The 60,948-nt window shown below is 37.8% G+C and overlaps 5 protein-coding genes and 2 long non-coding RNA genes across 7 annotated transcripts in view; 3 read left to right on the top strand and 4 right to left on the bottom strand.

Moving 5' to 3' along the window:
* The window catches only part of LOC18775175 (molybdopterin biosynthesis protein CNX1), an 8,832-nt gene extending 1,159 nt beyond the window's left edge, over positions 1 to 7,673 (bottom strand). The window contains exons 1-11 of the mRNA XM_007204911.2: positions 7,319 to 7,673; positions 6,915 to 7,041; positions 6,104 to 6,234; positions 4,234 to 4,335; positions 4,014 to 4,097; positions 2,713 to 2,940; positions 2,346 to 2,536; positions 2,085 to 2,189; positions 1,623 to 1,931; positions 496 to 653; positions 285 to 391 (exon numbers count right to left, since the gene is read on the bottom strand). Of these exons, the coding sequence (XP_007204973.1) occupies positions 285 to 391; positions 496 to 653; positions 1,623 to 1,931; positions 2,085 to 2,189; positions 2,346 to 2,536; positions 2,713 to 2,940; positions 4,014 to 4,097; positions 4,234 to 4,335; positions 6,104 to 6,234; positions 6,915 to 7,041; positions 7,319 to 7,525 (1,749 nt within the window). The 5' untranslated portion in view covers positions 7,526 to 7,673. The remainder of the gene's footprint in view (positions 1 to 284; positions 392 to 495; positions 654 to 1,622; positions 1,932 to 2,084; positions 2,190 to 2,345; positions 2,537 to 2,712; positions 2,941 to 4,013; positions 4,098 to 4,233; positions 4,336 to 6,103; positions 6,235 to 6,914; positions 7,042 to 7,318) is intronic.
* LOC109949917 lies at positions 8,828 to 9,788 on the top strand. The gene is made up of 3 exons (XR_002272242.1): positions 8,828 to 9,027; positions 9,139 to 9,265; positions 9,341 to 9,788. It is a non-coding gene; the product is annotated as an uncharacterized LOC109949917 (long non-coding RNA).
* On the top strand, positions 17,226 to 22,383 carry LOC18771974. Its single transcript, XM_007205917.2, has 5 exons — positions 17,226 to 17,661; positions 19,590 to 19,654; positions 19,768 to 19,828; positions 20,652 to 20,798; positions 21,928 to 22,383. Exons 1-5 carry the CDS (start codon positions 17,394 to 17,396, stop codon positions 22,050 to 22,052), a joined length of 666 nt encoding a protein of 221 aa, XP_007205979.2. The 5' UTR covers positions 17,226 to 17,393; the 3' UTR covers positions 22,053 to 22,383.
* On the bottom strand, positions 22,703 to 23,692 carry LOC109949957. Its single transcript, XR_002272285.1, has 2 exons — positions 23,225 to 23,692; positions 22,703 to 23,026 (listed from the first exon to the last, which is right to left on the bottom strand). It is a non-coding gene; the product is annotated as an uncharacterized LOC109949957 (long non-coding RNA).
* On the top strand, positions 28,721 to 36,094 carry LOC18774477 (NADH--cytochrome b5 reductase 1). Its single transcript, XM_007207801.2, has 9 exons — positions 28,721 to 29,061; positions 30,447 to 30,588; positions 30,761 to 30,851; positions 31,007 to 31,084; positions 31,748 to 31,828; positions 31,940 to 32,029; positions 33,811 to 33,876; positions 35,459 to 35,545; positions 35,619 to 36,094. The coding sequence occupies exons 1-9, from the start codon at positions 28,953 to 28,955 to the stop codon at positions 35,709 to 35,711; spliced, it is 837 nt and encodes a 278-aa protein (XP_007207863.2). The 5' UTR covers positions 28,721 to 28,952; the 3' UTR covers positions 35,712 to 36,094.
* Positions 36,909 to 44,199, bottom strand: LOC18775633 (T-complex protein 1 subunit eta). Its single transcript, XM_020567091.1, has 14 exons — positions 44,026 to 44,199; positions 43,603 to 43,863; positions 43,272 to 43,397; positions 42,975 to 43,178; positions 41,150 to 41,319; positions 40,929 to 41,064; positions 40,273 to 40,389; positions 40,008 to 40,127; positions 39,784 to 39,882; positions 39,605 to 39,694; positions 38,227 to 38,314; positions 38,060 to 38,148; positions 37,871 to 37,945; positions 36,909 to 37,363 (listed from the first exon to the last, which is right to left on the bottom strand). Exons 1-14 carry the CDS (start codon positions 44,038 to 44,040, stop codon positions 37,265 to 37,267), a joined length of 1,689 nt encoding a protein of 562 aa, XP_020422680.1. The 5' UTR covers positions 44,041 to 44,199; the 3' UTR covers positions 36,909 to 37,264.
* Positions 58,670 to 59,482, bottom strand: LOC109949630. Its single transcript, XM_020565713.1, has one exon. The coding sequence runs from the start codon at positions 59,480 to 59,482 to the stop codon at positions 58,670 to 58,672; it is 813 nt and encodes a 270-aa protein (XP_020421302.1).

Genomic DNA, 60,948 nt, shown 5'->3' on the forward strand with positions numbered 1-60,948 from the left:
AGTGTGCATGGATAAGATATTAGAATAACAGAAACTAAAGATATTAGGCACCAAACTCCCCCTTAAAAGTCTGCACTTACAAACTACACCACAGCACACCCATGCTAAAGAGACGTAATAATTTGACTAACTTTAAATAATATTTTCATTCATTATCTAGTATTTCAGAGCAGATCCACCTCATTAGTTTTTATCCCCAACCAACTAAGATTTTCAACCAGCAATACAGTCAAAAGACATAGAAGTATACATTGCCATACATATACTCTAAGTATGAAGCTTACTTTTAAACTCGCTTGCATCATGACATGAACAAGACCAGGTGTTTCTTTCTCAATCAACTGTTTGGTCGCTTCCGGGGTTACATCTCGTGGGGTGAAGCCAGTGCCACCTAAATTTGAGAAAATATAACTATTTAAAGAATTCAAGAAAACTGTATTAAAGAAGTTCTACTTTACCAAAAGAAAGAGGCCAGCTAAAAAGCAAGAAAATCACCGAGGGTGAGGATGAGATCCATTTTATCAACATCACTCCATCTACTGAGAGCATCCTTGATTTGGCTTACATCATCCGGGACCACAGCTGTGGAAACAACCCTAGCTCCTCCCAACCTTTCTGAACAGGAATTTACAACTGAAACTCCCCTTGGACCGCTGCAAATTCAAGAACATTAAAGAAATAGTGGATGCAGGATGTAAAACAATGAAGAAGAAACATATAATCTGTTCAAATAAATTCTTACATGAAACAAAAATTCACAGAATTCAACCAAACTAAAGGTTTGAAACTTCTTCTCAAACAAAGGATGCATACATATCATTTTTCACATGTCGAAATGCTTGCTGAGAGAGATATAATTCTATGTTATGTGGTGTCGAGCATGAATGTTTCAGATACAAGCCCAAATGCTGGATTGGATTGGTCTGTTCTCTAAAAGTTTTTCCATGTTTTTGGGGTGTTTACTTACTAACCACAGCCGAGTTTTTTATACATAGGAAGAACATGTTAAAGTGAAGGTTCCATTAAATTGTTGCAAAGCATATAGTGCATCACATGTTGTACTTTGACAAGGAGCAACATCAGCTTTGCCTTGTTTCTTTGGCATCTATTAAGTGACCTTCTTGAAACAAACATTCAAAAAGGAGTATCTAGACGCAGTTGAGTTTGATTACTGTCTTCCTAACATGTAGAAAAATGTAACGATACTCTTTTGTACATTGAGCAACCAAAAGAAGACTTATTTCACAACTTATTGGGAAAAGGAGTAACAAAGTAATTTCTTTTAGGATAAAGGATCAATTGTTTAAAATAAAATTTTTTTTAAAAAAAGGTTAATCAAAGACTAAAATATTTCTCACAAGCATTTTACTTCAAAATTTAAAAAGAAAAGAAAACCAGACATTTAGTTAAACATACTATCTTAAACTCAGGTAACCAAACTACTATGAGCAGCACCCTTATCCAATAAGCATTAAGTATGAACACAAAATAAAGAGATGGGGAAACAAAATATTCTGAGGGCTTTGTATGTTTTCACCATGTGTCAAGTATTACAGGCCATTATCAGAAACTGCCGCATCCGTATCTCAACATAAGTAGGTATGTAGATGTAGGTATCATACCTTCTATCAGGCCCAGCCCCTGATGCAACAGTATCACTCACTGTAAGAATAGCTACTCTAAACTCGGCATTCTGCCACTCAGCTACAGTTGTTTCTTGCATTTTAAATCTTTGTAAAGGAGATGCTGAACCTGGTGATGAGGAACTTTCGAAAATAGCAGTACTACTTATATCAGAAATGATGATAGCTGGCACGGAAGTCCCAGCAGCTATTACACTGCCTGTTGCTGGCAGCTCCAACAAAGCATTAGCAGACTTCATACTTAAGATCCGACTGCTTCTCTGGTGGCCAGTACTCTCAGCAACAAAGCTGAAATGACAAGAGATAATTCTTGTTTTTCTAAATGTTCTTAATGCTACTGAGAAGGTTAAAACAGAAGGCACTTCGAGGATCCAATTAAGTCCCAACTCTGAAAGAAACTAAAATGAACAACTAATACAGCAAATTCCTTAAACAACGTACCCAGGATTTCCAAATCCATCATTTAATTCCCATCTAATGATAGCACGATGGAATTCTGGACGAGTGGGATCTGTCTTTATAGGCTGGAGAAGACGAGCGTGTACTCTACATGTAGAAACATAAAAAATATAAGGATGGCTGTTGTATATATGAATAGCTTAACAGAACCACTCCAGTAATAAGGGGGACAATAGAGAGAGATTAAGAAAGAAAGAGAGAGAGATAACAAATAATTAGAAATTCTTCAGAATTTTCAGCAACCTCAAAAGATGAGGATTTGCCCATCCAGCAAGGCGGCGGATGGTGGGTACCACAAACAAATGGAAGCAGACTAGAGAGCTAACTGGATTTCCAGGCAAACCGAATGCAAAAATTTTTTTCATTGTCATACTCTCTGCAGGTTCAGAATTGATCTCCGCAAAATTCAAAGGTTTCCCTGGTTTCATCCAAACCTGAAGAGCCAGTTAAATACCAAACTAACATGATATCATATGATATATAACTATATCGAACCACTTTTCAGTTCAACACAGCATCACAATTGACATTTGGTTCCACCAACCATCCTATGAGGGTATAAAAAGTTTTAAAGGAAAATCTACAAGCAATGACTGCAGAGTCAGTCTACCTTACTGAAATGCACTGTCCCTCTCTTTCGAAATAGTAGTTTGACATAGTCCTTGTCTCCCATGGAAACACCTCCAGATGTAAGAAGAATATCAACTCCAGAGGATATGACAGTATTCATGATATTCTCCAGTACTTCTTCATCATCTCTAGCAATTCCCAAGTCAAGAACTTTGCAATGATGCTGTACTGAAGCTGCCAGTATCATAGCACGGTTGGAGTCCCTAATCTGCACAAGAACTTGATCAGCCTATTTGCTAAAATGTGTAGATACTACATGATGGGTAGCAACATCCTTGATATCAACCCATGATAATACAATCTAATAAATCCTAAATGCAAAATAACTACCCTTGTCTCGTACTGTGATGACCATAGAACAATTTTTTTTCTTTCTTTCTGCCAATATATTCTCTGAACATTAGTAAGTAAGATCTTGATGAAGCAGGACACTCTCTTATTTTTAAAGGCCAACACTTCCTCATTGCGTCCTTAATCATACTGAAGCCTAAAAGAATCAGCCTAACCCCAAACCAAAGAAGGAAATAAGTATGACTTCATCGACCATTAACCTAATAAGAAACCTAACTGATGCAAGACACGTAGGACCTAAATTTATTAGTTTCCTAATATATTTGTTAGTTTCCTAGATTCTCTAGTTTTCCAAATTCTAGTAGGATTTCTACTTTTCCAGATTTCCCGATTTCTAGTTTTAAGTTTCCTATTTTATTTGGGTTAGGATTTCTGTTTAAGCAAGGGATTTTTATCCTATTATGTCTAGGTTTTAGTTTGCTATAAATAACCCCATGTAGTTCTTTAAAATTCAGATTTGAATGTTGAGTAAAGCTTTTCCTAGAACTCTCTGATTTCGTCCCTTCGATCTATATTTTCTTCTCCTCTATCTCCGATATTCTTCTTTGTTCTACTGTTTCTGCCCCTCATCTCGTCTCTTCGATCTATATTTCTTCTCCTCGATCTCTTATATTCTTCTATGTTCGATTGTTTAAGTGCTTAATCTAATACCTACGGGCTGTACTACATCACTAACATTTTGAAGTTTTAAGCTGTGTTTAATGTACAATTTTCCAGCCAATAATGGCTTAAAGCTTACATTTAAAAGCCTTGCCCTGGTACCTAATTGTTATTTGTAGACTTTTTAAAACTAAATTGGTCCCTCACTATTTACTGTGAATTTATTTATTTATTTTTGGTACTACAAAGTGAAAGAAATTAATCATTGAGAGAGAGAGAGAGAGAGAGAGAGAGAGAGAGAGAGAGAGAATTTCCAATAGCTTCCAGTACCTGGCCACGACTTAAACAACCTGTTGTTGGCTCTACAAGTTCATCTCCTGTGGAAAGCACACCAATTGTTGGGGCGGGATAAACCTACATGACATATTAGCTCTCAGCGTCAATCTGTCTTATTTATTGATAGGAAATACAAGTTTCATTAATAAGACAAATACATGACACATTAGCTTTCAATGACAATCCTTAACACAAAAGTAAATATTTTTAATACCTTCACCACTGTCGCTCCCACAGTAGCAAGCAAACCAATTTCTGAAGCACCAATTCTTTGCCCAGATATCAATACTATATCATCTTTCTCAATATCACATCCCTAGAAAACAAATTTTCAAATAGCTTTTAAAATTTCAGTAGATCAAACAAGTATTGCAAGTTTGCAAAATGTATATATTTGTTTCTTATTAGATCATGATAGTGAACCAAAGACGGAAAGACAAATGAATATATTGATCAAGGAGCCATGCTAGAGAGTTCCAAAAAAACTCGAAATACACCAAATCTTTATTTTCCACTTTTAGCCCTCGGTCAAACCCATAACACATTAACTGTCCATCTTTCTTCCATTATTCAATTGGAGCTATACGGTCAGACCAGGTTGTCTTCAATCAAGTTTATCTACTAAAGGAACTAATAACACTAAGCCTCCCATGGCCATTTTATCGACCAGTGTACCATCATCAGGAGGTTGTCCTCAGACAAGTTTGAGGACTGTCTTGATAATTGCTGTATTGCTAATTTGTGGCACCTTTCTGGTTTTGCTCCTTAGAGTAGTGTTTGATTTGCTTTCCTTGGTGGTGGCTTTGGTGCCAGCCTGGAAGATTCTTCAAACATAATAGTATAAGCAGAACAAACAGTCAAATGTAGTGCAGAAACTAAAGAGATTCAAGTTTGAGTGTTTGTGTCCTTATTACTCGGAGCCGCCAGTGGTATTTTCATATTTGGGAATGTTTGGTTGCAGGACTAGTTCTAGTATCTTGGCTTATTCTAATCTTGATTGAGTTTAGTATGGGTATACTCAGTTGTTAGAAGTCCTTGTCTGAATACGATTTCTCTAGTTGCCCTCATTGTACTATGAGTTGCCTCTATATAAGGAATTCTTTGTCTGAGAAACATAGAAAACTTAAATTAATGAAATTTCAGATTTTTGCTTCAGGTTAATGGTGAGATGCCATTTAAGTTCCAGGTGAGACTCCTAGGAGGCCTTAGATAAATTCTAAGGTTTTGTTCTTCTTTCTCTACTTCCTACTTTTACCCGGCAAGTGATCCAACCTATCTCAACCCAATTACCACAAATCAAATAAAGTGTTACCCCTTTGAAATCTTTGGATATGGAAGTCCAAAGAGAAGCTAAAATGGCAATTTTACTTCAGATCCAACCAGCTCTTCACTTCTTCCTACAGAAGTCCTCACATTTCAAGCAATACCTAGACCTGAATACACCCTAAAAATCCTATTCTGCAAACCCCAATACCACCCGAGATGAAAACTAAACGCACCTAAAATAAAAAATAAAGGAATCAAAATACTGTTCAAGGTTGAAAAGACCGGAACAGCAACCATGTGCCTTTCAAGTCTTAAGTCATAAACTATCTAAGAAGCCTCATTTTACCATCAATTCATCCCAAAGCTCAAATATCCTTTAGCATTATATCCTAAAGGTAACCAAATTTATAGTAGGTAAACTAAATACAAGAGTTGTCCCTGCATCACAAAAGCACAGAATTCGGGTCCACGAGTGAAAACATCACAAAGTGCTCGTTCCTTATAAAATTAGAAAAATAAAACCTTAACCAATATGTACCTTTGCAACTTTGTTCACAAAGTAAAAGAAACTAGGTCAGCTAATGTGTCTTAAGAGTGAAAACATCTATCTATGCATTTCACCATGATAATTTGAGAAAAAGAAAGTAACTGGACGAATTACAAATGAGATAAGTAAACGTAAATTATATTAGTGACTCTGGTTTTATATAATAATAATAAATTTGAACAGTGAACATTGTGTATACGCATATCTACTCCACCACACAAAATTTTGACATTTTAACTCTCATAACTTTAAGCAAGGAATGATATCATACCACTGGACGAATATCAACTCCTTTGCTTGTTTGTGCCAATATTCTTACTTTCCTTGATTCAAGTGAAAGCCCTTCAATTTGTTCAGTGTCCTCAACTTGTACAACTGCATCAGCACCATCAGGTATTTGTCCTAAAAGAAAGCACACCAGGAGAACAGGTTAAAAGCAAAAAGACCAATATGTTGGGAGCAAGAACGCCTTCAGAAAGACCAACTAATGATGTCTATGGTAGAAAATTGAGAGTATGACCAAACGTTGAAAAATCACTTTATGATCACAGAAAAACTGAGCAGTCAGTGAATTCATCGATCCAGGTTTTCTAGAAAGATTATTTATACATGTATATATAAGATGTATAATACTTTGAAAACTAGTTTTTAGGAAATGTACAAGTAATATGAATAAACCATGAACCAAACAAAAACATAAATAAATCAACAATAAGGTACAAAATCAAATAATTTATCTAGAATGCACTATTCTCACAGAGTGGCTCATTTGAAATTGTCTAGCGAGCCTGGAGTTGACATACTATTTATTTTCTGTTGGAGTACATTACAACACTATGGTAGCTTTTGTTTGTAATTAATTAAATATCAGCTAGATCATTTGATCAAATAATTCAAGTCATTAACCATAAAATCTTTAATTTTCTTTCCTCAAAATGATATTTGACCTTCCCTAGTATTGCACACTACACAACTAACCACCAAAGAAAAAAGGGTCAGAAATACAAACATTTCCAAGGCATCCATACAACTGACAAATTAAATCTGTATTTTTTTCATATTAAGGGGAAAAAAGGGCAAACCTCCAGTGGAAACATATGCTACAGTTCCAGGAGTGACGGTGATGCCAAGTCCATCGTCCCCAGCTCTTGCTTCAGCAATCACAGGATACTCACCAGGCCCATCTGAAGCTACCACTGCATATCCATCCTGAGCATGTCCGCCAATTCATATACAACCCCAAAAAAAAAAAAAAAAAATGTCAACTCAAGCATTCCAATTCCCAAAAATATTAATTGAATCCATAAAACTATGAAAATCCATGTTAATTGGTTAGTTTAGAGACTCAAACAGAACACTTAATAGTAAATAATAAGATTTTAAACATACATATAAAAAAACACAAATCGTATTTACATATTATTCAATATTATTCAAAGAAGTGAACAATTTCAAATGAAACAGTAATGAGTTTCTTTCTAGTAACCTTGACGGAGGCAGGGTAAGGAGGCAAAGGGTCTCTGGCGCGAATGTCCTCGGCCAGCACCTTCCCAAGCGCATCGTGGAGGGGCACGGTGACAGGTGGCAGCCGCTGGACCACTCTCAGCACAGTTTCTAGAGCTTCTTCTACTGAGACCACTTCGGGTTTGGTGCTACTGTCGGTAAGTCCGGTTTCTCCTCTCGTCTCCTCCATTTGGGACTGTCGAGTAACGCAGGGGTCGCTCGCGTTTTGAATAATAAGGTGTGACTATTGAGCAACGCAAGGGGCGACAACGAAGAGAGGGTTTATTTTTGGGTACGAAGTTTGACTATTTTATCACACACACCCATATCTAAACAAAACATCCCCATCCACTTTGGGAAAATGATCTTTTCTTCTTCATTGTTTTTTATTTTTATTTTTTAATGGTAAATGATTTTTTATCTATATATATAAAGTAAAAGATAGAGAATAGTGAAACATTTAAAATACCAAAAAATGTCATTAGTTAATTCAAACATTAAAAATTAAAATTATTAATAAATGAAGATAATACGGTAAATTCACATTCTTTCATATCAAAAAAATTAAAATTAAAAACAAAATAAGATAATAGGTCATACTTTTCTTAATTCTAAAAATAAAAATAAAAAATCACGCATGTGCCAAGGGGCTAGTAAGGTAATAATATTATATTCTCGTGGTATAAAATAGGACAAGGTATGCATACAATAAAAAAAAAACTAGCCTCTTCGCCTTGCTTCTGCGCGAGAGGTTTTTTTTTTAATTTAAAATTTATTTTAGAATTAAAAAAGATAATGAGTAGTTGTGTTCCATAAAAATAAGATCAATTATCTTAATTTTCTTTTAATTTTAATTTTTTTAATATTAAAAAGTGTGAATTTACCATATTATCTTCATTTAATTAATAATTTCAATTCTTAATGTTTGTATTAACCAAGGACATTTTTTGATATTATGAATGTCTTACCATTCTTTGCATTTTGCTTTATATATATATATATATATATATATATTAAAAGCTAAAATGTAAAAACAAGTTTAAAGAGTTAGTTTTTTTTATTAAAAAAAAATTTATATAAGTAGAATTTGAGCCATCGCGTGTCTACAAACTCGTGAGAGTGAGGTCTACACAAGGGTGCAACTCAAATTCCCAAAACTTGTCCCCAAAGAAAAGTGACCATTATGCCCTTACCTCTAAGGTAAAAAATGTTAATTCATATTTGAATTTCAAAATTTTAAGAAAATTTTGGGACGGGATGTTACAAATTGAACTTAAACCAAAGAAAACACGTTGGAATTGAAACATTTGAAATATGGGTTAATTACAATTTTGGTCATTGGGGTTTGGCCCGATTTTAGTTTCGGGCACCGCACTTTTAATTTTCCGATTTTGGTCATCACATTTTGCATCGTTAACAAATCAAGTCCAATTGGGAATTCCGTAAGTTAAGACACAGGTGATGCGTGTGTGCTGGGGTATTATTACCCTTTCGCCTCAAGCGCTTAATCAAAAAACTACTTTCGAGAGCGACTTTTCCCCAAAAAAGCGTTAGGGTTCTGAAAGTTGGGGAAAAGGCTGGTCGATTTCAAGGTATAGGGTTCGATATCATCAAATCGATGAAGATTTAATAGGCGAAGTCACGATTTGAAAGGGAATCATCAATTCATGTAGGAATTCATCCATTTTAGGGGTAATTTCTTGTCTGATATGGTTATATGTCGATTTCAGTTTCTAAATTTGCTTATTTCTTGTATTTTTTATTTTTTATTTCAATTGTTACAATTAGGTTTCTTTCTTGTAGTTTGCAGATGTCTACTTCATCTTCTCATGGATTGAGATGCCTTTTATGTGGAGCTGAAATGAAATTACTTCTATCAACTACAGAACAACATTACAACAAATATTTCTAGAAGTGTACAAGGAAATATGTAAGGCCTGGTTTTGAATCAATTTTATTTTATTATATGGATGTTGTGGTTATGCAAAGTGGTTGTATGATGTAGGGAGGTGTTGGATGCAAAGGTTTCGTATTGTGTAATGATGTTGACAACACAAAATAGAGGGAAAATATCATCTTTAACGACTCACAATGGATGGAAAACAATGGTAGCAAGGGCGTGGTGTTTCAATCTATGCAGCTACAAGTTGGAGATGTTTTGAATTTGCTGAAAGGAATAAAAGAGATGTTGTTAATCATTTGTATCTTGATTGCTGTCAATGTTGTTTTCAATTTAGTTATAAAAAAAAATGAGGTGCTTAGATGGTGCTTCAATTTGAGTAAAGACATGTTTTGGTTGTAACATTCTACTCAAATGTTTTGGTTGTAACATTGTGATCAAAATTTGGGGAAAGACATGTCTCAGAGGTTATAAATTTCTAGTCATGAAGTGAAAACATTCAGCTCTTGTGTAAAGAAATGGAATGGAAACATACACATGGTGTAGTACACAAACCAACATACGCATGTTGTTGTACACAAACTTGGACATGAGTCACAAAATAAGCCAAAATACAGTGTCTTTATAAGCAACATACATATGCTGCAGTACACAGACTTTGTCATGATTCACAAAACAAGCCAAAATACAATGTCTTTAGAAGCAATATACACATGCTGCAGTACACAGACTTGGCCCTAGTTCCCAAAATAAGGCAAACTACAATATCTGGTTTAGGCAGTACACAAACTTGGACATGGTTCACAAGATAAGGCAAAATACATATCCTGAATTATATCAGTCTACATCAAAAAGTCTCATACCTTTAAAAATTAGGTCTGCTCCTTCTTCGGAATAGGCATGCCTTGCTTTTTAGTAGCTGCCTTTCCTGGTGGTTTCCATAGAGCAAAATTTCCAGTTTGCCTCAGTCCACTAGAAGCATATGCATTCTGACTTTGACTCTGGCAACATTCCATAACAAATCTTTCAAAGTCTTTCCCTTATGCAATGTTTTGAAATTCCCATAAAGATGTCTGACACACCATCTATGTTCTATTTCAGGCACAAATAAATCAAATTCAGTATTTTATCCCTATAATATTTAACTAAGCATATTAAACCCTAAAGATTAAACTAAGAATATAAAAAAACATAGAATATTTTACTACCTTTTGTCGGTCTAAAATGAAAGTCCATCCATGTTTACTAGCATGACCCAAATCCTCAATAAGCAATTGAAGGAACCAACACCATGTTTCTTTGGTCTCCAACTAAGCCACAAAATAAGCAATTGGGTACATATTGTCATTTGCATTAATACCCACTGCCATAAGTAATTGACCTATCATACATTAACATAGTTAGTGCAACATAGATTCACATGTTTTGAATAATAAATTGCCCTATGATAATATAGTTATAATAAGAAAAACAGAAGAAGATTCATACCTTGGAATGTGTTCTTCAAATGACACCCATCAACACCTATGATAGGTCTACATCCAGCTAAAAAGCTTTTTTTGCTGGCATCCAAACACACATAAAGCCATTGGAAATAAGGGGCTTCAATTTTCATCATCATAGCGTTGCCCACATTGGTTTCCCTAACCTCTGCTGTAACACCCCCGACCCAACAAATTGTTTCTATTTAATTATTTAATTGTGTAATTACATTTTTGCCCTTGGGGATAGGGGCACTTTAGTCACTTTTTGTTTGGAAAGGAATTTGGGGAATTGAGTAGTTCCATTGCGTAGAGCTTGTGAATATGAGTTCATAGACATGTGTCAGGTTCAATTCAGAGTTAAAACAAAGAAGTTATGATCTACATAAGTGTAGTGGCATAACCGTAAATATTGCGAAGTCCCAATTTAAGTATAAGACCCGATTCTTTTTTTTTTTTTTTTCTGGTATTCTCTCTCTCTCTCTCTTCACGGTGAATAGTAACGCCGCCGCTTCCCATTCAAATTTCAACGCCGTGTCACCTTAGTTGCAATCGCAACCTAAAAAAGAAAAAAAAGAACATATATATGGAGCTATGTTGACTGGCGTACATCTTGTTGACCAAATGATCAGGTATACCGGGCCACGTATCATCCTCTCTGTCGTAAGTCAGGGCGTCCATAACATAAAGTTATTACTTTCACATCTCTTTCTAGATATCTTTAGATAGAGAGAGAGAGAGAGAGAGAGAGAGAGAGAGAGAGAGAGAGAGAGAGAGAGAGAGCAACTCGACTGTGCGTTACATGTGCTCTAAAGGCCACACTCCACCTTTCTTCCCAACACTTGGTCCATTTGTATTTGTAAATCCCATGAAAGCCCAAATCTCTTGCCCAAATCGGTCATCCAAACAAGCCCTTCATTTTTTAAAAAAAATTTGGAGACAAAAATTTCCACAAAGAAAGAAATTCCACAGAAAAATAAGGCTGTATTCAATTAAGATGCTAGAGCATTTTAAAAGAATTTTTTTAAGTGCCAAATTTCTTGGAACTCTATGGAACTTTTAGATTTCACATAGACTTGAGAAGAGTTCTACATGATTTTATTATAAGATTTGCCTGGTTTTTATTCCAGACTTCTATAATTTCTTTAAAGTGCTGCTAAACGAACCCTAAAATTAACTTAATACACCCTACTACCAAACTATTTATTGAATTACTAATTTACCCTAATATAAAATGACCAAAAATGATATATTTAATTGTAAAACAAATGTAATTATAATAAGTACACCCTACTCACCATCTTCAACCCTAATCAAAAAAAATGTTGTCACTTATTGATTCCAGTATGCAACTAATAAAAGAAAAATAACAACAACAACAACAAAAAGAAACCCCACCACCTTGGCTTCATTTATACATATGGCATGTTTACTAATTCATAATTAGATTAGAATGAATGGAATAGAGGATGAATTGAATTGAGGAGGAGTTGGATTGTGGAGAATTAGATTCCGGATTCCTATTGAAGTTGTTTACTAAATCATATGGAATTGGGGTACGAGTGGTACTAATTACTAAAATATCCTCGATGTTGGGTTAAAGTAGATGTCAAATTTTGAATTTTGAAAATTGTGTGAGGATATAATAGGTAAAAAATATGAATTCCTAATGGGTTAGTTCTCCAGGAATTAGAATACCACCTCTCACCCAAGAATTGAATTCCTCCAAAATCAGGAATTCAATTCCTAATTTTGTATGGGTCCCCCTTACTTTTCAATTCCTTGATGTGAAGTAAACACAGGAATCCTCCGTAGGTGGAATTCAATTCCTGATGAAAATTCCAATTCCTGATTAGTAAACACACCATTAGTTTCAAGAGAGGGCAACATTCATCTTCTTTGGGAACACACCCAGGCAAGTCAAAGAGCACGATGACATGAATTTGGCTCATATAAGTAGGAAAGCTCTTTGAGATTGATCGAGATGGAAATGACATTATCTTGGATTTAGTTGACATGATGAATAAAAGAATATAAGTGCTAGCCCACTTGATGTACGATGGTCAAGATGATAATCTAGGGGTACGACAGGGGGTTGGCTACCTTGATAAATTTTCGGGGTCTTGGGTCTGGGGCTGGGTACGTACAAAGGGATGTGTGGGATGGAGGGTGTAGAACTTGGAGATGGGTGGTGGTGGAGGAAGGAATGGGCAGGCCGTGGGTGGGGTTTGGGTGTGGAGGCGGTTGTGGGAGGAGAGGGAGAGTGGGGGACTGGGTAGGTTTTTTATATATTTTAGTTTTATAAATAAATATTTTCAATTATTTCATTTGTATCCATGGGTATTTTTGGTAGTTAAATAGGGTGTACTTAGTTAATTTTATATTTTAATTTAAATATTATAGTGCACTTAGATCTTATGGTGTACTCAGTTAATTTTAGGGTTTGTTTAGCAACACTCTTTCTTTAACATATTTCTTTAGACGGATGCTAACTTTGGCATCCTTAAGCAGACAATCAAAAAGCCAAGAAGAGATGTTTGCTTTCCGTCGAGTAGTAAGTGGTGCTCTGTTTCTTTAAAACATTTGTTTTTTCATTACTCTCTCATTTGGTGCTATATAAAAAGTGTGGTGCAATAGCTATATGATTTCAGAAGAAACTTCGGATATTCCTTTTTTTTTTTTTTTTTTTTTCTTGTGGTTACTGAAATCTTTCCAAATATATGAATTTTTTAATACACCTAGATTTTATTGAACTTTTTTATAATGCTAATTGAATACACTCATATTTGTATGGACCTTTTGTTCACCCGTTTTATATTTGTTCCTGTGATGGTAGGGTAAAGTTCCCCATTGTCTTGAAAATTATTGACTGGTCAACAAGTCAACTTTCTTTTGTGTGCGAGTGTGCCACTGCTAGCAGTGAAAACCCTAGCAGACTTCTTAAAAATAGATAACTTGCGCCCCAAGTTACTGATTTCTAAACAAGTGATTGTGAATTTGGGGTGAGGAATATCTCCTAAGTAAGTTCTTTTTTTGCCTCAAATTGGTGAGGACTTCACAATTTTTCACAGTACAAAACTGGTGGTTTTGGCCAAAATGAATGATAAGAAAGTGAACTGTTTTAGGCAGAACTGCCTTTTACAAAGCTCAAAAGGGAAGACCGACTCTAAAAAGACAAAAAGAGCGTTGGACTTCAATTTCTACCTGGATAGATGCTTCTGATCCGGGCTGGACTGGGTATGTCTGTGCTGGATTGGACCATCAACACCTTCAACTATCAAGTTTCAGCTGTAAATCGATACCAATGTTTGAGTGTGGCAGAGTTTTAATCTATTTCAAGCCTTGGAAGGCTTTTTGCACGGGCAGAATTGGAACCTCTTCAGTCTAGAAGGGGCAGAAGTGGCTGGATTTGATGATTACTGAGCTGGAACTGCACGATGATACCTATTCTGCTTGATCAAGGCTTTCCATAAATATGTTGAGGTTTTCATATTTGTAAAACCCGAACTCTGCTTGATTTGGCTTATGCTGAACCAAATTTGTAACGAGAGAAATCTCGCTTTGAGTGACTATTTCTCTGAAACTAGACTGAAGTTGGAGATTCTGGATTATAGCTTACTTGTTTCTTGTGGCTCGATGAGCTTTTGGTTGCTTCAGTGTTTTGAAGGCTTTTGAGATCAAGTGATCATTTTGAGTTTTTGTTTTTAATTGATTTTTTGGCTGTCCTTTAATCTGTTCATCTCCTATCATATTTATAGAAAAATGCTGGAGTGGAATTTCTAATTTTTTTAATAATGGGCCACAAATTTTCTAAAAGCAAGATCTTTCATTTTAAATGTCAAAGAAAAAGGGGAATTTTATCAATTCTGGCAGACAAACCATCAATAGTCAGTTCTTTATGGTGATCACTTCTCTGCTTTTTTGAAAGAAAACCTAATCCCTTTTTGATCTTTAACTCCTCTTTGTAAGAGTTCAATATGCCATGATGGTTAGTTTGATTTTCTAGATGAACAACTCCCTGCACCCTACTTATCTCTTTAGAAAATATAGTCTGCTTATCTCTTAAAAATTATGCCTATCCTGATGCAGAATTTATATAGAAAGGGACTCTGATATTCTTTTGACTTAAAAGGCTGGAGACATTTGCCTGTTTAAGACCTGCCTTCATTAATTCCCTATCAATCTAGTTGAAATTGCTGACTTTTCAAAGTCAGGTAGTCACATGGGTTTGCTTCCATTTTGGGCTTTTCTCTTCTCATTTGATCATGCCAAGCCCAGGTTGAGTTTTGGGCCTGTGGGCTGATTTCTCTTCTCTGTTTTCCAAAGCCCAAGTTTATTCTCGTGGGTTGACAGGTCCTGGGCTGGGTTTTCTCGATTTTGGGCTCTTGATTCCAATTTAAACGAAAAAAGTCCAAACTACTTGGATTCTGATATTGCTTCGTCTTTCTGGGCCTCCAGCGTTGGGTTGGGTGTGCAGAATTTTGGCCCAAACACCTTTTAAAGTTAATACAAGTCTGAATTGAATACACCTAGACTTGTAGAAACTCTTTTAAAGTTCGTATAAATCCAAATTGAATACAACCGAATTTTTAAAATCTTTTTAAACTCTCTAGAATCCTAATTGAATCCCCTAAAGCAACGGAGCATTATCGAAGGTCAAGCAATGCTGTTACATATTCGAAATACAAAAATCTATACAATAATCCCTTGAGTGAAAAATTGATTAGATGGAGAAAAAAAATCACCGAAAATTTCCGATTGATGATGTAGAGTTGGTTGAGAGAAGAGATGGAGTGGGAGGATGGAAGACTGGAATGGAGCTTGTTGCTAAAAGAGAAATTGGGAAGAAGCACTTTGAGAAGCAAAAACTGTGGTGAGGCTTAAAATTTCTAAATGCAATCTCAAACGCACCACTCTCCAACTTAACCTCTATCGTTGTCCACCATCTCAACCTTTCTCTTCCTCGATTTCAAGCTTCTCTGTCTCTCTTTGCTCTCTCTAGCTCTCGTTTTGAATTGTTGAATTGTTACCTTGACTATCTAAAACCCTAGCTAGCTTTTCTCATAGTTGTGATCTTCTCTGAATTTCTTTGGTAACTTTTGTGGTTTCGAAGGAGGGAAAAATGTCAACCGAATTGTCCCTGAAATCGTCGTGCAGCGGATGTCGACGTTAGAATTATACAGAAGCAATTGCAAGCACATGACTCTATGCCTGTCCCTGTGGCAAAACCATGGCTCAAAACCGCGCCAAATGCTTTGAATGTGGCGCCATTGTCACTCGCTTAATTCGAGTTCTCTCTCTCTCTCTCTCTCTCTCTCTCTATACATATATATATGTATATACATATAATATATCTATACTAGCCTCTCCGCACGCGCTTCCACGCCTACGAGAGGATTTTTTTTTTAATTTTTTTAAATTTATTTTAGAATTAAAAAAAATAATGGGTAGATGTGTTCCATAAAAATATGATCCATTATCTAATTTTTCTTTAATTTTTAATTATTTTTAATATGAAAAAGTGTGAATTTACCATATTATCCTAATTTAATTAATAATTTCAATTCTTAATGTTTGTATAACCAAGGGCATTTTCTGGTATTTTGAATGTTTTACCATTTTTTGCATTTTGCTATATATACAGATTAGGGGTGGGCATCAAAACTGAAATACCAAAACCATCCCGGAACCGTGCCAATCTAGTGTCGTCCCGTTTGGTGTTGGCGTGTAAACGGGATGATACCGTGTCATCTCATTACTGTTTGGAATGACATCGGTTCCACATTTGTGATCCCAGTTGGTGTCATACCGTACCGAACAGTAAATTAGTTTTATTAATCCTGATTTAATTTTAGTTCCACCCCTAATTTTATTTTATTTTATTAATCATCACGAAAAGATGAACCTTAAATGGATCCAAAATACAATTCACAATCTGTCCAGCTTTAGTTTTAATATTTGCATTAGAGTTTTCTTTTTATTTTCAAAGATATTGGAAATCATATGTGATAAGCAAAGCCTTGAATTATGACTTATTTTTTAACTCTTGAATATGATGAATCTCTTTCACCTATGTACATTCACTGTCGGTCTTCACTTGATACATCATCTGTTGCAGATTTTTTATGGTATCAACATTGATATCGAATCATACCGATCTCGTTTGAGTCCAGTATTGTTTGAACGTGTTTTTAAAAACTCACATCCCGTGTCATCCCATTATAATTCCCCTATTCGGAATTGACACCGAGATGACCCTTATTCCATGTCATCTCATACCGTGCCCAACCCTAATACAGATAGATTCTGGAGATAAATAGGGTACAAATTTATAGTTGGAGATGGTCTTTTAGCTGGTGTTTTTTTAATATTTTTTTTACAACTCAAATAGCACGTGCACATGCTTCATAAAAAAAACAAATAGCCAAAGTGTGCACTGAAACTGATTCACCGGGTGGACTGTAGACATTGCCGGTTCAAGATATTGTTATCCAAATCCCTGTCAAAGCATTAAATGGTCGCCACATATTCTAATGCATGTGAACTCCGAACTGAACACAACAGACAGATATCCAATATCGTGCGAATCCAAACCATGTGTGTAAAATAAAACAAAACTTGTTCATTGCAGCAGATCTGCCACACAAAGCGAAGTGGGTTTTTTGTTGTTGCACAGAATGGAAATAACTGCTCAGCATCACTTGTCTATTTCCCATACAAAGCTTCCAAGGCCTTTTTCTTCTTCAAGTTTCAGAGCTTCTGCTGCTTCTCTTCTTGCTTCTACTACTTCACTACCTTTTCAGTGCTCCAACAACATTCTCCAAGGCCAAGGTGTACTTAGGATCAAAGGGAAGCAGCTAAGAAGTACATTCGGCCCCATCTATGCCTCCTCCTCTAAGGCTCAAAGTCCTCCTCCACCTCAAAAATGGCTTCTGGAACCTGTTGGTATGCCCAATTCTATCTCATTCATTCTTTATTTCCCATCATGTTACATGCTATGTGAATATTTTTTTGGAATTTAGGCTATACGATCATCAGGGTATTCTTTTTTCATAATAATCTAACTGTAGCTAGTGAGTTGTGAGTTTTCCAGAAATCTCTGGTTCAGGAATGAAGAAATCTTTCTTCTCATCTTTAACTTCGCGGACCTTTGCTTGCAATTCATAATAAACTAGAGGTTGCTTCAGCAATTTAAGTAAACCACCGAAATGAATTATAGAAGTAGTGAATTACTTCTGATGACATGCTTGAAGATTTAAATTTTCCCAGTCAGAAACTACTTGGTTTACTGTTCGTTTTCTTCTCTCGAGAGAGAAAAAGTAGTTGGCTTACTCAAAATTTCATGGTTTTAGCAGCACAATTTCCTGGATAGAATACAGTATCTTTAATGACAAGATCATGTCACTTAGTACTTAATATCTGTTCTTTCCTTTGTCATTGAAAATGGAAATTTTTTTTTTCCTTTTTACTCCATAAATTTGAATCTAAGACCTACTCCCACCCCAACCCCTCACACAAGGATTAGTCCAAGAGCATTTTTATATATGGTTGACTTTTGGAGTGTGTACTTGAAAATCTGGGGAGCAATTATTTCTAACGTATGATATAACGAACTATTTTGCCTTTCTTTTTTCCATTGTTAATTGAAATTGCTTCAATGTTTGAAGTTGAACCTAATACTTCTTTTTCTGAAGGAAGGAATTAGCTTACTGTTGGGTTTCATATGCATCATTGGTAATGGCTTTACTGCATTAATTTGTAAGACCAAAAAATAAAACCCATTGGGAGATATGGGGACATCAGTGTGGCATGTATGAAGGAGCTTTTGATGATGAAGTCAGTAGCTGAAAGAGTGTAAGACTTGAGAGAACTAAGGGAACTAAGTTTGAGTTAAGAATGGTTTTCTAACCCTTGTAGAAAGGTGACACCAAGTTTTTCTATATACGCAGTGGAAGCACCTAGAGGAGAATTTGGGGTCTTTCTGGTCACTAGTCAGTAATGGAAGCCTACCGTCATAAAATAAGAGCACGTGACTAGTACGTGCCAAGAGCCCTAGTTAGGGAAGAGTTCAGGTGTAAGTTTCACTGATCTGGAAGATGATTCTTAGCCTGATAAAGTTTTATAATCCTTGATATGAAGGGAGGTTTGGAAGGTGATTTGAATTCAAACCTTCTTCGAGGGAGGTTTGGCACTGATCGTGTGCTCTCAATGTTCAATACTATAGAAGGGCTAGACTGCTCTGAGTGACATAGATTTGCTAGACTTGGAGAGAATTTCGACACTCATCATGCATGCTAGATGTTTTACGCTCTGGGCCTTATTAGTATTAGTCCGCTTTGAGTGACTTATATGCGCTGCAACACATTCTGTTCTGCAAAGCTCGCCTTCCTAAGCCATGATAGCATGCCGTGGTAACCTGAATACTGTTGGCCTTAACTCAGCTTTACTGAGTGCCCTAGGTTCCTATCCGTGTATTAGCCTATTATAGAGTGAGAGTGTGACTGAAATATTGTCCAGTGGCATGCTCTGTGCTTAGAGCAGAAAAGACACCACTGCATAATAAACCCCTAATTCTCTATATCATTCATTAACTGCATGTCAGGTATGTCCTACACGGTTTATTTCTTAGGTAAGAGTGGTAAGAGCTTTTTTCACCTTACAGGTTGCATGTAGCAATAGCACACAAAAGGAGGCTCCTTTTAGCCAACATTAGAATTTTTCAGTCTTCTTAGTTTCAAGGGTACAGGTCTCAATTTGGTTATAATTCATTTTATCTTTATCCCACTTCATCTGGCATGTGCATTCTTTCTTCTTAGTTTTTCGTTTTTGGTTAAGGAGTGACTCATTTTACATATATAATTTCTACCTAACAGGTGATGGAGATACAAGGCATATAGGTTTCAAGGTTCCAATGCCAAGTGCGTTTGAAATTTCTGCTGTAAGTTTTTTTTTTTCCTTTCCTTTTTTTATTTTTTGGTTTAGCATCAGAGGTCTGTTTATAATGATTGCAAAAAAGTACTCAAAAAGTTGACTGACTTTTTTTTAATCTAGGATGAGGTGACTGTTGGCCGTCTTCCAGAGGAAGCTGATATGGTCATTCCAGTTGCAACAGGTATTAGAGAATCATATTCCTATTTTCCTATCCAGAAACATACTCTGAAAGGTTGAATATCACATGCAAAAAGATGATTACCTTGTCAGAGGGTATAAAATTAGTTTTGATTTCTCATCTCTGTTAGATCCAAGACGTATTGGCACTTTGTATCAATGTGGAAACGTCCCTGCCATGCACTGCAAAATAGTAGATCAAGCGTGTACATTATGTTCTTTCCATTTCTCATTGTCAATCAGTCTAATTCTGGCTCTGTCATTTTGTTGTCATGTGTTCAACATAGGGAATGTGTAGCTTACATGAACCATACGCTATTTCTCTATTCTGGAAACATCAATTGTACTTTTAACAACTAACGTACAATACATGAGTAATTAAATTGTCACTTATTTACCGAAAACATTGCGGTAACAAGGATTAGGAAAATATATGAATTTAAATTGCGGATACAATACTTTGGTTACAAATAAATTAACTTACATACTCTTAGCAAAAAAATTGTTAACAAAAGCATGGCGGTAGGCCTGTCGGGTCTCTTCTGCCAACAACTTACACTTTTGGGAGAGATACTTTAATTTGATATTAGAGGCAGCAAGTTTAGGCCATCTTAACAGGAATCCTGGTCATCCTCAAGCCAAATTGCAGCTTTTGTGCTAACTCATATTACTGCATATTATACATGTAATTTTATTCATGCAGATAATAAGTTATCATCAGGAAATCATACAGATCTTCAATATCATGGAGTAAAGAATCAATTCTTTTGGAGTTTAAGATAAAGTAATTTCTTAGTTCATGTTTGCGTTTGTCTCTGAATTTATAGTATCTGGTGTTCATGCTCGCATTCAAAAGAAAGAAGGGAAGCTCTTGGTAACAGATTTGGACAGCACAAATGGGACCTTCATTGATGACAAACGGTTGAGTGCAGGAGTTGTTGCCACCGTGCCACCCGGATCTTGTCTTACATTCGGTACGTTTTAGCCTTTTTGTTTTGTTATTTTTTATTTATGTTTTCTCCTTTTATTTTTGGTAACCTTTCACATATACACACTATCTTTTCTACTTTCATAAGCTCCAAGTTTGCTTTCTATGACTAAATATTCTCAATTGAGGCTCAGAGAAGATTTCTGGGTACATCTCTTCTAAGTGTACGTAGAAATCAGTAGGGTCAAGGGACTATAGTGTTCTTTTGAAGTTCAATAAATTCTTTAGCTTGAGCCTGACGAGATTTCCGCACAAGTCATGGAACAATGGGTTTGGCTTTTTCTGTCAATGACAGAAGTTATCAACAAACCTTAAAACTCTCATATGATCACAGAGTAACAGATTATACTTGGAAGTACTTATTTTCCCTTTTTTCTGATGTTCATGGTTTGATATAAATTTGAGAAAATAAGGAACGTAGTAATTGGGTGAAGTATAAAGAGCGGTTGGGATCAATGAAGAGACGTAATGTTTGATGTTTTTGTTGGGAGTGTCTGTCTCACATTCAAAAGTTAAGGGACCTAGCCTGGATTTATAAGAAGTTGGGCTACTCCCCCCATTGCCAATTGGTTTTGCGGTGGAGCCTCAACTTCCTTCAGTTTTTCCTTTCGTTTTGGGACTGTGGGATGTTCTTTTGTAGATCTCCACCCTATCCCGCTCCTTCAAACTTTTCTTGAAGCAAATTGAAAACCAAAAGGGAGTTTTTTATTAATTCTGTTCTTGTATCTAGCTATAAACATAGATAAAGTGACATGAAATCAAGAGAAGTTATAGTTTCTGTGATCCAACTTTCTTTCGAAACCTCATTATGTTGTAGAGAAATTTCAGAAGAAATCTAGAGTAATTTTCTCTCGTTTTCTTTTCTTTTCCATTTAGATTAAGTACTGAACAATGGAACACTAAAAGAATTGTATTAGTGTTCTTTAACCAAAATCAAGACGATACCATAACAAACTAAAAAAAATGGTGTTATTTAAATGGTAGCCACCTAATTCTCTATGGATTTTATAATGAATGTCTTGAATGGAGTGTTTTGGCAAACTACGCTCTTCAGGATTTGGGAGTTGGGAAGTCCATCTTGAACTGCCTAATTGAAATCACATAATTTGTTGCAGGTGATGAACACTTAGCTGTGTTTCGTGTCTCAAAATTGGAGAATGTGGAAGCTGCAAGCAACCCAGATCCTTCTGAAGATAAAGTAGAGGCTGATATCCCAAATGAAAATGTGAAGACAAGTTGAAATACAGGATATCTTTGTAACTTGTAAGTGAACAAATTAATGCAAATTTCTGAATGGGAAATTAAGATAGCTCCACACCTTGGTTTGAAAATAGATCTCCAAATAATCTTAAGAAAGGCTTGCTACATTTTGATCCACAATGTAGAGTTATATATTTTCTTTCCTTTCTTTTGAATTTGATTCTCTTTTGTAAGCAGTTTAAGCTTCGAGAGTAGCCTACGTTACAGATGATGCATCGCGACGAGTATGCATATCAAACGAGATTTAATTATGTGTATCTTGTTGGGGTTGAAAGGTTTTAAAACCTTGCAAAACAGTCATTGTTGCTCTCCCTCAGTTCTACTATGAATTATCTTCTGTTATCCTGATCAAATTATGGATGATGAAATCGATCTTGCTATCAAGGAAGCATGTCAAAATAGAAACCAAAACAGACTAGGCTGCAGAATGTTCTGTTTTTCAGGTTTGTACACTTTACTTTGAAAAATCACCAAAATTTCAATTTACAACCAAACTGGATAAAACTTTCTATATTTGAAGAAGATGCGCGAAATAAACCATAGTAAAATTTCATAAAACTCCAAGCCCATAAAGTTTTTCAAACACGTATTCAAACCGGGGCATGCAGAAGAATCATAACAATTCTAGCATACTTTGAAATTCCACCAAAAATTCAATTTAAATCTAAATGGCACAAAACAAACTTTGAAATAACCCTTGAGATGTCCATTTTGATCAATCATAATCCCAAACTGAGATTGAAACTAAATTACATTGAAATAACATAGAATATCACAATAACATACTTTACAAAAGAGATATGTGTCTTTGAGACATTACCATACACTTGGTCTACAACTAATAGAGCGCAATGAGACAATATGAAGATTGTAGGAAATGAGCTCCATACCTTCAACATTACATTGAGATGATATTGGCTAGTTTGAACAAGCAATTGGAGCCAAAGTACACATCTATAACCAGAAATTCAATATAATTAATGAACATGTTTCAGTAAAATCAAGGCCGAGAAGGCTACAGTGATTGGATGATTATGGATTTTGAATATGTTATTGACAACACAATTTGGAACAACTTTCATGAATAAATCATAATCAAATGACACTCGAAATTAAAGAAAAGTGTAAAAAACCGAGCCTACATAAACTCACCAGCCATGGATGAACATGGAAATATCGTAGCTGGTTTGAGGTAGCTAAAGTGATCAGATGATGCTAATTATTTTATATGTTATAGTACTCCAGCAAATGAACAACTTTGATGCGCGAAGTTTTCTCATTTGAGCTTTCGACATTTGAGTTCTCAGCTGCTCCAAGGAAGTGATGAATTTTGGATTTTGAAGAGGAACAAAAGAAGAATGAGGATGATCATAAGGTGAATGAGGAAGAGAATGATGATACAATGAATGAGAAGGAAGAGAATAAATTCATGATTGAAGTATCTTAGGCTAGGTGAGTCATCAATTTAGAATAGGTCACTCATCCTTTGTGAATTGAAGAATTGAGGAGAATGGGGGAAATGGGATAGGGAGGTGAAGTTGCCTTCCTCCACATTGGAACAAAAGTTTTTTTTTTTTTTTTTTTTTTAATAAAAATATCTACAAGGGTATTTGGGTACTTTTAAAATTATATATATAACTTTCCAAATTCAACAAAATAAAAAAATAAAACAACAAGTTATATCTTACTAATATTTTTTAAACAAAATAAGAATAAATCCTAAATTTTTTGGGATGTTTTAAAACATCAATCACTTGGCCTTCAAAGATCCTCTTAAAGGTTTTGATTTAAGCCTTAAATTCACTTTAAAAGGCTTTTTTTGTTGCATAGATGCTTAAATGGACCAATTTTTATTTTATTTTATGAGAAACTCTATCTTTTCTTTGAAAAGGTGCTGTGATTTAAATTAGGGCGGAGCCACACTGGGACTAGTGTGGTCTCAGGTCCCCACTCAGATTTTTATTTATTTTAAAAGTAATATATTGTTATGTATTTCTATATGTATATTATTTCAAATACTTTACATTTTGATATGTACCCTTGTGGCAGACCTATTAAGGCATAAAGAGGTGCTTCAAATTGCCCATTTGCTTAGCTAGTGGTGGTGCACTGTCTTTGTCCTTTTACTTTCATTTATTTTTATATTACTCCATTTACTTAAGTTTACAATGTAAATAAGGAAGTACCCCCTATTTGGATTCAAATAAAAATACTAGAAAATCAAATTCCCACCAAATCAAAATATGAAAAATTGGTTTTAGTGCAAAATACGATTTAGGCTAAAAATGATGGCTCATTTAGTCAATATATAATTCATACTAAAATCCCCTAAAATCAAGTTTTCTTATTTGATGTGTAACGAATAAAAGCTGCCAAAAATTATCTTGAGAAAATGATTATTTTGAAAAACTATTTTTCATACTTAGCCAATATTTTTACATAAAACATTTCTTCATGTATGATATGAATGCATGAAGAGGCCTAAGGTTTTTTTTTAGTTTGTAAAATTTCAATTTTCTTTCTATTGGGTTTAATGGGGGAAAAAGCTTTAAAGATATTTGCTAAATTGCTACTCTTTGTCTATCTCTTGTAATTTTTCTTGCTTAGAATGTATTTAACTATCCCTTTGTCGAGGACAATTATGATTGCAACCAATAAGCAATATAATTCTTGACATATGTGATATATATATACTATTTTTCGTATGTATTGTGAGTTCAAATTTTTTATTCTTTATAATTTGTAAGAGGCCCCCACACAAATGAAATCCTGGCTTCGCCACTGATTTAAATGAAATTGAAAAGACTAAGTGGGGTTCGAAACCTGTTGGAAGCACTTTGTGGTCAGGGGCAAGTCGAACCCTGAGCGGGGATTAATCCCACCCTTCGGGCACCTCGTGGTATTTACCGAAAAGACTAAGTGCATAAAGTAAATAATTTAAATATGAGTGTGTAATTTAAAGTGCATAAAATAAATAATTGAAAGACGAGTATGTAAAGTAAAGTGCGCAAAGTAAACTAGATTAACAAAAACTATAAAGATTAAGCTAAGACTTGAATTGAACGAGAAAGTAAACTAGACTAGTGTGTTGAAATGTAAAGACATAATTGAAATCTATGAAAACTAGACTATGGACTACATTACGCTACTCCTAGGATAGGAATTGAACATACTATAAAATGATAAGTTGTCCATTTCACTATTCTACATGTTGGTAATTATAAAGGCTTTGATGCGTCCTAATTTGACTGGTCATCAATTGGTCTTCAAATCAATCATAATTTCATCCTTGATAAATAACATTAACTATGATGATTGCATCAATTGCCTTGATTGACTCAAAATGCATTCAATCCCTTATTCATGCTTGTGATTTGATGTGACTAATAATGTTTGATTGATTTTCATTCCATCTCGATCACATTTATGTGTTCTCGAGGCTCTTATCCACTTTTACATGCTCAGCTATATTAATGATTTTTGGGCATCTAGCCATCTTTATTGATTAGGGCCACTCGAACGTAGTTTGAGCCCAAATTGGGATCTACTTTGTCGGATTTTGGGTTGACCCAACCAGATTTCAACCATTCTCAAACACTATCGAAAGTCAACAATAGGTCTAACTTTTCATACAAAATACCTCTCCATGTGAGTAACACGTGCTTATTCTATCACGAATTCTTGCAAAAATTTGAAAATGTACCTGACATCAAGGGCAGACCTAAGCCTAGGTTGGAGTGGGCTCCAGCCTAGGGGAAGATTTCTAAAGTATTGAACATGGTTTAGATTTTATAAGCTTTATTCCTACTCCAATAAATATTAGTCCACTCCTAAAGCATATAGGAAATAATAAATATCAATCCAAACCTATATAATTTTGATTAGAAGTAGAACCCACGCTAAGGCTCTACCAACTTGAGCTATTCTAATCGTACTGATATTGGGCTACACCCACAAAGAGCAAACATCAAAAAATTTCTTCTAGCCACCCAAAACGCCATATTTGAACCTTGAGAGCCTAGAGGAAGTAGCTCTCCTCCTCTAAAAAATTGTACCAACCTATCTTCGGGTTCTTCAATCTTGGTAAGTTTTTCTCTCTTTTTTATATATTCAATTTCCAATTTTAATTGTTGTTAAATTTTTATGATTTAGGGTTTGGGTGAAAACTTTTAGAGATTGTTGATATATGTTTTATTTTTGCAACTTGAATTATTAATTAGCATATATGATTTTTGGTGTCTAGTATTTCTTGTTAGGATATCATGTCACATGATGATAATAGACCGGCAAAGAGATAAGTCATATTGTTTACCATGCTTTGCCAGATATGAATGCTCCTTATAAAGTTGGTACACGTTGTTCTTGTCAGCAACATGATGATATTACAATTGAACATCATTATCGGGTTGATTTATTCAATGATACAATAGATTATCAATGGGAAGAGTTAAACAGTAGATTTAGCGAAATAACAATGGAACTTCTTATTCTCAGCTCTGCTTTGGACCCTAGCAATGGTTTTAAATTAGTTAAGATTGATGACATTTGCAAGCTTGTAGAGAAATTTTATCCTCAAGATTTCACTGTTAAAGAAACTTTTTGAGTTTGAAGTTCACCAACATGATCTTGATATCTTTCAAACTATGTCTACTCTTTCATAACTATGTCAAGTATTAATTAAAATAAACAGAGCAAAGGCATATTATTTGATTGATAGGTTGATTTGTTTAGTGTTAACTCTTCCGGTCTCTACGGCGACTATAAAAAAAGCTTTTTCAGCTATGAAACATGTTAAGACTGTACTTCGCAACAAAATGGAGGATGAGTATCTTGCAGATTCCCTCATTATGTACATTGAGAAAGAGATTTCTGTGGATATTGATTCAGATTCAATAATCAAAGATTTTGATACACTCAAAGAGAGAAGGGTTCCACTTCACTAGGTAAGCTCTTTAAATCTTTTTGCAATCGAACATATTTTTTTTGAAGTTTGACAATGTGTTTGATTTGATGTTTATTTATATTTTATACTTCTTTATATTATATTTGCTCATAATGTGGCCTTATTTGATTTATAAAATTTTCTTTACATTTTTGTTTCAAGAGAAAAAAAAGCTTATAATATATCTCATCTATAAAAATTAAAGGCTTTTTATCACAAATGGTCCTTAACGTTTACAAAATTATCACGCATAGTCCTTGAGGTTTTTTTGTGACATTAATAGTCCTTAACGTTATAACTTTTTTTCACAAATGGTCCCTGCCGTTAGAAATTCTGTTAAATGTATGATGTGGAAGATAAGTGGAGTCCACATATCCAATCACATTGTGACATGTGAATGAAAAATAAATAAATAAATGATTTTTTTAAAATAAAAATTCTATTTTGTTTCCGCCTAGCACTTCCAATGTCAAACTATACAGAAATTCATTCTTTGCTAGCAAACTAGGTAGTGATAATGGCCGAAATTGTTCTCTTTCAAAGTCGAAAGATTGTATAACCTGGGAACTTGTACTTCTACCACCATAGGGAATCCAATGAACAGCTCCATGAAGAAAATTATTGAACAATAAGTTATTAAAATCCCCAGGAGGAGGGGGTCCAATGCTTCTCCATGCTCCTCCTGCGCCAATGGTGTAAATCTCAGCCTCAGTGTCCGGGTTGTTCAACTGAAACACCTTGTACACATTGGTCCCAATGCAAAAACCAAGTCCAACAATAAGCCACTTGTCGTTTCTATTAGCAGGTGGAATGGTGATGTACTCCCCCAAAACAGGGTTGCACACAAACAGGGGAAAGCCTTCATTAGCTCCAAAACAAAGCAGACCATTACATGAGTTTATCAAGCAAAATTCTGGCATGGCAGCGTCAACTGGCGGTAGAATATTTCCGGGAGAAAACGTTATTTCCTCGAGCTGCAATCTGAACCAGGAGCAGCACATGCTTCTACTTCCAGATGGGTAAAATAAAGTTCCATTGGTTTTGTTAGAGGGGGAGGGAGGAAGGTCTCGATCAAGATGCCAAAGGGTGATCTTGAAGCATGGGGATGAGTAAACTGAGGGTAAGAGATTATAAAAAGCCACGCCTTGCACACGCACCTGCAGTTGAAGAGGGTCTTGACAGAGAGCCTTAAGAGGATGTCCATGACTATACCCTGCCTGTGGAAGTTGCAGGTATCTTTGGGGCGGAGAGAGAGAGAGGGCAGAGGGAAAGAGAGAGAGAGAGAGAGAGAGAGAGAGAGAGAGAGAGAGGCTAAATGGATTTTCATTAAAAAAATATTTATTTATTTATTTGATCCACATGTCACTATGTGATTGGACATATGGGCTCCACTTATCTTCCACATCATACAATTAACAGAATTTCTAACGGTAGGGACCATTTGTGATAAAAATCCCTAACGTTAAGGACTATTAATGTCACAAAAAAACCTTAAGGACCATTTGTGATAATTTTGTAAACGTTAAGGACCATTTGTGATAAAAAGCCAAAATTAAAAACACATTTAGCCTACCCCTATAAAAATTCCTGAATCAAACTACAAGGTCAAATCCGCCATTGCTTGAAATGCAATGAACATCAAACTACAAGGTCAAATCCCACAAATTTGGCGAAGTTCATGTAACAAAATTAACATTTTGCCAAAAAGAAACAAAAAGCCACACACGTGCCTGCGAAACGAATCCGTCTTTCTCAATAGGCAAATTTCAACGCGTGAGCTATTATCATCTACAAAACGAGGACTTTCTGTTGCATATACATAGCACAGAAATTGCAACCAACTTCTTCCGTACGGAAAAGAGAGGGAGTGGGAGTGCAAACCACTCGTTCTGAATCCTCTCTGTCTCTGTTTCTGGCTCTGAGCTTTGCTTTCGAAGAATGGATGTGTTACAGAGCCACCGAGCAGAAATGCTAACCATAGCAATGGCTGTGGTGGCTATTGGTGTTGGTACGGCCTACTACTTCTACGTCACCAAGAAACCAAAAGGTCTTTCAATCATCTTCCTTTTTTTTCTTTTCTTTTTGTCAACATTCTTCATTATCTTCATATTCATAGCACATGGATTTCTTTTTCAGCGATTTAAATGTAATTTTTTTTTTCTTTTTCCATTTTTTAGTTTCCCTGATAGAATCTTAGAAGCTGATGCATTTTGTGGTACATTAAAAGAATGAACTTGAAATCTAGTTGTTGATTGATGGGTTCAAGCAGATTGTCACTTTGTATGTGCTCCAAGGGATAATGACATGGTTGAAATATCTTGTTTATTGCCATGATTAAATTTGATTTGTCATGGGTTTCTTATTTGCTCTACAAACCACTAATTCCTACTAGGTGTGTGAACCTTTTTTTTCCTTTCAAAATTCAGCCCTATAACATCAAAACATGAGGCTAAGTTTAATTAAGAATAAGCTTATTCTTAAATATAGTCCTTTTACTTAGGTTGGTAGGGGGCCTATGCTTTGACAATTTATTGGAGTGCCACTAGGTTTATTATTTAAGCGACTTAGACATAGGTTCTAGATTGTAATTTTGGTTCAGAGGAGTGTGCTTTTATGTTGTTATGGTGTTAGGAACAGGATAAATAGAAGTATTAGATTAGAAACTAGAAGGGGGGAGTGGCAGTTGATAAAAGTATGATTAGGTTGATTATTTACTAACGAAATATACTTTTCTCATATCGAGCAGGGTGCCTTTACTAAAGCTATTTGATTACATTCATCATATTGGTCAGACTATGTCTGTCTGCACAGTTTAGATTATCAAATGGTTTCCGATTTTACTGATGTTTTGAAGGTTGATCCTTGATGAACCTCAATGATAGTCGTTTACGATTGTTGAACTCCCAGATATATGTATATATACAACTATATCTGTGTGTGCACTACATGCAACCAGTACCTGTTGCATCCATATTGAAAAGCCACATAGGGCAAGTGTGGAGCTTCAAACGTACAGGGGCCGAAGGATTACATGAAAAATTTAACTAAAACCGAATGGAAGGAAATACATTTGATATCGTAAAGACATTTAACAGAACAATTTGCAGACAACTGATATTTATATCATAATTTTTTTTAACAGGAATAACCTGCACTTTACCAAAACAGTGTTGTTTGAAGCATATGAGCCATGATTTGTATTTTATATAAGATTACAGATGATTTCCATCATGCGTGGCATTTTACTATTTTTACCATCTGTGGCATTCACCATTCTGTACTTTAACTGTCATATCTCCAAGACAACATGAAGTCCAACTTTCAAGCAATTTATCTAGTTGATTAACATTTGTTTTCTCTATATGCTCCATATTAGAGTTTCTGTTGATATGTGTTTGCAGAATGTGCCTAACACACCATGTGTCTTCTTAGGTTGCTTGGATCCTGAGAAATTCAAGGAATTTAAACTTGTTAAACGCATTCAGCTCAGCCACAATGTGGCTAAATTTAAATTTGCTCTTCCAACACCAACATCAGTGTTGGGACTTCCTATTGGACAGCATATTAGTTGCAGGTTTGATTGGTTTGATTGGTTGGTTTTCTGTAGTATAATCCAGTTCCATGCTTTTCGTTTTCTTTTAACTGGTCATGCTTAGTTTCAACATGTTTGATACTTCTATGATCTTGTATGCTTGACTTACAATCTATCACGGTAGTTTCTCTTGACTCATTGTTTTTTCATGCAGAGGAAAAGATAGCCTTAATGAAGACGTTGTCAAACCATATACCCCAACAACTTTGGATTCAGATGTTGGATACTTTGAATTAGTCATAAAGGTATTTATTTTTCTCATTGTTGTTTCGTAAACAGTTAATGTTTGTATGCCATTGGACATATAACTGATGGTACATTTTCTCACAAATCACTTATCCTTCTTGGCCTATTTTACATTGATTTGATAATTTTTAAACTTTTTTTATCTTGTGCGTAGATGTATCCACAAGGAAGGATGTCTCACCATTTTCAAGTGATGCGTGAAGGTGACTATCTGGCGGTAAAAGGACCTAAGGTAAATTTTTGCCTCTTTATCAAGTCTACATATCAACTAAAAGAACCAAGAAGTACAAAGTTAAAGTACAAAAAGAGATCGATTCCATTTAGCATTAAAACCCATTGGTCAAACAGATTTTCCAGTCCTCCATATCATCCGGGATAATCTGGATGCAGTTTTAGGTCCAAGCTTTAAGGATGTAGAACTTGGACCAATCAGCTATCTTCTACAGAATTTTGAATCATTCACCACCTTAACTAGCACCTCCCTACAGGCTACATGTGAGTCCCAACACTTAAGCTAGGAACTTCAAATCCCTTCAAATAAACTAACAGGTCTATGAAAACTAACATTTGGAAGTTTCCGCTTTCTTAGGAATTACTGCAGTTATTGAACCATTCAAAGTCAATATGCTTTTAAAATCTCTAGGATGCAGAGAAAGCAGGAAATGTGTTTATAATTTTATTCCTGATGAGTTTGCAATACACCATATTAATCTTTTAGTCCGGGTGGAACACCTTCATTCAGTCCCCTCAGGGACTACTTCCTTTTCAGAAGATCTCTGAGATGATGATCTATCCACTTAATCTAAGAAACTTGAATCCTTGAAGTCTGATTTACCAACATTAAAAATTACACTCTATTCCTTAGTAGCTAATTTAGTTAAAATTATGCCTCCAGGGACGATTCAAGTATCAGCCTAACCAAGTTAGAGCTTTTGGGATGCTAGCTGGAGGCACTGGCATCACTCCGATGTTCCAGGTATGTAATTTAGTGGAGCTTTAACTTTACACAAGGCCCTTTTCTTCTTTCTGCTCCACATGTATCATTTGAGTGGTATAACTTCTCTTCTTTGTCTTTCTGGTTTGACAGGTTGCTAGAGCCATATTGGAAAATCCCAGTGACAGAACAAATGTACATCTTATATATGCCAATGTCACATATGAGGACATTCTATTGAAAGTAAAACTCTCTCTCTCAATACATATGCATATTGAAAGTATATATCATTTAGTATGTCTCTTTATCTATTTGTCCAATTAATATATTCTGAAAAATTCAAAATAATATGACTAGAGAGGCCTAATAAAAAAAATATGTTCAGGCCTGTTCGGTAGTTCTACCACTCGGGAATGAGTGTGATTTGAAGTTAGTTTAACTTTAGAATGTTTTGCAGAATCCTCTATGCATCTCTAAGTATTCATATCATTAAAATATATATATATATATATATTATCATACACATTGAAACGTCAATGAGTCTGATAAGACCTTTTCAGACACTTACTGAGCAAAAAAAAGAAAAAAGAAAAAAAAAAGACTAATAGGAAAAAAAAAACCTCTATTGGGACAACATTCCAGACACAAGATATAGTATTTGTTACTTTTCTAACTGTCCAGTATGGCATTGAAAAAAAAAAAAATTGCACCTAAGCTTACCTCTTATTTTCATCCATGAAAATTTGGGCTTAGGGGAGGATGAGGGGAGTGCAGAACTTATAATAACAGTGTAATACCAAGCCAAAGTAGTTATTAACTAATAAAATGCTTAAAAAGTTACACTGTTATTCTGGTATGAGGCTGATGTAGGATATAGGGGAATTGAGTATTTGGGTAATTTAGTGGAAGCGAAAACAATGGAAAAACAGAAAATAGGTGGTAAAAGACGCCTTGGCATCACACCAAGGAGTCTCCAATCTCTGGAAAGTAAACTTTTCTTAATATCTCAAATCTCAACTCCATAATGAATTACATAGATGGGGTATTTATAATAATCTAACCCTAGAGTGAAAAGGAAAATTAAACTTAATTCTAGGAAAGAAATCCTAATCCAAATAAAATAGGAAACTTAGAAATCCTACTGAAATCTGGAAAAACTAAAAATCCTAATGAAATCTGGAAAACTTAGAGAACCTAGGAACTAACAAAGGAAACTAATTAATAATTCCCCCTTCCATCTCTTTCTTTTGTAAACCCTAATGGGTTTGACAAAGATGTCCTCATCAGAGGCTGTAGGTGCTCATCATTGACACATATATTGTAAGGTGTCTTTTTACCAATGCTTTCAAGAGATGGAATCATTTCTTGTTAGCACATGTAGAAATAATATCTTTCAAAAAGAAAAAATGGAAAATGTGAAGAAACCATAGGAAATGATATTTTAGGAGATCTTGATTTAATCAATTATCTTTTGTACTTTACCACAAAAGAAAAAAAAAAAAATTGAATAAACTTAAGTATGTAGTAGCTTTATGTGATTTAGCCAGTGGTCACTGGCAAGCACTGTTATTCAGTTAATGTTTACTTGTTACTGACATCAGACTGGATATAGCTAGTTTTTATTTATTTACAAAGATGTAATGTATTTTTGTACATTTACACTTTGCTTAGTTTTCATGAGAAACATTGTATCGTTCTTATGTAAATAATGAGGATGTGTATTACGAGACTTTATTACCCAATTAAAAAAATCACAATAATTTTGAGGGAGGTTCTTCTATTATGGATAAATTGTTAGGGAAAAATCGAAGAATGAGGTCTATAAAAAAATGTAAATGGAAGTAGATGAAAGAAAAAGAAAATTATATGGGGTTAGATGATGACGATATTTTTCTTCTGCACAACATTTATTATTTAATTTAGTTTGTGTCATGCACGTAGTATGGTAATTGCCTGTCCTAGAATTTATAAAATTGGGGGATTTTGACTCTTGTATTAAATTTGTATAAACTGTGTCTTTGCAGGAAGAGTTGGATAATCTTTCCAGTAACTTTCCCAATCGTTTCAAAATTTATTATGTTTTGAATCAGGTATCTATAATTTCTTTTGAAGCCACTCTTATATCTGTAACGTTCCAAGTTGATAAGTTGCATTTCCTCTCTGTTCACAGCATTACTCTTTCAGTTTTTTTTTCTGTTTTTTTCCAATTACCTAGAGAACTAGGTTTAACATAACCCGTCTAACATCAGTTCAATTTTCTTGGATTATGAACTCTGTTTGGGCGTTATAAAATGGACATAGATGCTGTTTGAGTAGAGCAAAAGGGAAGTAGTTTGTGTTGCGGTCAATTCATACCAGTATCTTACATCTGTGGATAAAAAAATATGTTTTCAATGTTAATCTGAATTTTAAGTACTGTACCCTTTTGTGATGGAAAGCTGCAAAGCACACTGTACCCTAGTGTGGTACACATAATACGATGGGAGCTAAATATTGTCAAACTAGCATCAAGGCTCATGGTAATTCAGCAAAGTCATTTTTCCAAAGGCTTTTGGTATACCGAAAAGTTTGTTAGCATGCAAAATGTGATAGACCACCTCATATGGTTTTACAGTTGGTGTCAATTAACATTAACCCAATTATCATTCCGCCGTAGTTTGACATTGTGGGACTTTTCTACAACTTTCTATGTTGTCATTATATGTGGATCATCCTGAAATAGTATAGAGATCATGGTTCATGGGGGCTCATAGTAGTCTCATACTTTGAAGATGATGAAAACCACAACAGTTCTGAATAAAATTCTTTCATGAAATGGCTTTCTTCTTTTCAGATTTATATTGTAGAAGTTGAAAAAAAGTTCTTTTCCTTTCAGAATTTATTGTGAAAGTTGAATAAGTTACAACTCTTTGTTTTGAGCTACTAGCCTTGCTATTGTCTACAAGTACCTGATTAGTGTTTATTGAATTCATTTGATTGTACTTGAGTTTGATCTAGGGATAAAGATCAAACCTGCTCAAAAATAGGTAGTCTAGAGTTGGATCCCTCACATCAGTCCGACAGTTTGAAAGACAGCTCAGAAATTTTAGTCTGTATAAGTGTCATTTTAGATTCTGTTGAACATGATATACGCCATTTAAAACTCAATGTCTTAAGGGTTACTACATCTATATATATGGAAAGCACTATTGAGGCATACAATCAACCGCTCAAAACTGGGGCTACAGATGTTTTGCAGCTTAGGGCAAGGTTCAGCTAGGCCAATCCTAACGAGAAATTTGATCCCAACAAATTTTAAATGAAATCATTCTCATTCATTTTGTGGCAATGGATTTGACAATTTCAACTTCTGGAGTGTAACCCTCATTATATCTTATGCATCATGTTTTCTTGAAGTCCTATGGTTGACTGGGTACATGTAATTGATATTTAAAGTGCAAGAAGAAACATTGTTATATTGAAATGGATTTCTATCGTTTATGGCCGAATGTTTCCAGTTGCTCCATGATAGTAAAACACTAAAACGTTCTGGTTTGGTTCTATATGCACCAACCTTCAATTTTTTTAACATGTCTTCTGTCCTTGAAAAATTGACTTGCATAATTCCATGAAACATGTTTTGCTTCTATTTTTTGTTCATTTCTAATAATTAATCTTAAATACCATCGTCAGCCTCCTGAAATTTGGGAAGGTGGTGTCGGGTTCATATCAAAGGAAATTATTCAAACTTACTGCCCTGCACCAGCACCTGATATTAAGGTAACTACTTCTATTTGGTAACCTCTCTCTGTCTCTCTGTCTCTCACATAATTCCAAACCTTGATGTTTCCAGATTTTAAGATGTGGGCCACCACCCATGAACAAAGCTATGGCTGCTAACCTCGAGAGTCTGGGATACAGTCCGGAAATGCAGTTCCAGTTTTAGGTCTTTGCTGGAGCTCTCCAATGGGGTTTCCTATCCCTAGCATAAATAAAGGATTTTTATTTAGGATTACATGACATTTGAAAATGAGAGTGCAGTGCAGAACAAGCTTCTGACTTCTCTGCTATAAGCTCTCTAGTTTTTAAGGTAAAGAATATTTTAGTAGACTTATTGCAGTGCGTGGGCAACATGATGCATTGAGTTTTTGGCAGTGCCCGGAGTTCCCTTATTTCTTTTCGACCATATCAAGAAGGTAGTTGAGAGTTTTTTCTTCAATTGAATTTTTATTATTTTAAAATCTGGAACTGAAGTGTTGTATGTTTACTTGAGTAAAAATAATGCTAGCAGCCTTTATAGCATATAAATTGTTCTACCATTTATGTCGATACAAGGTATTAATATCATGTAGCAATCCAATCCAGCTTATGGAGCAGTCCCAACTCTCTGTTCACAACAGAATCAAAATGTTAATGTTGGAGGATGAGCTTGATTTGGGGGCCTGGCCTCTCTATGTAGGCATGATATTTTTTTATTAGAATCTGATGCTCTTGCGAATGTATGTCGATGAAATAAGGCTGCTTCTCAACAAACCCTATTCAATCATTGGTGATTCAATATAGGGCAGGACTCGCTTGGCTCACCTCTACAAAATTCTTCGAGCTTAACTTGAAACTCCAGTCACAAGCTTTGAAAAATGGAGAAAACTCACTCCCACCTTATGCAATACAAATTTTGAATCGTTTGAGTGGGATGAGACCATTACAGACATTTTGAATCTTTCAGAAACTCTAGCAGACTAACTTCAAAGAATCCTAACAAGCGTTCAATCAGACATTTTCATTTCCACAAATTTGTCCTTCCAGAAAGTGAAATTTGATGCGGAAGAAGATATCAATCTATAAATTGTAGATGTATGATTATTCTCGAAGTGCTCGCCTAAGTCCAAATTTGTGGACTCTTCGAGAGATGGAGTGGGGTCAACAGGGGCGATTTGGGAGGGTTTTAAGGTGCGAAAAGAGCTTTTATTTAAAAGCGTTGAGCACATTTTAGTCCATTGCAGAACGCACTTCAACTGAACTTGTAATAAATGATTCAACATGCTTCTAACAAAAGCACTTCCAGAACGGCTACCAAGCAGAAGCACTTCCTACAGAAGCACGTCCAGACAGGCTATGCTACTGCATATCCCAAAGAAGCCACGAATACAAATTTCATCGTGTATTAAGAGAACACAGGGTAGAGGGAAAATGGACCTAGAGGTCCCAAAATTTGTCTTAGTTCAATGCCAGAACAAAAACACTAGCCAAATATATCACAACTCTTGGTACGTTGCAGCTACCCACAAGTTACTAATTTGCACATCCAACTAACATAAGACTATCATTCTCAGAATCCACAAACAGTTCTCAGCCATTTGAGAAGCGAATCATTCAGGTATGCAAGTTGATACAGCCACGTTCATCAGTCCATTCAAATGGAAGTACAATGTGTAAGCACACCATAAACCAGAATGACAAAACTGTATGCTTTAACCACCTTTGAGAAAACTCTCACAACTATCGCCTTCGCATCCCTCGCCCACGACCACGAAGACCACCTCCACGCCCTCTACCTCCCATGGCACTCGCAGCAGCTTCTCCCTGCGCACTCTCGGACTGCATTATCAACATCAATAGTTAGAGCATTAAACAGGTGAAATAGAAGATAATTATAAAACTTAAAACATGTAGTCAAATACAAATTTATTTTATTTTATTTTGTTTGATTTTGTTTTGTTTATTTATACATATGAAACATCTGACAACCCAAGGAGGACCATACGCAGAATTGTTTTCAGGTATCACATCAAAACAGACAATCTCTGAAGGACTACGATATTACAGAAATGCAAGACCATACTGAGTCCACCAGTTTGGTCTTTCTCCTAAGAAATAAATAGTCCAATAAATGAGATTTTGCTCCTCGATTGACAAAATTTGTTGGACAAACAATCAACTCTATTTCTAGAAAAGGAAAACTGTTCACTCCTTTGAAACCCAATGCAGATGACATAGAGGGAAAGATGATGATTAGTAACGGACAAACAAACTACTTAAAGGAAATTTGAAGGTGAGCTAAGGCATATTTAATCACCTAGAAACAGAAAACAGATTTCACATTACCTTAGGGTTTTTAACTGTCTCATCAACACTTAAAACAAGGCAAGCAGCCTCTGTAGCAGCATTTATAGCATTGATCTACAGGGAAAAAAAACAACGTTATATCAATTGCCACATGATGTTAAAAAACTAAAAAAATTACCAAGTCACGTGTGTGACACATCTATGCTGTTAAAAAGATGACAGGAATACCTTCACAACAGCTGGCTCCCAGACAAAGTTAGCAAATGAATCAGCAATTCCACCTGTGTTGATGTCCACTCCATAAAGTGCACCCTCACCTGTTAAAAACTGACTATTTTAGCAAACAAATAATAAAATAAATAGATAAACAAGGTCAAATAAAATGAGAGCTCAACCAGATGGAAGCGCATGTTTCTGTCTAAGTTTGTTTAACACATCAGTCGCATCAAATCCCGCATTGTCGCAGAGTTGTCGTGGGATAACCTGCAACATAAGCAGAACTCTGCTAATTAAAACACGGCATGCTCTTCATTCAAAGTATAAGTATCACACTCCCATTCGTAGTAGAAAGGAAGTGTGTATTCATTACATTCTAAAGTAAAGCCTCAGGACTTTATAGTTCCAGTATACAAATATTAATGTATCATGCTCACGGTCCAACACTATTAACAGTGGTTATCTCTCACAGAAAGACACTCCATAACAAATGAAATTAGAATCTAGAGTTCCATGAGAACTCAATTGACACATTCCCCATCCTATAATGTCAAAACCAGATAATTTGCACATCAATTATATCCCAAACAACCAGCGTGTGTATCTTTCTTTAATAAGAAACACAATATTTATTCAGAGATTCAGAGAAAACAACAGAAGAAACACAAAAACCTAAGAGAAAACCTAAACCAACAGACAGAATCATTAACAATGCCACTAATCCAGTCTGCTGCCCCTCTCAAATAAATCCCTATAACCCCATCACTGAAAATAAAAATAAAAACCTTCATAACATAAACAGAAAAGGCTAAATCATATCTTACTAACTACATGACAATAGCAGTACCAACATATGGTGCTTGAGGGAATAGTTACCCCAGCTACTTTGAAGTACTTAAAACTGTTCAACTCCTTGCAAAGCCCAACCAAATGAAATATTAAAAACCCAGAGCTCTATTGCTTATGAACAGCTCATTAACATTGTGTCTGAGTTGAAATCCGGGCCAGCAGCCTAAAAAAAAGTGACTAAACCTAAAAAATGCTAAACTAAAAAGTCTAAACATAAATTTTTAAAACAACTAATATCTAGCTGCATAATCCTGCAAAGCCCAAAACAACCTCGTTGCTCATGTGAAACTTTCATTGAAGTTCCGACCACCACCATTGAGAATTGACTGAAATACTTGGATCAAGGCAACTGCTACATTATTCCACATATAGAAACCAACTTTCTCCAAAGATATTTACGATATCACTTGAACAAATTTGCCTCATGATACTGCATTACTGCAGATATACAACCGACGATGATTCCCGATAAAAGATATATCAACTAGATTATATGTTAAATTTTAAATTTTCAAACTAAATATTGATTTGGAAATTGTGTATGCACGAGTCCATCTCCAATTTCCATTTCAATGTGTTTAGGAAACAGAAGCGGATATCATGCATATTAGACAAATTTGTTTGGGGTCCCTTAAATTCTACATCAACTGCAGTTTTGGCACTGGTTTCAACCACCATCGTATAACAGGAAAGCCCAACAAAGCATACCTCAAGAGCTTTTGCATACGAGTTAATGAAAAGCTGAGACTTTCCCGTAATTTTGCGTGCTTTCTGCCACAAGTACCGGCTGATCTCCATCTGCCACCATAAACAACAAAACAATCACCAACACATAAAATATTTCTCAGATATACTTTGAGATCTCACTATTGCTAAGAAACACATACATCTATAGCACCACCACCAGCAACTACAGTCGAATTTTTTAGCGCTCTTCTAACAATCATGATAGCGTCATGTAAACTCCGCTCAGCTTCCTCAATGAACTAAGTACGAATCCAAGAGAATATCCAAGGTCAGCATCGACAAAACAAAACTTCAAAAAAGATGAAAGAAACAAAGAGATCTAACGAACACATGCCAAAATGAGTAACCTCAACAAATGCAATACCTGATCAGCTCCACCACGAAGAACAATTGTAGCTGTCCTACCCGACGGACATCCACTAAATATATTAAACCTCTCATTTCCAACTTGCTTTTCCTCAAAACACTCGCATGTTCCAAGGACCTAGAAATACACAAAACTAAACAGTTTCAGTTGACAAAGAGCAAAAGAAATGCTTCCCAACTATAGAAGGGCTATAAGAACTCTAGGACAAAAATGCCCACAATTCTACTCTAAAATATGGTCTGACAGAGCATGAGGTATGAACCTCATCAATAACATTGTTGATGGATGTCTGCACAGTGCCACCAGTGGCAGCAGCTACCCGTTGGAGATCTTCTTCAGTTACACGCCCAGCACAGAATATATCTCTATCTGCAAAATACTGTTCACCCAAAAAAGGAGTGTAAATTAAACTCCACATCTTTAACACGGTCATAGAGACACTCTTCACTTGAAATCACAAAAGAATTAAACATATTTTCAACTGAATTACCACAATGATATAAATTTATTCACATGCATAACTTCATAACGCCATGCAATTTCACTGTTGTCAAAACCAAACCACCAAATTTCATGCATACTAAAACAACTCATAGAGCTAAATATGGATTAAAAATTTCCAGCAGTTACATGAAGATTGTGTTCTTGTGAAATGGTGAAATTGCATAATCGGGGATAAAACATACTACCACCCTAAATTGAGGGGAAGTTTGTGTTTTTGACTGATCAAACAAAACTCTGAATTCTATATGCACTTTGTGAGATATGGTCTTTGCATTATTGAAATCATGTATACAGGCTTTGTGTACTAGGGTAATGTCTCCTTGGTACTCTAGAATAAAATTTTACCTAACACAGACGAAAACAATCAAGGGGATAACAAGTTTTGAGCTCATTTAGAAAGGGGAAAATGCCCACCTGTGTTGCTAGATCACCTATAGCCAGCCGTGAAAGAACTACCTTGGCCCCACTCTGCACACACTTATCCAACTTGTCATAAATAATATTCCATTCTGCATCAACAATGGACTGATACTGGGATGGATCTGACAATCTGCAGTGGAAAGAGCGTCAAGTTGCACAAACCAAGTGTAAAAGGATCAAAGTATTATATATCATAGGGAACAACAGAATCCTACCTTATCTCAGCATTTTCTTTCTCAGATTTCAGTTCCAATTCAATGTTTAGTAGAAGTATTTTGGGATTAAGAAACTTCTTTGGTTGCTGTTCAAAACCAGCATATGAAAATGTCTTCTTGAAGGCAACACCACTTACTAAAAAGGAGTCACGCATGTTGCCACCAGAAACCTGTAGAATCATACCAATTTTCTTATTATACATCATTCAATCCAAGCTATCATTTCCTGCCAAAACCAGTCGTTCACTCAAAAGAAAATAAACATAATAATAAAGAGCCAAACATAAAACTTCAAAATGTCGCCACGAGAAGGTGGTGTATCACTAATAAGCTTCCTAATAATCAAGCCATATCAATACCGACAACCATTCTTATTCCAACAAAAGCAAGAATATAGTCCCAGAGTCTGAAGCAGAAAGGAGAAGAACAAAGAAAACAAAAGAGAGACAAGAGAGAGAGAGAGAGTCTTAAGCAAGAAAAGATAATGTAGATTTTGTTGAGATAGGAAAGGTGATGTAATGAATGTAAAACAAGCACAACATACTGATATGTTTACATGTCTCAAAATTTTACTTAAAACATAAAAGTTCTGATTTTTGGAGAGGGGAAAAATTTAATACAGGTGATAGATGTTTGGAGTTCTTTTATTGAACTTAATGCTTATTTCTAGAAGTTTATATATGAATCGAACAAGTCAAATCTTTGAGCTGTCTTACTGATTTTTGTGATATCCTGGTATAATTCTTCATTTTCCACAAATATCCTATCACCTCTTCATCCAATCTCTACCCAACGCTCTCATCTCTCTCTTCCTTATGTCGCCAGCTCGAACCCCCCCTCCTTCCCTCTCTCTCCCTTAACTCTATCTCGTCCTCTCATTGCCAACCCTTTCTCTCCCTTCCTCTCATGCTATACCTCACCAATAGCCCTCGCTCACAACACCAGCCCTTACCTCACCGTTCTCCTTTGCCATTATTTCCATTATTGTCTCCTTCAAAGTTAGCTTCCTAGTTAACAGCTAACAGCTCTTCCCCGTCACCAGAAACCATTAGCCAAACCACCAAAAAACCAAACCTGCACAAGATTGCTAACAGAAGCCTAAAAAACCCAATCAAATCTAAAAGACCCATCAGCTGGAACACCCCCAAGAGCCAAAATTGGTCGAATTCTCAAACACCTCGTAGCCAATTGGTTTTGGGTTGAATACTCCAACTTTAGCATGATATTATCAGCATGTCTGGCCTAGTCATGTCACCTGATATAACTAACCCACATTTTTCTCTCAATCCAGCCACATGTAAAGGGACATCTTAAGAACATAAAACATCATAAAGAACAATTTAAGAAGCAAACGGGATACCAAAAGAAGCCATATTATTCTTTATGAACTTCACTAAAGCAGTCCGTTAGCACAGAAGTCAATTGACTAGGCTCAAAGCAGTTTTTTTTTTTATTTTTTTTTTTTACTCCTACCATGAATCAAAAGAACTGCATAAGCTGCACTGTGGCTAACAAAAAAAGAGGCCAATTTTTAAGTTTCGGGTTGAAAGAGCCCTCAAAGCACATGTACTGAAGGGCAGGGGAACAAATATAACAGCTTATCCTAGTAGCTCATAAAATATATCTTAAACTGATCATATCAATGAAAGCAGTCTATTGAAATGTAGTAAGAAGTCTAAGAGCCACCAGAACACTCTTATTAACATAATTGACAGATTACATAGAGATCTTCATATAGGCAAAGAACTCCAGTCAAACTGAAGTCTTCATATGTGAAAGAACTCCATTCAAATTGAGGTCTTCATATAATTTATCAGGAACTTACCTTCTTTATTCCAATCATGTTGAGACGATCTTCATCACCAATTGCGATGACAGCATCCACGACAATGGATGCAAAAAAATCCTTTTCTCCACCAATAAGTTTTGAAGAAAGTGTAGTAGCGGCACATTTAGCTAGCAGTGTTTTCTTCTCTTCAAGGCTTTTCCCCTCTATGCTTACAGCAAGTTCTTTGATTTTCTCAATTGCCTATACTCAGTTTATAATATTCAAGATGCATAAAGATCAGAACAAGAATCTGAATCATACTTAGAAATTGAAAACTTAATTCAGATCATGTACCAAATAGCTAGCGGTTCGATAACTTCTTATCAAATTTTGTGGGTGCACCCCATCCTCTATGAAAGGCTTGGCCTCCTTCAAAAACTCCCCTGCAAGCAGAACAACTGTTGTTGTTCCATCACCAACCTGCTCCACAAGCAACAATGGTTAAAAACCTTCTAAAGCATCCCACTTTTAAACACTAAATATGCCCAAAACAAATTGTTCAAGTGGGATTTCATCTGCATTACTACCAAATCTCCATTTCAACTGATTTCATAAAAGAATCTTATCTTTACGTGAAATAGAAACCTTCTAACATTCAAAACCCTGAAACGACCAAAACCCATACCTCAGAGTCCTGCGACTTGGCGATGTCGACAAGGATCTTGGCGGCGGGGTGAACTATATCAAGCAACTTCATGATGGTGGCGCCATCGTTGGAAATAGTAACGCTGCCCTTGTCGTCGTGGATGAGCTTGTCCATGCCCCTAGGCCCCAGCGTGGTCCTCACCACATCGGCCACCGCTGTGCAAGCGTTTATATTGCTCACCAGCTGCGCCTTCCCTTGCGACGTGTCCGTTCCCTCCTTCAACAGTATGATCTGGGGTTGCTGTTTTCGTTTTCAATTTTTTCGGTTCAGGCATTTTCACAAACAGTTAGCAAACCCAACACAGAAAAAGAGGAAGAGTCACAGATAGTGGCTCATACGCCCAGAAAATGAACAGACAAACTACAAATGAGAGAGAGAGAGAGAGAAAGAGAGAGAGAGTACCAGCATGGATGACATTGTTGCCGATGTAGATGTTCACGCGGACAAGAGGGGAAGAGAGAGACAGAAACAGAGACAGAGAGAGGGAGTGAGAGTAAAGGTAGTGTTCAAATCAGAGAGAGAGAGAGAGAGAGAGAGAGCTAGGGTTTTATGTTCAAAGTGACTTCTGGCTCTTTCTAGTTTTTGCTATTCAGAAATTACCTGGATCCTCTCCTAGTTCCTAATTGTCTTTTAATTCTGACCCTCGATTAAGATCTACCGGTTGAAAATATCCCACATCAGCATAACAGTGCTGAAGTATGTATGGGTGCGCATATTATACCACACGGCCATTTTCCAATGTGACACAATAATTTAGAGATGTGGATTCCACTCCCCCTTTTCTCTACTTATATTCTCTGTTACTTTTTAATATTTTTTTAATCAATTTTGTTTATTCTCTTTCTTATTCTATATTTATCCTACATTAATTTCTTTTTACTTTACTTTTATATTATTTTTTTTATACTTAATTTTCCAATTTGCGCTCCATTTTCAGTATTCTTTTTTCCTTTAATCGAGTAAGAAATTAAGTTTTTGTTTTCCCTTTAATACTGAAAATGGAGTGTAAGTTAGAAAATTAAGTTAAAGAAAAATAAATAATATAAAAGTGAAGTAAAAAAGAAATTAATATAGGATAAGGATAAAATAAGAAAGAGAAAGAACAAAATTGTTAAAAAGTATTAAAAAGCAAAAGGGAGTGTAAGTAGAGAAAATGGGAGTGGGGAAATCAACTCCCATAATTTATTCTAAATATGGTTGAGCACACTAAAACAATCAAATTTTTAATGGCTTGTTTGAGAGTGATTTTGGATAGGCCGATAATCACTTCTCTATATAATCACTTGGGTTTTCGACTGAAATGGTCCCCCAACTATTGCTCCAGTATCACTTTGGTCAATCAACTAAAATTTTCATTTCAATAGTCCTCAAACTTTTCATTTGGTATCAAAACGGTCTTACCATCAAAGTCTATCAATCATTCCGTTAACTTGAGGGGCAAAACTATCTTTTTTGGGTAGTACCCTCTAAATTCACAGATCTTACAAAGGAGGGACTGTGTGAAGTGGGTTCTGGGAAATACTTGAGCTTTTCGACATTGCCGAAATCTTCAATGATGGCGTCAGTGAAGTTGTTGCTGCTGAGGTCAACATAAGTCAAATTGGGCAAGAACGCAAAACCCATTAGAATCGACCCATTAATTTGGGAGTGTTGGATTCAAAAGTGCAAGAAGGACGAGCAATTGGCTAAGGTGCTTGGGAGGGGTTTGTGAACCTGTTTGAGAAGAGTAGGAGCTTGACCAATTTGACTTATGTGATGGTGCCAGTGAAGTTGTTGCTGCTGATGTCAACGAACTTGTAGTATTTGCAGAGGTTTGGAGGGATTGGACTGTCAAGAAGATTGGAGTAGACATCAACCCTCACAAGCTTCTCACTGAAGCCTAAGCTTTGGGGAAGGATGTTTGTTGATGAATTATTCCAAAGAAGCAAGTTTTCCAAGTTGGGTAGCCCTCTGATTTGGTATGGGATTTGACCAACCAGAAAGTTGTTCATTAACATAGAAATTACTGGTGGGATTGAACATGTGAGATGATCATCTGACAAATCTAGCGATTTGAGACCCTATGAAAGCCAAAGACTTTGTAGGATTGTGCCCGAAAATCAATTCTTGAAGAACAACAATGTGTCTAGCATGGTTAAGTTGACGAAAAACAAACAAACCCATATTACCCAAACCCCGAAATTCCACAATCACCACCAAACTTCCTACCCTCTATATAGTCCAAATCCAATGCAACCACCACCCAAAAGCTACAAAAATGAAAACCTGTGAATGGGGGTGTTTTTCTCCCTATCCCTGTCTTTTTATCTCCCTCCGTCTTTTCCTCTCTCTCTTCCCCCGTCACTGTACACCAACCCATATCTAAATTTAGGGTTGTTTTTGTTGGGTATGGCTTATATTTGAATCAGATTGGCTTGATTTTCTAGGCTCCTATGGGCTTGAAGTTGTTCCTTTGTGCAAGAGATCGAGGGGGTTGGGAAATGTGGGGCTTAGTTGAGATGGGGTCGTGATGAGATGAAGGGTGAGGGGCTGTGATACTACTTTTAAAATTTCTATTTTTTTTTTTTTAAACTTTTGTTTTAAGTTTATAATATTTTTAAATTGTACTTTTATATTTTTTTTTTTAAGGCAAAAGGTCCAATTTATCCTTAAAATTTGAGCATGTGTCATCCACGTGATTCAATTTAACGTCAAATTGGATGGGAGGACCATTTTGATACCAAGTGAAGAGTTGGAAGATGATTGAAATGATAAATTTAGTTAGTGGACCAAAATGATACTGGAGCAATAGTTGGAGGACCATTTCAGTCGAAAACCGTAATCACTTTGGGCTCATTTTCGTGATTTTAGCATAATCACTTTATGTTAGTTAGTAGTGCTTTTACACAAGATTAGTTTATTGTTTGGCTACCAACATAGAAGTGCTTTTATACTATGAAAAAATGATTTTGATATTATTCGTAGCACTTGGCTTCCTAAAGAAAAAAGTGGTATTTATTTTGCTGTATTTTTTTTTTCCAGTTTTTCATAATCAAACATTTTAAAATTGATAACCAATCACATAATATTAAATCTTGGGCATTCTTAACCGAAAATTGAAAATATATAGCTTCAAATAATACCAAATGTTTCTTTAAAAAAATAAATATCAAGTAGACATAAGAAGATTTACAATTTTCTCACATTTGTCATCCATTTCTCGTGCACGAGTTACATTTTCTTCTACAATAGTCTCTTCCGTACTAGTCCCTCCCTTATCTGTTGGGGGAAGTAGCTCTTAATCATCATCATATGGTTGGAACTCTACATCCGTCATTGCATGTGATCCAAATTGACATTTGAGCACACCTATGGGCTCGTGAGGACCAGGAGATCACCTCGAGACACAATGCCCCTTTTCTACAGTGCCCACACACCGCCATAAGGGCCGGCAGCGCGTGGGTGTCCAAAGCAATAACCTTTCGCCGGAAAAACTCAAAATCATGACTCAAGGCTCCTATCCTAGGTAAAACACCCTAATTGGAACACTTTTATTCTTGGACCGACCCCAAATAGTGACTGGAAGTGGCCGGAATCGCTATCCCAAAACTGGCCAAAATCCAATTCGAAAATCAAGCTACCAACACTCAATATCAATGAAATCCTACCCAACAATCAGCTAAAGCATGAAAAATAGGTGGAAATCCACACCTTAATCGCCAAAAATGGCGGCCGGAGGAGAGAGATTGACGTCGTGAAGTTTCTGTCAAAATCGGCACGATTCTGAGCTCTTTCCGACTGAATCCAGCAGTTCCAGAGGCGGGGCTGGTCGGGAAAGAAAGGGGGATAAGTGGCGGAGCGATTCGGTCTAGTCCCGTGGCCAGCCGTGAGCTGTGGCGGTGGCGGCTGTGCGCAATGAAGGGGGAGGGGCGCGATTGGGAGAGAGAGAGAGAGAGAGAGAGAGAGAGACCAGATTTTATCAAACCCTTTTCGTAATATTTACGATTGTGCCACTGAGGGTATTTTGATCATATCTTTTTCGTTACAACTCCGATTTGGCCCCACTTTGTGTCTACGGACTCATCTCGCCGTACTCTACGCAATGGTACAGTCGAAATTCCCAAATTCCTTCCTAACATTAAATCTAATAAAATATTTTAGGAGCAAAAATGGTCTTTTCTCTGAATAAATTAATATTTACTAATTTATTTAGGACTGAGTCGTTACAATTGAAGCGACAACAACTTGTACTTTTTTTTCTGAAGGAAAATTGTGAATTTGACGTACCATTCTCCATCAATTTTTCCAATCAACAAATGTTCTTTCAATTGTGCATCTTAGAGATCAATGTCTATGATTGAAGATTTCTTTCTTCCTTCTTGGTTGGTTTCCGTGGGAGCGATTTCTTCCCACGAGAATATTCAATTGAACGATTCCCCTTTATTCTTCACCGCCTCTTTCTCCCTACAAAATATATCCAAATAAGAGGACCACACCTAGGGGGTGTTGGTCAAAGGCCCTCCAATGCCTAAGTTAGTTCAATTGATTCGTAGAGAAAACAATAGCTAAATTGGGTACGAAGATGTATATGTAAGGTGTAAACCGGGTGGCTGGAGCCGTGAGGGGTGGCCGGAGCCTTGTGTAAGAGGGAGAGAGTGTGTGGGCACTAGGGTTTGTGAGGGGGAAATTATGCAGAGTTTCAGTAGGAATTTAGACGTACCTGAACCCTTGTGTGCAGCCATCTATTTATAGGGGCCTCGGAGGCTAAGGTTTCAGATGAATAATTTCACAGATGGAAATGAATTATTCCTCCCTGATTTGGCGAGATTGGCTTAATTAGGGATTTGATTTATTTGATTTAAATCAGATCCCTAATTAAGGTATGAATCAAATCAATCTCAATTAAATTAGGTAACTCCCAATTAAATTGGGTAACTCTAAATTAGGTCAAATAATCCCCAAACAGAAGGAAATATTTGACATAGGGTTTTGATTTAATTTGGTTACCACAAATGTCCCCCAGCTTCTGCTTGGCGCGTGGTGGCATGGAGAAGGTGTAAATTAACTATTGGGCTGTCCAGCTAGAACTGGGCTTCCTTCTTGGTTTTGGGCTCCTGCTTGAATGAGGTTTCTGACTTGCTAATTTTCTGAACAGCCAGTTGGAATGGGCTTGAGACTTTTCTTGGAGTTGGGTTCCTAGTAGAAATGGGCTTACGATTCCTTCTTGACCTAAGATGCCTAACCTGTGTAAATGCAAGGCTTCTCTTCACTCTTCTTCATATCGCAAACTTAACTTCTCTACTTTCTAGCTTGAGAGAGATCTTGGAGAATTTGTACTACCTGTCGAAGAGAGGAGTCGCCGTGCATCCCAAGGTAAGTCGAGCACGTATATTTCTTTTTCTTCGTATTTTCTTCTTTTTTGCAGCAATGGCTAATTGGGGGAAGCCCGTCTAGTTGTGGTGGAGCAGGTGCGCGCAGGTGGACCAACTGTTGCCTATAGTCGCAGGTCTAGGCTGGAGCATGCTGGGCCTCATGCGTTGCGAGCCACGTCAATTGAGCGAGTATCGGGAGGAGGTTGATGGTCTGCCCCTACCCAGGATGTTGAGAGATGGAAGCAGAACGTTCTAGACATTGATGATCTGCCTGCAGAGGAAGGTTGATGTCCAATCTTCAAGAAATTGTGTTACGGCTTTGCGGGCGAATGATGTATCTCTGTTGAGGAAGAAACCAAGGCTCCATTTTGCTGAGAAGACATAAGTAGGAGCTGCTCCCCCTTCATCTGCTAAGGTTCAGCACCTTTGTTGGGGCAAACAACAAGAAGGTTGGTGGTATGCGAAACACTCAGAACATCCCACTCAAGCCTCATGTTGACAAGCTTGGAAGCCGTGATCTGATCCAGGAAGTGGTCCACTCGTGACTAGTTCACCTGTTGAGAGGCAAAAAGATGCTAGTACTCCTCTCCAAAGTAAAGAGTCTTTTGGACCAGTTAAGGGATGAAGATCGAACTGGGAGGTGTGCTCATTCGCCCAACTATCGCAATCTAGTTGTTGGGTCACGAGCAGTCAAGCGTGGAGTATGTGTCTGGCCTACTAAAGATGAATCTCCTATTAAGCCTGTCTGCTTGCTTCAAGCTGGTTGATCATATTCATCAGGCTGGTGATTTTGGGATAGTCTCAAGTCTTTCCTTGGAAAAACAAAGAGAAGAAACATTTCATCTGCTTCAAAAAGGGAGTAGTTCTTGATTCTAAAAATATCCGAAACTCGTCTATTGTTGCCCTCTCTTCTGCTACTAACGACTTGGTTCATCGAAAAGATGCCTACTTCCATCTTAAGTGCAAGAATGCTAACGTCTTCTTTAGTTATGACAAGCTTCTGGCTAAATTTGGCACCTACAACAAGTTTGCTAAAAAGTCTAAGTTCGAAGCTACCATGAATGCGTACAAGCTGAGTTACTTGGACTGCTCAAATGGAAATGATCCCTTCTATGCCATTGGAGATGGAGACATCGAGATGCTCTGTTCTGACTTGCTCCCTATGCAAAGTGAGCAGGTTAATACTGTGAACATTGAAGGAGCTGAAGAGCAGGCGGTCGAAGAGAGTAGCTGAAGAGCATGAAGCAGAGGAGGATGCAGCAGATGAGGTAGTGGCAGACATTGCAGATCAGCAGGTGGAGTTGTTGAGAACGTGGCTGATCAGGTAAACGCCGAAGAGGCTGTAGATCAGGGATCTCCTGTTGGCGTCTCGGAGTAGATGAAGACTCATTTATATTTTTTTTCAGATTTTGTAGTCTGCTTTCTTAAGTAGAATAATTGGTCTTATCTTACCATATTCTATTTGTTGAACTTGGCCGGTTGGTCAGCTTACTACGAAAATTTCAATCATTTTTTCAACTTCAATTTGCGTATTGACTTGTGAACTGCTTGAGTAGCCAGTATCTTGATTGTGTGTCTTCCTTAGGAAATTTTTAAGTGTCAAATTCCCCTTTGAGGGACTCCTGGCATATTCTGCATATCCCGTAGGATGTTTTCCCTTAGAAAATTAATGAGTGCCAAAGTCTCCCTTGAGGGACTCCTGGCATGTTCTGCATCTCCGTAAGATGCTTTCTTATAGGAACTTGACAAGTGCCAAGGTTGTAATAACCCAAACCTAAAATTCACAATTAAGGAATATTTTATTTTGCGAAAAGACAATTTTGCCCTCGGAATATTTTATTAAGAAAAAGGTGACTTTTTGATCGAGAAGGAATTTGATAATTCCACTTACACAGTTGCGTAGAGCACGGTGAAATGAGTTCATAGATACGTAGTGGGCCTGAATTGGAGTTGTAGCGAGAGAGTTATGGTCAAAAGAGTCTCAGTGGCACAACCGTAAATATTTCAAAGTTGGATTTATAAAAACCAGCTCAGCCTTCTCTCTCCTCGCGCTGACCTCCCTCCCTCTCCCGCGTCCGTCCCTTCTCTCCTTCGTATCTCCAGCCACCGACCACGGCTGTGGACGGGGCCGGTACCAAAACGACCAGGACGACGTCCTCTTCCTTCCCCGATCGTTCCCCGCCGGCGACGCGGCCTGTGCTGGCCGGAAAGTGCAGAAAATCGCCGGGAGGTCATCGAAACTTCAACGCCGTCGATCTCCCTCCTCCGGCCACCATTTCCGTCAACCCAGGTATGGATCTTGAACCTCTCGAGCTGTTCTAGCTGCCTGCTGGGTAGGATTCGATCGATTCGTAGTGTAGCTATTGGATTTTTGAGCTTGAAGTTTCAGTCGATTTTCGGCCTCTGTTTTTGGCCACTTCTGGCCACTTTTTGGGGTAGGTTCAAGAACAAAAGTGGCTCCAAATATGGTGTTTTACCTCGGGTAGGAGTTTGGAGCCGTGGTTTGAAGTTTTTCTGGCGAGGCGTAATCGCTTTAGACATCCGTCGCTGCCGGCCGTGCTGCAGCGCGTGGGTGAGGGTAGTGCAGTAGCACTGTGTCTTGTTGCGATATGTTGTCACGAGCGCGTAGGATTTCGCGGATCTCAATTTGGATACCGTTTGAGCCCCGAACGGATTTTCCATATTATGTGACTTCCGGGTTCAGTATTGTTAAACCGTTGGATCGCGCTCAATTTCGGATATGTTGTTCCAAATAATTTCAGAATCGTGTAGGATTCGACGGATTGTGAATCGGAGTCCCAGATACTCCGAAATTGCGAACCCTGGGGCTAGGGTTTGGAAATTTTAAAATTTCACGATCGTGATCAATCCGATCGTCAGTTTCAGACCAAACTTGCAGGATATGGTTCTTTAAATGTGAGGAACTTAAAGGAACTTTCAGTTTGGTCATTGGAGGTCGTGGACCCCACGGGGTTTCGTATCGACCAATATGAAAGTTTATCGCTTAGTGAAGTCTTGAGTCCTTTCAGACGATTTTTAAACATCTGAAATGCCTAAGTGGGCAGAAACATGACTTTAAAGTTAGTGCACACACTTCTAGAAGTTGGGGGTCAGAGTTTTACTTAAAAATTTATACCAAGCAATTTTATTAATTAAATATTCATGATGGTTTACCCAGGCACCCGGGACCAGGCAGGCCCGCAGGAGAGACCTTCAGGAGGTCTAGCTAGCTCGGACTAGGAGTGAGTGGACTTTCTTTCATAAATGATTTTATATAAATGAGTTTATATAATGAGTTTTATTATTTGATCTTGAACAAGGTTTATGAATTGTGATTTTTCCTAGTATGCTTTGTGAAGTTACATATCTTATTTATATGCTGCTTAGTCGATATGCTAAAGAGTTACAAAAAGCAGAGTTTGAGATTTACATCAGATAAAATAGCAGCATAGTTCCCGATTTAACAAAAGTCAGTTATTTATCATATTTTTCAGGAGTATATATATTATATTTTCTCAGAGTTCTTGATTTAATAAAAATTCAGTTCTTCAGCAGATTTTCCAGAAATGTTATATATATTTTAAACAACCGTGAGTAACCATCTATGGTTATTACCCTCAGTTATGCCGATGTCTACCGACATCCAGTTTACCCTCAGTTTTGTCAGTGCACTTGACATTTGCCTCACGAGTTTCGGGATCGTCCGGACCGTGGGTGCCAGGATTTGCGGCTCGGATTGACTTGGTGTCACCGAGACCTGCCAGGATTTGCGGCTCGGATTGACTTGGTGTCCCGAGACCTGCCAGGATTTACGGCTCGGATTGACTTGGTGTCACCGAGACCTGCCAATATTTGCGGCTCGGATTGACTTGGTGTCCCGAGACCTGCCAGGATTTGCGGCTCGGAGTGACTTGGTGTTACCAAGACCTGCCAGGATTGTGGATCAAGCTGACTACGGTCCCCTGAATCCTGCCAGAGCGGCTCGAGTCGACTTTGTGTCATCGAGACCTGCCAGCGGATCAAGTTGACTATAGTCCCCTGAATCCTACCAGTTTGCCGCTCGGATAGACTTTGTGTCACCGAGACCTGCCAGGGGAATTGACGGAATTACATGGGTATACCCGAGTGGTAGTTTTAATTGATTGCAGTGCTTTTATGCAAGGTTTAAGTATATTGTTTTTATGCAAATTTGATTACAGTGTTTTTATGCAAGTTTGGATTTCAGTGCTTTTATGCAAATTTTATTGCTCTTGAATACGATTGTATATATTTATATAACTATATAAATACCTTGATTTCAGCATGTGAATGCCGTGAGTTTAGTATGCTTCAAATGCAGCGTACATATTCAGTTTTACTTAACTATTTTTTTACAATGGGGGTTAGTATATTCTTAGGATATTTTATGAACCTTTATTTTTGTCCACTCACATTTTCAAATGTTTTGCACCCCCAGGCTGTAGCGTGCACAGGAAATCCACCACCGGGCCATCTTACCTTCCGCGCCTCCTTGTTACAGAAGTGTTGGTTTGTAAAAAGTTTCACTTCTCTGTAAACTATTAGGATTGCTCTGATATATTGCCCTAGAGTGAGATTGGAACTTTTGGCATGTATACTGAAGTGCTGGCAGTTGGTTGTATGGATATTTTGCTCGTTCTGACAGGTGAAAATTTTGGGATTGAGCAAATTACAGGGGAGATTCTGCCGAATTTTCGGCAGGAGTCAAGGTTAAAATTTTAATTAGAAGGGCAATTTGGTCAATTGTGCCAGACATTCGCCAAGTGTCGGACACGCACAGGGTTCGATCGAATTCCAAAGCGGAATTTGGTTAAGATCCTGTCAAAGGTCCCCTTGAGGGACTCCGAGCATGTTGTGCATATATCTTAAGATGTTTTGGTCATCGCCCTACGTCTCCTGAAGGACGCTGCTTATGGGCAGCTGTATGACTATCCTGCCCCCTTTAGGAAACGGATAAGAACTTGGATACCTCTGTTAGGATTTATGGAGACGTCATTTGGAAAATTCCTAACGCACCCTGCGTCTCCCTTAGGACTCTTCTTTGCGGGCTGCGTCTCCCAAATGATGCTTCTAGTCGTCGCCCTGCGTCTCACTTAGGACGCTCTTTATGGGCAACGGTATGACTATCCTGCCCTCCTTATAAAATAGATAGGAATCTGGATACCTCATTTAGGAAGCATGGAGACCTCATTTTGGGAAATTCCTGGCGTACCATGTGTCTCCCTTAAGACGCTTCTTTGTGGGCTGCGTCTCCCGAATGACACTTCTTTACAGGCTGCGTCTCCTGAAATACGCTTATAGTCGCCGCCCATCTCCCTTAGGACGCTCTTTATGGGCAACTGTATGACTATCCTACCTTCCTTAGGAAACGAATAGGAAGCTGGATACCTCCCTTACGAAGCATGGAGACCTCCTTTAGGAAATTTTTGGCGAACCCTGCGTCTCCCTGAGGACGCTTCTTTACGGGCTGCTTCTACTGTAGGAGGCTTCTAGTCATCGCCCTGTGTTTTCCTTAGGACACTCCTTATGGGCAACTGTATTTTGTTGTGGCACATTCGGGAATTTGCAGTAGTTGCTTCTCTTCTTCAGATATGTGCATGGCTCAGTCATTTGCTGGGGACTGAGTGGGTAAGAGGAAGCGTCATGGATAATATCTTTGGATGTGGCAGGCATTTCATTGTCGTGAAATCTCATTTCCTTCCATGGTGTCAAGTGTATAGCTTCCTCTGCCCCTGGACCTACTGATCACGTAAGGGCCTTCTCAACTGGGTTTCATGCTTTGGACCATTGTGTCTATGCAGTGATGAAGGTCTTTCTTAGCACAAGGTCTGTCTCATCTTGGCTCTTTGCCGTAGTAAGAGTTCAACCATTACTCATAAGAGTCGACTCGGACAATGACTTTCTCACGCTTGCCTTCAATTAAGTCAAGGTTGAGCTTCATCTGCTCAGTGTTCTAATCAACACTGCCCTCCTCAAGGCTAATGGAGGGCACATTGATGTGGAGATGAATGATCGCTTCTGTCCTATAGGCGAGGGAGAATGGGGTTTCGCCGGTCGATCTTTGTTTTGTGGTACGACAAGCTTATAGTACTCCAGGAAGCTCATCTACCCATTTCCCCTTGGTGCTTTCTAATCTATTCTTTAGACAATCTAGTATTATTTTGTTAGATGCCTCGGCCTGGCCGTTGCCCTAAGGATATCTCGGGGCAGATAAGTGTTGCTTGATCTTGTATTTTGCGAAGAAGGCGATGATCTGCTTGCCAATGAATTGCGAGCTATTGTCGGTAACTAGCGATTGTGGGCAACCAAACCAGCAGATGATGTTTCTATAAATAAATCGCTCCACGTCAGCTTCTTTGGTAGAGGATAGAGATTCGGCCTCGATCCATTTAGGTAGTCGGTGGCGACGATCATCATGTCTTTCTTGGCAAGGGACCTACTAGGTCAATGGCCTATTGCATGAATGGCTATGGACTATTTTGCGGATGGTAGACTTCGGCAGGCAAGTTAGGGATCAGCTTGTATCGCTAGCAGCGATCACATTTTTTGACATATTTGGTGGAGTCGTGAGGCATGGTAGGCCAGAAGTAGCCTACGTTTAAAGCCTTCAGGGCGAGTGACCTGCCCCCAGAGTGATTGCCACACTTGTCGTCTTGAAGTGTTTGAGGGAACTTTATGCAGGTGAGATGAGGGCTAGAGTATGATCTGTGGATGAGCTTGTTGTCATGCATGTAGTATCTCGCAGCCTTCTGCTGGACCTTTCTAGCTTCGGACTTGTCAATTGGTAGATTTTCATTCATCAAGTAGTCGATGGTGGGATCTTGCCGGCTGGGGTCCTCGTCAATCAACATTGTGTTGATCGACTCTATTTCTTCAATGCTTAGTCGATCAAGGTGCTCGACCGAGATGAAGCGTCTGAATTGGGTATCCAATGCTGACCCTAGGCTTGCTAGTGCATCTGCATGCATGTTCTCTGCCTGGGGCACTTGTTGGATGGTGAAGGTAGGAAACGCCTTCAATAGCTCTTGGACTTTGTCAAGGTACATGATCATCCTTGGGTGCTTCACTATGCATACACTTGAGGCTTGATTCGTGATCAACTGTGAATCTGAGTAGATGGCTAGCTTCTTGATTGCGAGCTCCTTTGCCAAGCGCAGGCCAACGAGCAATGCCTAGTATTCTGCCTCGTTATTCGAGGTCGGGAAGCCAAGCGTGATAGCTTGCTCTAACAGGGTTCCATCCGGGGTGATGATGACGACACTTGCTCCAACACCTTTTTGGTTCGATGCTTCGTCTACGCGCAACTGCCACATGTCTCTAGGTTGGCCAGGTTCAACGAAGGCCCCGTCTGCTTTCGAACTTCCCTTCTTTTTGATGTCCAACTTCTCTTCTTCGGTTGATGGGGTGAATTCTGCAACGAAAGTCTGCTAAAGCATGGGCTTTTATTATAGTTTTTGGCCGATAGAGGAGGTCATACTGGCTTAGCTCTCTAGCCTACTCTATGAGTCGCTGAGAAGCGTCAGAACTGTGGAGGATTGATTTCATGGTGTGTTTACTAATCAGGAATTGGAATTCTCATCAGGAATTGAATTCCGCCTTTGGAGAATTCCTTCGTTTACTTCACATCAAGGAATTAAAAAGTAAGCGGGGCCCATACAAAATTAGGAATTGAATTCCTGATTTTAGAGGAATTCAATTCCGGAATGGGATGTAGTATTCTAATTCGTGGAGAATTCACCCATTAAGAATTCATCTTTTTTACCCATTATATCCTCACACAATTTTCAAAATTCCAAATATGCCAGCTACTTTAACCCAAAAATGAGGACATTTTAGTAATTAATACCACTCCTACCCCAATTCCACATGGTTTAGTAAACAACTTTAATAGGAATTTGGAATCTAACTCCCCTCAATCCATATGGTTTAGTAAACAACTTCATTAGGAATTCGAAAATCTAATTCTCCTCAATCCAACTCCTCCTCAATTCAATTCCTCCTAATTCAATTACGGATTAGTAAACATGTCATCAAAGGAAAGTCAATAATGACGATGACTCGGTGAGTTTGGTAGTAGGGTCGCAGCTTTCTCGCGGAGACTACAAGGGCTCAAATGAGCTTTTCCAATTTCGAATAGCAAGTCTCTGCATCAAGGAGAGCTTTTGACATGTAGAATACCGGATGTTGGGCCCTTAGTTCTTCTTATATGAGAGCTGAGCTGACGACCGAGTTGGACATTGCCAGGTACAGAACAAGTCTTCACCAGGAACTGGCTTTGAAAGCAGAGGAGGTGAAGTGAGGTAAATCTTTAGATTCTGGAAAAATATACTTCGCACTCCTCGTCCTACTTGTCTTTTTGTCCTTTCTTCAAAACTTTGAAGAATGGTCTGCACTTGTCGGTAGATCTTAAGAGGAATTAGTTGAGGGCCGCTACTCTGCCCATCAGACTTTGTATTTCCTTCACTATGGAAGGTGACTTCATCTCGAGAATGGCTTTGATTCGGCATTGGTTTGCCTCGATACCTCGTTGTGTGACTAGGTATCCTAGGAATTGGCCGGACGATACACCAAACGTGCATTTACTTGGATTCAGCTTCATGCGGTACTAGCGGAGCAGGCTGAATGCCTCGGCAAAGTTATTGATGTGATCTGCACGTTTTGAGGCTTTAACTAGCATGTCGTCCACGTAGACTTCCATAGTCTTACCGATCTGCTTCTTAAAGATTTTATTCACGAGTCTCTGGTAGGTTGCTCCGTCATTCTTCAGCCCAAAAGGCATGACCTTTTAGCAGTAAGTCCTTCTCTCGATGATGAAAGAGGTCTTCGCCTAGTCATCCTCGTGCATCAAGATTTGATTATAGCCGGAGTAGGCATCCATGAAGTTGAGCAGCTAATTGCCAGAAGTGGAATCCACTAGTTGGTAGATTCTCGGTAATGGGAAGTTGTCTTTAGGGCATGCTTCGTTGGGGTTGGTGTAATCGACGCAAACTCTCCATTTGCCCTTTTCTTGTTTCACTACCAGAACAACATTGGCTAGCCACTCCGAGTAGGAAACCTCTTCAATGAAGTCGACTGCTAGGAGCTTGTCGATCTCAGCTTCAATAATCGCAACCTACTAGGGAGCGAAGTTACATCTCTTTTGCGCCATAGGCTTGTTGGCAGGGTTGACATGGAGCCGATGGCAGATGATGTTCGGGTTGATGCCGGGCATGTCAGATGGCGACCATGCGAATATGTCTTTGCTGTTCTGGAGGAAGGTGGTCATCTTCATCTTCTCTTCTGGGCTTAAGCGCAAACCGATCTACGCTTCTCTGTCTGGCTAGTTAGGATCCAAGGGTATTAGCTCGATGTCCTCTTCGGGTTTCCATCATTCTTCAGGAGAGACCTATAGGCAAATTTCCTCTGCTTGGTCCTGATGCTTTGATTGCTATAAGGGAGCAAGATCCGGTTGTTCAACTTCCTTTAGATATGCCTGACTCACAGGGAGGAACTGCACTTGTTTGCTTTTCTTTAGCTCTTGGGCGGAGCATTTCCTCGCCATTGCTTGATCGCTGTTGATCTGGCCGACATCGCTCCTAAGAATTGGGTGGCAGATTTTCTGATGTGTGGAGGAAGTGATGGCGTTGATCTTGCCGATCCATGGTCTGCCCAGAATGCCGTTGTAAGGTGAGGTCTCATTAATGACCATGAATGTTGCCTATGGTAACCGTTGTTGTATCATTAAAGCTGGTCAGCGATAGAGCTAATTTGTTGATCTTCGTCTCCAAGCTCATCTGCTGGATGACCCCTAGTTGCAGGATATTGGCTGCACTACCTTCGTCTGCATAGATTCGGTCTACCATAGCCTGAGCAATTTGAATGCTGATGACAAGGGCATCGTTATATGGCATGTCAAGGCCGATCAAGTCTTTCTTTCGGGAGCCAATCACAGGATCGTCTTCTGCCAGTGGAAGTTCGGTCGAGATTTGGGAGATCACAGTGGCCTGTTTGATCTTCCACTTCTTTTCTTTGCTGGTCAGCCAAGACTCCTCAGAGTCGGCTAGGGTTGTGTTAATCCTTATGACATTCTGGGGTGGCTCCTTGGCGGTGTCACAATCCTCAATCTGCTGGATGGCCTGCTTCGCAATGAATTCCGCACATTGACCTTCTGTCACGAGTTCTTCAAGGTGCACTTTCCAAGCGAAGCAGTTGTTCATAGTGTGTCCGTGCATCCCATGAAAGGCACAGTATTTTCTGATATCCCTCTTGTCTGGATCTCCTTTCAAGGGTGGCGGTCCTCTTACCCAAGGTTTATCCTTTACTTGGGCTAAAATGTGATGTATGGGGATGAAGAACTTGGTGTAGTTCTCTCCTGTCGTAGCGTCCCTTTGTGGGTACGACCTGTGTTTTTCCTTGTTCCTATTGTTAAACCTATCACTTCCTTGGCTTTGTCTGTTTGGTTGGCTGATCTTCCTGCTTGGTAGACTTCTTCGCGGCGATCCGATCATCATCTCAGAGCGCGTAGCATTCTGCAATTGCGAAGACCTCTGCCAGAGTGTGGCTAGGAGTGATAGTCAGCTCGCGCTATAAGTCATGTTCAGCTAGAAGGCCCTTCTTGAAAGCAGAGGATGCTATTCGGTTGTCACATCCTACAATGTTGGCTTTTTCTGCTTTAAATCTCTTGATGTAATCTCAAAGGGATTCATCAGACTTCTTGCGCAGGTTGTACAGGTGGTTAGAGTTCTTCTTGATTATACGGTAAGAGGTGAATTCTTTAGTGAAGACGTAAGCCAGCTCCTTGAAGCTACTGATCGATCAGATGGTAGGGTGTGGAATCAGTCTTGGGCTGCTCCTCGCAAGGTGCAAGGTCATTGCAAACACTTTGCACATCAGCGCGTCGTTGGCCTTGTAAAGGATCATGACACTTTTGAAGTGCTTTAGATGGCTCTCGGAATCGAAATCGCCTTTGAAATGCACGAACAAAGGAGTTGAGAATCACTTCGGAGGAGCAGCCTGCTCAATTTCGGCTGTGAAAGGCATAGAATTACTTGGTCCACCTCCCTGCGCATAGCATTTCGAAATTTCCGCCAATCTTTAAGTTTTGAAGTCAGGCATTTATTAGCTTCTCGACATCTTCTGCGTGTATGGCTTGCCGATCACGCTAGCGACCTCTGTGATTCAGGTGAGGATGGTTGACTTCCTCGTTGACTTGCAGAGGTCGACTTCCTTGGTTGCCCTACCTATAAGGCAAATTGGTGGATTAGGCTTGTGAAGATTCCTCCACGAATTGTTGTCGCGAATTGGTTCGCAGGCGGGTTGGTGAGTGTCGATCGTTACACTTATCACACAATTGTTCACGGACTCGTGTCCATCATGTTCCAAGTCTTGAATGGATACTCCTTTGTGGGCCCAAGCGAGCATGGATGTCAAGTCGTGGGCCCAACCTTTCGTCCATGTTGTTCCTTAAACTCAATCTGGATGGGAGACTTCGTCTGCTCTGAGTGTGGCTCGCGGATGCTTGTGACATGTCGGAAAGCCGATCACATTGTTGTCTCTCTCCTTGTTTGCTTACTCCTGCTCGACCTGCTTGGTACCCATTGAGCTGCCTACCGATGCGTTCATCCATCCTTCTCTCTTCGCCAGGTTGTCCAAGGCCAAGGTTTTAAGCCAAGTTTATTTGGTTGAGGAGCTGCCTCATCAAGTTATTTTGGTCGTCCATTCTCTGAGTTAGCTGGTCAACTTTCAGATTAAGGTCTGCTTGACTTCGTGGATCAGGAGGGGGGAAGTGTGTGAAGCCCAATTACACACGGGCTAGGGTTTCACTGGAGGTGTACACGGGAGCATGGATGCAATGGAGGGAATGCTTGAAGTTGCTCCAAGATTGGGCCTAAGTCGGCGGTGGTAATGAGTCCACCTTGAGATTCCACCATGCTCGGGGGCGGTGCCATGAAGATGGCTAGATCCGACCACAAGGCCT

Source organism: Prunus persica, chromosome G6 (genome assembly GCF_000346465.2).
Source record: "Prunus persica cultivar Lovell chromosome G6, Prunus_persica_NCBIv2, whole genome shotgun sequence".
Lineage (NCBI taxonomy): Eukaryota > Viridiplantae > Streptophyta > Magnoliopsida > Rosales > Rosaceae > Prunus > Prunus persica.

What these genes read in the sequence shown, in the direction of transcription:
- LOC109949630 (XM_020565713.1), bottom strand. Translation starts at nt 59,482, where the DNA reads ATGATGATCGGATCGCCGCGAAGAAGTCTACCAAGCAGGAAGATCAGC.
- LOC18774477 (XM_007207801.2), top strand. Translation starts at nt 28,953, where the DNA reads ATGGATGTGTTACAGAGCCACCGAGCAGAAATGCTAACCATAGCAATG. An exon ending in GGACAGCATATTAGTTGCAG is followed by an intron (nt 30,589 to 30,760) that starts GTTTGATTGGTT and finishes TTTTTCATGCAG; the next exon opens with AGGAAAAGATAGCCTTAATG. An exon ending in CACCAGCACCTGATATTAAG is followed by an intron (nt 35,546 to 35,618) that starts GTAACTACTTCT and finishes TGATGTTTCCAG; the next exon opens with ATTTTAAGATGTGGGCCACC.
- LOC18771974 (XM_007205917.2), top strand. Translation starts at nt 17,394, where the DNA reads ATGGAAATAACTGCTCAGCATCACTTGTCTATTTCCCATACAAAGCTT. An exon ending in ATGGCTTCTGGAACCTGTTG is followed by an intron (nt 17,662 to 19,589) that starts GTATGCCCAATT and finishes TCTACCTAACAG; the next exon opens with GTGATGGAGATACAAGGCAT. An exon ending in CGGATCTTGTCTTACATTCG is followed by an intron (nt 20,799 to 21,927) that starts GTACGTTTTAGC and finishes AATTTGTTGCAG; the next exon opens with GTGATGAACACTTAGCTGTG.
- LOC18775633 (XM_020567091.1), bottom strand. An exon ending in CCAAGTCGCAGGACTCTGAG is followed by an intron (nt 43,398 to 43,602) that starts GTATGGGTTTTG and finishes CTTGTGGAGCAG; the next exon opens with GTTGGTGATGGAACAACAAC. An exon ending in ATCGAACCGCTAGCTATTTG is followed by an intron (nt 43,179 to 43,271) that starts GTACATGATCTG and finishes AACTGAGTATAG; the next exon opens with GCAATTGAGAAAATCAAAGA.